General features: G+C 48.1%; 1 protein-coding gene and 1 pseudogene across 1 annotated transcript; one reads left to right on the top strand and one right to left on the bottom strand.

Moving 5' to 3' along the window:
• Window positions 1-29980: 29980 nt before the first annotated feature.
• KLHDC7A (kelch domain containing 7A) lies at window positions 29981-34734 on the top strand. Its single transcript, XM_037828360.1, has one exon. It carries the CDS (start codon window positions 30262-30264, stop codon window positions 32626-32628), a length of 2367 nt encoding a protein of 788 aa, XP_037684288.1. The 5' UTR covers window positions 29981-30261; the 3' UTR covers window positions 32629-34734.
• A 20348-nt stretch (window positions 34735-55082) lies between these two features.
• LOC119527870 lies at window positions 55083-56063 on the bottom strand (annotated as a pseudogene).
• Between the last annotated feature and the right edge of the window lie 11769 nt (window positions 56064-67832).

Genomic DNA, 67832 nt, shown 5'->3' with positions numbered 1-67832 from the left:
ACTTCGCATCTCAGAAATGTCCCAGCCTGCCTTAGGGAAGGTGCACCTACCACATCATGAGTGTCCAGCTAGGGGCCCCTTCCCATCCCCCTGTGAACCCCTTGCCCCAGCCCCAACCTGGCATGGTATATAGGCTGCCTCCCCAGACGCCTCAGACCCAGCTCTCCTTATCGCTCCCTTGCTAAGACTGTGCGTTCAAGGCCCAGCAGTACCTTTCCCTGGCTGTGCATTGCTAGGCAAGTGACTTAACCTCTCCATGCCTCGGTTTCCCCATCTGTAAAATGGAAAAAATAATTCCAACCTCAAATTGTTTTTTAATTGCTGCTGAGGTAGGGAAAATGGAAGGGAAGACGGCACACACATTGGTTGGCACCTGTTGCAAGGATGCTGTGAGGTAGACATCAGCACTCAATTTTGCAGGGGAGAAAACTGGAGTCCTGAGAGATGCGTACCTCAGCCAGGTCAGGTGGAGAGGAATAAGGAGGGGCACAACACAAGCCTGTTTTATTGTATCTCTCTTCCCCCATTCTCAGGGTCAGGACCTGGGTGAAGCAAGTGAGACGTCTGGGGCACAAAACTTAAGAAGGTGGTCACTCCGAGGTTTGGGCACCTGCAGAACCCCAAGAGTGGGTGCCTGCTGCAATCTTACACCCGAGGTGCTTCACTTGCCTTACGCTAGTCTGGCCCTGCTCATCAAACACACACACCAAAGCTGCTGCCTTCCCCAGCCTACCCCAGTCCCCATCTGACCCCATCTGACTCAGCCTAGAGGGAAAAGAATTGAGCTGGCAGCAACCTCTTAATGTGCACTGGAAGCCAGGGCTGGACATGCTGTGGAGACGGGGGGTGGGGGGCAGAGAGGAGAGGGTCTCAGCATTTCCTGGGCCTGTGAAGGCAGGGGATTCAGGGTGATAGAGAAAAGGGTGGACACCCCTCAAAGTGGACAGTCCAGAACTCCCACCACCGCCAAGAATGAGGAGGTGCAGTTTCCAAGGGCGTGCATTTGTCATTTTTTCTATTTCGAGGCTGGCAGAGTCCTGAACAAGAAGGCAATGCTCACTGCTGACTTTGGAACCCCACTGAGATGGGGGTCTCCGGGCTCCAATCTCGGGCAGCATCATGACCAAAGGAACTCAGCCCAGCCACCAAAGAGCAATTTCAAAATAACTCCAGGTCCCTGTTTGTGTTTCTCCATTGTCAGGGTTTGTGGGCGGCCGCAGCAATCCCAATGTCTTCTTCTTTCCCTGCTCGCCCCCTGAAGGGCCTCCATGCCCTCCTCCCCCTGTGATTCCTCCCCCCTTCCTCTGCTCCCATCTCACATCAGAAAAGCCGGAGGAATGGGTCTGTCCCTGCAGAGCCTCTCTGAGAGTTGGGGGATGAAAAGACCCGAAAGGCACAGCCAGGATCCCCGGAGATCAAAAGCAGAAAGATGTGAACCATTTCTGAGTTTTCTCCCAAATACAACGTCCATCCATCTTCACAACCCAAGAGAGTCTTCTGCCGCATCCCCATCTCCGTAAAGGGAGCATCATCTGCCGGCTGCTCAGACCAAAGTTCCCAGGAGTTTGATTTGTCTCTTTTTCCAGCACCTTACCGTCCATACATCAGGAAAATGTGTTGCCCGAGCCTTCGAGTGTAGCTCGGCTTCTCGCAGCTGCCGTCATCGGTCACCGCAATAGCCCCAGGTGCTGCGGCAGCCTCCTAACCTTCTCCCAGCCTCTACTTCTCCCCGCAGACACGGCTGTTCTCCCCTCAGCAGTCACGGTGATCTTTTAAACGTACAAATCGGAACATGTCAGTCCTCTGGTTTAAAACTTTCCAGTGGCTTCCGATGTCTCCAGAATAAAATCCATAGCCTATGAGGTCTCCACGGTCAAGCCCCTCCAACTGCTTCTCATTCAGGTGTCAGCTCAAATGTTGCTTCCTCTGAGATGCTTTTCTGATGACTCTTTTGCTGGCCATGCCCCACCCCCACCCCCCTCCTTGCTGCAATGTCCCCAACTCGCTCTCTTCCTTATCACCCTGTCTTATGCTCATCAAAGCCCTCATGGCTGATATCTTCTTGTTTCATTATTGGTTTACCATCTGTCTCCCCCAGCCAGGGTGTGTAAGTTCATGTGGAAACCCCTCTCCCCCCTTTAATGCTATGTCCCCAGTGCCTGACACATTTCATGGCCTGAAATAGAGGCTCAGTAAGCGTTTATTGGCCGAAAACCCCACAAACAACCTGGGAAGAATGAATCTGCTTTAGTTTGGCTACAATAATGGGATAATGGAAACTGTGGCTCAACTTGGCTTAAACAGTAAGGACTTTTTAATTTCACATAGCAGGGTTCTGGAGGTTGGATGGTCTTTAGGTATGGTATGATCAGGGCTCTGGCTCAGTTTCTTTGTGACTGTCTGAGCTCTAGCCTCTCCAAGTTTTGGATTTATCCTCAGCCAGGGGCTCATGAGGGCTGCCAAGCAGCAGCTGGAGCAAGAAGGCTCCCTCTCCTATTCAGTGGAAGAGAGAGAAAGAGAGAAGCATCCTTCCCTTCCCCCCAATATGAGATGGTTCCTTCAGTCTGACTGGGCCACCCATGTGGAAGGCCATGTGCTGATGGCTTAAGCCTGGACTCCTGAAAAATCCGTGGCAGCCATGACCGAGCTTGGTGATTCTAACTAGGATCTCCCATCCATGGCCCTGGGATAGGGTCTGTTCCCCCCGTGTAAATGGGCTTCAAGAGAGAGGGGTGAATACTTGAATAGAACAGGAGTGTTGTTAGACAGGAGAAATGGGGAATGGGTAGGTGAAGCAGCCTACAGTGTCCACTACAGCATTATTATCCCCTTTTTACAGACAAGGGACCCCTGCCCAGAGAGGTTGTATTATGTGCCCAAGATCATGCAGCTCGTGCATGGGAAATCTGGATTTGAACCCAGACCTCTCTGACTCCAGGTTTCTTAGCGACCAGGCACCAAGGCCTCCCAGCCTGCTTGGATCCCAGGCTGGAGATGTGTTCATATCTTCTACTCTTGAGACACAGAAAGGGCCAGGATCCCACAAAGGACACAACAGCAAGGCACCCCTGCCTCAGCCACCCTCCTTGCCCTCTCCCCTGCTTAGTAGGGTTTCTCCCTCACCCTTCCAGGTGCTCTAAGCCTACCCCTCCCCCCTGCCCCCTTCCCTGGAGGCCTGATCTAAGCCCCACAGGCCTCAGGAAGCCTTCACAGTCTGTCCAGGCTTGGAGGAAGTCCCACTTAAGTGGCAATTCATCCCTGGGACTCAGTCTCTGTTTGGGTTTGTTCAAGCTGCCATTATGCAAAATACCAGAAATGGATTGACTTTCATAAAGGAGATTTATTAAGTTACAAATTTACAGTTCTAAGGCCATAAAAGTGTCCAAACTAAGGCATCAACAAGAGGATTCCTTCACTGAAGAAATGCTTATGGCGTTCAGAACACCTCCGTCAGCTGGGAAGGCATGTGGCTGGCGTCTGCTGGTCCTTTGCTCCCAGGTTCTGGTTTCAAAATGGCTTTCTCCAAAATGTCTCTGGGCTTCTGTCTCTCTTAGCTTCTTGGGCTTCTGTCTCTCTTAGCTTCTTCAGCTTCTGTGCATCTAAGCATCTGGGGGTCCTCTCTTAGCTTCTCTGGGGCAAACTCTGGGCTTCATCTTGTAGCTTAGCATCTCCAAATGTCTTTCTGTCTACAACTCCAAACATTTGGGTCTGTGTCAGCAATTAGCTTCTCCCGGGGGCAAACTCTGGACTACATATCTTAGCTTCTCTCCAAAATGTTTCTCTCAGTTTCTCTGAGCTCCTTCTCTCTGTGAGCTCTTTAAAGGACTACAGCGATCTAATTAAGACCCACCAAGAATGGGTGCATTCACACCTCCATGGAAATAATTTAGTCAAAGGTCTCACCACAGTTGGGTGGGTCACATCTCCATGGAAACATTCAATCAAAAGTTTCTGCCCCACAAGATTGGATTAAAGACCATGGCTCTTCTGGGGTTCATAACAGCTTCAAACCAGCACAATCCCTTTCTCTCCCCTAATACCCCTTCAAGGTAGGAGCCGCCAGGATCTGCCCCAGCATCTCCATTCCCCACACTCTTCCTCACACTTTCTGTCCCAGTCCTGCTCCCTCTCACCTCCATGATCTTGCACAAGCTAATCCCTCTGCTAGAAGCACAATTTCCCCACTATACCTGCTCTCTCCCCAGTGCTCACTGCTTCTTCAGCCTCACTAACTTCATAGTTTGTGACCCTAGCAAGTTATCTCCCTCTGCTTCAATTTTCTTAGCTGAGAGTCAGAGGCAACTATAGAATTGTTGCAATTCTATTTGGCACTTAGTAAATGTTCATGAAAAGTTTGCTATTTTGATGATTATTATCCATATCTTTTAGGTCTGAGTATAAACATCCCTTCCTCCAGGAAGCCCTTTCTGAATATCCCCCCTGGATCAGAGTTATTTGCCCTCTTCTGTGCCCCCATGCACCCTATGTGGGGAAGACCCCATCATTTGCAACATAATAGGTACTGTTTATTTACTCTACTCATCCCTGAGAGCAGAGATAACAGTGTCTGGCTGTTTATCCTTGTATCCTCAGTGCCTAACATATTGTCTGAAACATTGCTGCAAATGAATAGACATCTGTAAGTAAGAGAATGAATGAGCAAACAGAGCAAGCAATAACCCTTTACACCCATCTGGGTCACTGGGCCACCAGTAGGTTCTGAACAGTTATGGGCAGGTCTTCCTTCTGCTCTGAGAACTTCTCTCTTTCCCTCCCATGCCCATGTTTCCCTCCCTTTCCCTCCCTGCCCCCTGGTGAACACCAGCCTGGAGTTTAGCATTCATGGCCTGATTAGCGCTTTCTCTTCTCCCCAGCCCGCCTTTCAGAATAGATGCCTTCTCCTTCCCAATCAGTCCCCTCCACACTGCACCTGGAGCTTCATCAAAGGACCCTGATTTCCCTCCTGTGGCCCAAACCTGTCAGACACATTCTGGCTGCCAAGCAGGGGCTGCCCCCTTCCTGCCTGGGCTAGGCCCTGCCCCAGCTTCACAGCACCACCACCCCAGACCTTCCAGGAACTTAGTGCACCATTCCCACAGATATACACAATCCACGCAGCAGATGGGAATCCAGGCAGAGATAACCCAAAACCAGCACAGAATTCAGAAATCATTTCTATTTGGCTTTGAGGTGAATTTGATGAACTTTTTTTCCTACTACCACAGATTTAACTTCTTAATCCTCTTTTACTTCAGCTAAATATTGAAATGCATTTGCCTGCCCTGTGCACACACTGGTGGGATGACCCCAGGATGCATTTAACAGTCACAAGGGGCAGCTTGAAACAAATGCAAGGAGCTAGACCCCATGGGGATCCTGGGATGTGGGGTACAGTGACCCCAGATTCAGACCCTGAAAAGGCCCACTGTGGTTGTCAGGCCAGCTCAGGGCTCTGCCCTCTGTCTGCTATTCCAGTGCTTCTGGCTAAGCAGCACGGCCACCACCACACACGCACACAAACGCACACACACACCCTGAGCCTGCTACCCACACCCCCCACACCCCCAACCAAAAGTGATGCTTTTCCCAGGAAAAAAAAAACTCAAAATCGCTTCTCATTTAGTTGGAAGAACTTCTCAGAACCCTGGTCAATGGCAGAATTTCTACCACTCCAGAAAGGAGTAGAAGCTCCCCATCCTATCACCATCCTCTCTTCCCTCCAGCCACTGAGGACATTTCCTTTTTCTGGGTAGAAGAATCAGAGAATTTGAAGATAAAATTTCCTCCCTTGTGAACTGGCTCACCTGGGGCATGCCACTTACCTTTGCAGAGCTTCAGTGTTCCCTGAAAAATCGGTGGTAATTCCTGGTCTGCTTACCTCCCCATTGGTTGTGGGGGATGCAAACAACAGTGGTCAATATGGTGCTGGCTGCGGTTATCATCTTAGTAACTATTGTTAGTTGAGCACCTGCTATATACAGGTCCCTGTCTTAAGATCTTTACAAATATTAATTTACTGGATCTTTAAACAACTTCATGAAGCAAGTATCAGTATTCTCATCCTCTCCTTAAAGCTCAGAATGCTTAGAGAGCAGCCCCAGTTTTGGAACTCAAGTGGCCTGGGTCTAGAGCCTAATTAGAAGGTCAGACACCTCATGGTGTAGGAGCCCTGGCTTATATACTTACAGAGTCACAGACTTGACTCAGCAGCACAGCTGGGTCCTGGGCCTTGGTGGGCTCCAGCCATCCCCACAGGCCTGCAGTGTAGCTGGGACACAGGGATGGAGAGAGGTGAGCAAGGAGCACTCACTAGTTCAGGGAGCCAGTCCTGTCCTTTGGAAACGATTAGAGCTAGGTGGCTGGGCACAGATGACCCCAGGCCTGGAAAGAAAGGAGGAATCATCCCAACTTTGCTGGGTATTGGGTGTCTCTGCCTCCCCTCTACTCCCATCTCATCTGCCTTGGACATTCCTTCAGTCACTCAACAAACCTCCACTGGAGCCCTACTTTGCAGCAGGCCGTTTGGAAAGCCCTGGGCACTGTCAGTCTCTGCTAACCATCACCTCCCCCTCCCAGGCCCTGCAACCCAGAAAGCCCCCTCTTAGGTAACCAGCACCCCCAGAAGATCTGGTTGGAGACTTCCCAACCCCAGCCCCAAATCCTGGGGAAAGCTGCGGTGTGTGAGGGGCATGGACACCGTGGCGCTCAGAGGGGGAGAGCCCCCCACCGCCAGCCCGCAACGTCCTCATCGGGAGGGAACGGGCAGCAGCTCCAGCCGTGGGCGCACCGCAGAGGGAGGCGGTGAGGGCCTCCTGGAGTTCTGAGGGTTTCAGGAACAGAGACAGGAGGAGTGAACCGTCTCTGCGGGAGCCCCAGAGGTCTCTCTTCAAAGTCATTCTTGGCAAATAAGGGTCAGAGCTTGTGTTTTCAGCAAATAAGTCTCTTCTGATGACTTTCTGTTCCTCTTCAAATCCCTTGCCAAACAGGAAAATGGAGAGTTTGGGGCGAGTAAGTCAGAAGATGTGTATTTAACGCTTGAAAGTGTCATCCACTAATTAACTACATCACCTTGAGTGAGGGCCTCTCGGGGCCTCAGTTTCTCCATCTGTGAAACGAGTCAGTGGCGCATACTTCTCCCACGGATGGGCCATGGCAGGCACTGCTAATTGCTCATTTATTCATTCAACAAACACATTTGCTGTCACAGAGCACCTCCTGTGTAGGAGATACGGTAATTTACATGACAGAGAAGTTCTCTGCTCTCTGGAACTTGCACTCACTTTACTCTTACCCATTGAGACTAGACGTGGCCTCAGAATCCTTCTAACACAGCCTTCAGGGCAGCCACTATGATCAGTTAGATTAGCCTATTCTCCTCCCTGGGAATACTGTCTATGCCAGCCTTCAGCCGGGACTATCTAGGACCCCAAGCTTTAGTGCTGTGTAGTTCTTGAGGAGGGCACCTTCAGCCGGCAGCGGGCTTAGTGATGAAAGCGTCCACTTATGTCCCTACAAGAGAAGTTAAGGAAGAATATTTCTAGGAGATCAATTTAGACAATTGCCTCCGAAGCACCCTCTCAGGTTGCTTTGCTAAAATGATCTGTTATTGGTTATCAACCAGAAACACTTTCTTCTTGTTTGACCCAGAACTGGGGAATATATACAGTCATCACGATTTTCAGAAGACTCAGTTAGGGCAGAAGGACACGCCCAGGTTGATGAAATCTTTCTCCACTTTGCCTGCCCTTTCTATACTGGCACGTGGCTTATGCCTATCTGAGCCAGTAAGACAAGGTGCAAAAAGAAGCCTGAACATCTGCCATGGGCCAGGCCCTGTGCTAGGGACTTGTATTAGTCAGGAATAATCTAGATTCTGCTGCAGTAACAAATCAACTCTGAAATTGCAGGTACTTAGCACAACAGAGGTTTGTTTCTCCCTCATATTACTGTCCAATGCAGGCTGGCAGAAGGGTCTGCTCCAGAACCACTCGGGTGATGGGGGTGCCACCAGCTTGTGACACTGCTACCCCAACATAGGACTTTAAGGAGAGTATGGAGAGTTCACACATGCTTTTCGATGCCTTGGCCTGGAACTGGCGCTCATCACGTCTGCTCACATTCCACTGGCTTACACTAGCCACATGGCCCCACCTAATTACAAGGAGGCTTGAAAACATAGTTGTCTGTGTGCCCAGGAAGGAGAGGAGAATCAGATCCACTGAGCACTGTTCCTCTCTGTCACAGGGCCTTTGTACCTGATACCATAATTAACTCCCATGGCAATACTCAGCGGGATCTATTATGCCTATTTTACAGAAGAAACTGAGGACCTATCCTATAATCCAAATCCGGGAGCTTTAGTGTAGGGATTTTCACAGGCTGTCTTTAGCAGCCCGGAGATCTTTTGTAACCTCCTTCCTGGTTCTCATCTGCATTCTGGACAGAGGTTCTCAAAGTGGGTATGACAATACCCAGGCTTTTGGCTGGTAACAAAAGGCAGGCTACAAAAATTTGCAAATTACTTGCTTCAAACAGGTGAATTAGAGTGAGTTTAAGGCTGTCCCTAGGCTGGCAACAGCCTCTGGTGGTGGTGGGGGTGGTCTGCAAACAGATTAGGACATTAGATTAGGAGAAAACACCCATGGGAGTACTTTTCCCTTGGGAATTTGGGTCTCCCAGATGAAAGGCTGGGAACCACTGCTCTTGGCAGCTGCATTTGCCAGCCAAATGCCCCTCCTGAGCAGCAGAGTTTTGATATTACCATTAGAGAGGAGAAGGCAGCAGACACATCATTGGATAGCACCATGGCCCTCTGGCCCCAGGCAGAAAGGAGCAGCGTGGGGCAGCAAGAGGGGCACGGACACTGCAATCAGGCTGATCCCAGGATGAATCCTGGTTCACCAGTTTTGTTGGCTCTATGACCACGAGCTTGCTCATTAACATTTTGAGCCTCAGTTTCCCCCACTGTAAGCTGATGAGAGCAGTCCTCTCAAGGCTGGTGGGAGGACCAAATGGGAAGATGTGTGGGGAGCTCCAAGCATATGCCTACACCCATAGGTGCAGGGTAAGACATAGCACCCCTCTCACGTTTCCCCATCCATGTGCCATGGCATGGGGACCAGGTGTGTCAGTTCTTGTCATTATCAATCCGAAGAGAGCTGTGACACCTGCCTTCACCTGTCAGGGGATGTTTGAAATTGTTTTGAAAAAAAAAAAAAAGGAAATTTAGTTAAATGTCAAAGTACAGAAGATCGGTTAAATAAACTTGCATTCACATTGATGAAGGTAATACTGCCAAGCATTGACAAGGAATTTGACCTGGGATAGGAAATGTTTATGATACTATTTTGAGAGAAAAAAATAGGATGCAATATGGTATAAACAAAATAGTATCAAGTGTGCAAAAACACAAGTTCTGTGGCCTAGGAAAAAGTCTAGAAAGATATACCCAAAAATGTGGGTGGGTCTACTGATAAATACTAATTGCATATAATTTAATATTTATTTTATGTTGCAACTGCAATTTTTCTTGTACCTCATTTTATTTTTAAATCTGCCATTTTATAATAGGAAAAGAATCCTTTTTAAAAAATATGAATGTGGAATTTCTATAGGTACCAGTTGCATCTACATCTGTGCAGGGGTTGGCGGAACAGAATGCATTAAGCACTTTGAAGGCGAGTCCTGTTCTACTCCTTTCACACATGTTTTGTGTGACCTTGGGCAAGTCATTTAAATTCTCAGAGCTCCAGAATTCTCATGGACCAAACGGAGATGAGAAGTCCCACCTCAACGAGGATGTGCCCAAGGCACCTGGCAAAGTCCTTGGCATAAATGCACATAGCAAGAGCTCAACAGATGCTAATTCCTTTTGTTCTCCACATCCTGTGGGCATTTCTAGGGTGGGAGGCTGCAACTGGCAACTGCCACAGAGGCCTCTCCCCTGGGATCAGCAGGCCGTGCAGTGTCACCCATCTTTACTCCCCACCCACGCAGACCCAGACCCTGCATCAGGGGGTGGTTCCCCTGAGACTCTTGAGCTCCTACAACTCGGCTGGAACTCTCTGTGCATGTCACGAAGTGTTGCTGCCCGACAACGTCATCTTCAAAGGGATGTTGAGTTAAGGAGCAGCTGCACCTGGCTCCCTTTGGAGAAAGCCTTTGAAGTCACTAAGCAGAGGGATTGGGTGAGATGACCTTGAAAGTTCCCTAGCAACCCATCACATTCTCTGAGAGGTAAAGGGTGGGCTGAGCTGGGTTTGTGCCAGCAGTTGCTTCAGCCTGGGATGCCCTCTTCCCTCCTCTGCCTCTCCAGCGCCTGCTCTTCCTCCACAAGGATCGCCCCCTTCTAGAAGCCGTCCCTAACCTCTCTGTTCTCTGGAGTGCGATGAAGCCCTCTTTCTCAAGTCCATCCTACGTGCTTCTCAGGTGGTAATTGTCTTGCCACTCCTGCAGACTCAGCTCCTGCAGGACACGGTTCAGGTCTTGTTCGTCTTCACGTTCCCGTACCCAGTGCAGGATCTGGCATGAGGCAGAAGCTCAAGACTTGCCCAAGGTCACGCAGCTAGAAAGGAGTAGGGCTGGACTCACCACAATGCACTTGCATCTTCTTGTTCCAGCCACTCCCTGCTTGTCCCCTTCGCATCCAGCATCTAATGGCCAGCTCTCTGAAATAGTGGCACAAGTGGTACCTGTAGAAATTCCATGTATGCACATTTTTAAAGGGATTTTTTCTCATTAAATACGTTATTTTTAGATATAAAATGAAATACAAGAAAAATTGCAATGGCAATATAAAATAAATGTGGCATTAAACACAATTTGTAAAGGAAAGGAGAGATGTTTGATGGCCTAATTAGTCCCCTTCTCCTCCTCCCCCAGACATGACCCCTCACCAATAAGTCCAAGTCTTAGTAGTGATTCCCCTTTTAATCCTCAGTAGTAACTCAATAAGGAGGTGTGCCAGTTTGCATATATTAAATACCCCCAAAAGCCATACTCTTTAATATAGTCTTGTGGGGGCAGACATATTAGTGTTGATTAGGTTGGAATCTTTGGATTGAATGTTTCCATGGAGATGTGACTCAATCAACTGTGGGTGAACCATCTGATTAAATTATCTCCATGGAGATATGAACCCAGCCCATTCAAGGTGGGTCTTGATTTAATCACTGGAGTCCTATAAAAGAGCTCACAAACAGAAGGACCTCAGAGCAGCTGAGGGGGACATTTTGGAGAGAAGCCAAGAGCTGACACTGACGATGACACATGGAGATGCTTGGAGACATTTGGAGATGCTAGCCCAGAGGTCGCTGCAAAGAAGCTAAGAGAGGACCCCAACTCTTAGATGCACAGGAGCTGAAGAAGCTAAGAGAGACCCAGAGACATTTTGGAGAAAGCCCTTTTGAAACACAACCTGAGAGCAAAGAAATACAACCTGGAAATAGCAGATGCCAGCCACATGCCTTCCCAGCTGACAGAGTGTTCCGGACACCATTGACCTTTCTTCAGTGAAGGTATCCTCTTGTTGATGCCTTAGTTTGGACACTTTCATGGCCTCAGAACTGTAAATCTGTAACTTAATAAATCCCCTTTATAAAAGCCAATCCATTTCTGGTATTTTGCATAATGGCAGCATTAGCAAACTGGAACAGGAGGTATCACCCCTGTTTTACAGATGAGGAAACTGAGGCTGGGAAAGCTTAAATGATTCACTAAGCAAGTTGCAGAACTTGGGGTTTTGGCCCGGAGGATAGTGATTTTGCCACTTTCCTCTGCCACTTCCCTGTCGGAGGCCACAGCCTCCCCCCAAGAATTTCTTAACTATTTCCTTTTGAATACATACTATGAACTAAAAATACCTCTCTGACAGCTTTTTTTAAAGTGTAATTTACATACCAGAAAATTCACCTGTTTTAACTGTACAATTCAATGATTTTTAGTACATTCACAGAGTTGCTCAACAATCGCCACAATCTAATTTTAGAACATTTCCATCATCCTTAAAAGAAACCTCGCACACATTAGCAGGCACCGTCCATTCCCACCCCCAGCCCCAGGCAGCCACGAATCCACTCTCTGTCTCTACAGATTTGCCTTTTTTGGACATTCCATGTAATCGGAACCATGCAGTACATGGTCTTCCGGGTCTGGCTGCTTTCACTTAGATAATATCTCTGAGGTTCATCCATACAATTTACAGCCTGTATCAGCGTTTTGTTCCTTTTCATTGCCACATGGTATTCCATTTTATTGGTACCCCACACTGCATGTATCCATTCACCAGTTGATGGATGTCTGGGCTGTTTCTGGTTCTTGGCTATTGTGAATGTTTGTTTACATGTCTTTGAATGGATTCAAGTTTTCATCGCTTGTGGTCTGATTCCTAAGACTGGACTTGCTGGCTCATACGGTAAAGTAATGTTTAAATTTTTAAGAAATTGCTGAACTGTTTTCCAGAGTGGCTGCACTATTTTGCACCCCTCCTCCCTGCTCCCCAGCAGTGCACAAAGTCTCTATTTTGCACCCCTCCTCCCTGCTCCCCAGCAGTGCACAAAGTCTCTATTTTGCAGCCCTCCTCCCTGCTCCCCAGCAGTGCACAAAGTCTCTCGTCTCTCACTTCTCCTGGTCCTCACCAACACTTGATACTGTCTGTCTTCTTGATGATAGCAGTCCCAATGGGTGAGAAGTGGCATCTCACTGTGGGTTTTATTTGCTTTTCTCTAATTACTAATGATGTTGAGCATCTTTTTGCATGCTTATAGCCCATTCATATATCTTCTTTGGCAAAATATCTTTTGTCAATGTTTTAATTGGGTTGTCTTCCTTTTCTTTAAAGAGAGTTTTATTTACAAACACTCTATACCTAGAGTCTATTTTTTTCTACTAAAGCCCCATTCTCATAATTGCCTTAGGCAGAAGAAAAGAGGAGCTTATTTACTGGAGAAATAAACCTTGGCTTTGCTACTTTCTAGATCTGGGGTTTCTGACCAGCACCTTAAGTTCTCTCTGTTTCAGTCTCCTGAGCAGCGATGTCACTCTCTTGAAGGGCCGCGGTGCACTTCAGCTGCAATAATGAATATAAAGCATCAGCACGTAGCAGTGGCTCATCTTTTGTTCACACAAGTATTTCCTGTGCCTGTGCCTGCTCTGAACTGAATCGAGTGGGTGACAAGAAATCACATTCTAGTGAGGGAAACAGACAACCAGCAAATGTCTAAACAAAACAAAATAAATGTATAATACAATGTCAGGGAGTAAAAAGTAAAGCAAGGTAAGGGGACAAAGGTGAGCAGGGATGGCAGGGAGACTTCTTGGATCAGGTGGTTGTTAGAATATAATTTTTTCTGAATGTAACCATGATCTAAAAGAACAGAGACTTAAGCACATTAGAGTTCTCTCCTCTCTCACTCAGCACCAGGGCTTGTTGATAGCTCTGCTCCTCAAGGTCCACCAGGTGCCCAGGCTCCTATATCTTGGCACTGCCTCCTCCCCACCATCCAGGGAGCAAGGAAGAGGGGTACACTCCCTCCCTTCAGAAAATGCCTGGAAGTTGCTCACATACTTTGCCTTCACATCCCACTGGCCAGCACTTAGTCTCATGGCCAATTCTAGCTGCAAGGGAGACCAGTGTCTGGCAAAATATCAAGTGTTGTATCATCTCAAGTTAAGCAGGAAGAAGATATTGAAAGATATCAACAGTCTCTGCTGTGGGTGATCAAGGAAGACTCCTCTGAGGAGGAAGGAGGGAGCCATGCAAGGTTCTGGGGAAAGAGCATTCCATGGCCAAAGCAACAGGCGTCCCAAAGTTCCTGCATCAGGAAGAATTCGAAGGGGAGTTGGGGGGAAATAAAGGCCACAATGGCTGGAATGGAAGAAGCAAGGATTATCTTGGTAGAAAAATGAGACAGGAGAAGCAGGAGGGCCAAATCTTGAGGATCAAGGTCAGTCATATGGATTCTACTCCTAGTGAAAGGGAACCCTCTGTAGAGCTGTGAACGGGGAACGTCATGATCTGCCTGCCATCTCATAAAGATTGCTCAGGGTACTGCAGTCCAGGCCAGAGACGGCAGTAACTCAGACAAGCGTGGAAAGTGAAACATGGTCAGTGCAGATGTACTTTGGAGGGAGAGTCTGTAGCTCCTGCTGGGATGGATTGGATGTAGGAAGCAAGGGTGACTCCTATTTTTCAGACCAAGCAGCATAGTGAGCATTTGTTCCCTTACTGATCTGTGACCAAGGGTGGAAAAAACATGAGCTGACATAATCCCCAAGTCAGACCACAGCCCTCTTCTGCTCAAAACTCTCCCAGGCATCTCACTTTTGTAGAATGAAAGCCATGCTCCATGGGATGCACCAGGCCTTCTCACTGTGGCTTCAGAACTGTTCCATGAAGTAGATGCCACCACATGTATTTGGACAAAAAGACCAACCCAGGAATAGTGGAGCGATACCCAAAGTCACATGCCTTGTGAGAGGAGGATGCAGGGGTCGGCTCTGACCCTAAGGCTCAAGCTCTCACTCTTTAAACCTGCGGAGCCCATGTCTCCCATGGGGCTGGGTAGGTGTTGAGTGAATTGCTGCACAGCTGCCTGTCCTGGCTCAAGTCTTCTGGTGCCCTCCATCCTCTACCTGCAGGCACACATACCACACACAAGCATGCATGTTCACACATGCAAACACAAGCACACATGTACACGCATGCACACACATATGTACATACTGTCCCCTTGCCTCTTTCCCCTGCTGGTTCTTCATCTCACACAAGAAGCCCAGCAGGGATTCAGCATGTCACAGCTCTATCATCTTCAAAAGCACTGGTGCACTTTTCCATTAGCAATGCAGGTACAAGAATCACCTTTTGCACAGCTGGGAAGTCTCTCCAAGCCCTCACTTTAGCCTGCATATCAGGGCCCTGTCAGCACTCCCACCCAGCAGGGCTGTGCTATGCCCAGGACCAATCCAACAGGGCCCACTGGAGATGCACAATAAATGAGGTTGGGGATGGGTGAATCCCAGGATGCCACCTTTGGCCAGGGGTGTCCCCTCTGCCTGGAGGATCCTCTTCCCCTAGGGGATTATGTACCTTCATGGTTGAGAGTGAGGGCCCTGGAACCAGACTACCTGGCTTCACATCCTGGCTTGGCCACTTACCAGATTTGTACCACTGGGCAAGAAGCTTAATTTCCATAAGCTTCGATTTATTCATCTGTAGGCTGCTGACCATACAAACACCTACCACAAGGGATTCTTGTGGGAATTAAGTGCTTGGATCAGTGCCTGGCACATATATTAAGTGTTAGATGATACTATTATTATTATACTGATGAACTAACTCTCTTTCTAAGGTTGAGCCTGACAAAACCTCCCTTCGTCTTAAGGCAAACCAGTTGGAATAATTCTCACTTTGTGTTAAATCTAACCCCTCATCCATCATTCTACTTTAGGGTTATCATGAGCTATTAAAGTTTGGCTTGCCTTCTGAGCTTAGCTTTCACCACACCCCCTCTTTCTTTTATCCTCCAGTCACTCTGGCTTTCATTTCTGCCCTACCCCAGGGCCTTTGCACATCCTTCCAAGTGGGCAACTCTGTCCAAGAATAAGACATCTCACTTTTAAGAGTGGCTGATGCTGGTTCAGCACTGGCTGTGTGCTGGGTGCTGAATTAATCATATTACATGTACTAGCTTGTGACTTCCTCACAACAACCCTATGCGATACAAACTATTACTGACAGTAGAGGATGCTGTGGTGAACCTTCCTTCATGGCCAAGGCCCTCGTTCCCCTGGCTGCTGGGAATGTTGCTGGCTGCCGGCTCACAGCTGGGTCCCTCCACTGGACTTGCCCTTGGCTGAAGAGGGCTCCCTCCCCCAAGGTTATGTCCCCTTCCCCAGAGAGGCCCATTTCTAAAATGACAGGTGTTGTCAGGGACACAAACGCTCAGCCCCCACCTCAGTTTGGGATCACTCTGCAGGGCCCTCCAAGTGTCAGCAGTCCCTGTGGGGCTTCCCACAAGGCAGCATCCTAAAGGCAGGCCCCAATATACTCAGGGTCTCTGTCCAGAAGAGCCCTCCCTAAAACTGGATGACTATGGGAATGAAGTAGCTTGCCCAAGGGCACATGTTTATTAGGTGGTGGACCTAGGATTTGGAGCCAGGTGGTCTGGCCATGGAGCCTGAACACTGAACCGCTATACCAGTGGCCTCCTGTCATCAAATAATTCACCTCCATGGTGCTCCCCTCAGGTGTGTGAATATACGATGACCCTCTGTCTCCCTCTGGACCATGAGCTCAGGAAGGTGAGGCTGGGGTCCCTTTTGCTCATGCAGCATCCCTGATGCCTGACCCAGAGTGCTCAATACATGTTTATTTATTGAACCAATGAATGAGTGAACAAATGTCTGCCTCCCTCTGCTACATAAGTGATGCCAAGAGCAGAGACTGCATCCATCTCTGCGTCCCTGGTGCTCAGCAGAGTGCCTGGTGCCGGAAAGCGTCCAAAATGCTCATTGAATTGAAACTGAACCCATCTGCCCAGCTCTGCACCGGCCACACCACCTCCCGTCCCACTCACTAGTCGCCATTCCCCAAGTACCCGGGTAACTTCCGGGCCCATCTCACCCATGTAGGTTCACACCCATGTTGGTTCACTCTGTTTCCTCTTCCTAGAATAGTCTTCCTCCTCCAGCTGCTGGAAACTTCCTCATCCTTCAAGGCCTTGGGTCAATAAATATCTACTCCTCTCCCTGGTCCTCCTCGACCCTCCTTTCTGGGCAGATTTTGGGCTCCCTCCTCTGCACACTGACCATACCCTACAGAATGGGCTCGTGACTTCCTTTCATTTTCTGCTACACTGTAAGCTTCCTGTGGGTGGGAGTCCTGTCGATTCATTTCTACACCCTAAAGCCTGGCACCATTGGCTCCCGGAGAATGTGCAACACACCTGAGTTGAATGAGTGAATGATAATGTAGGCTAACACACACACACACACACACACACACACACACACACACACACACACACACACACACTTACCCGCCCCAGCATCCTCAGCAGGTGGATACTGTTAGTGCCCATTTTACAGAGGGGGAAACGGGCACACAGAGCTCATGTAACTTGCCCAAGAATGAAAGAAAGAAAAATACCCCAGCTCTGAGTGACTGTGGGTGGGTGCTGCCTCCTTGAGTGGAGCAGAGATGGGAGAAGAGATGGAAGGATCATGATGGTTGTTTTTTCTTCCCACTCTGCAGGGCCACCAGCAGCTCATCCTCCTTGTTCCAGAGCTGCAGGATTGGGGCGTCCCTGCCGATGAGGAGCACCACCCCAGAAGTAGCCCTGAGGAGGAGCGCAGACCCCCGATCTTTCTCAGGCTGAGACCCCAGGGTGGCCTCTGGAGTTGCGGGTGCCAAAGGCACCCTTGGTTTGCAGCAATAAGCAAATCCCAGAGCCTGCAGCCTGTTTGGGGGCAGGGATTCGGAGAGGGGAGGAGAAGGACGCTCAGGGTGCACGGCCTCACGTCTGTCCCCGTGGAGGTGCTGAGTCCCACGAAGCTCCCCAGAGCATTCACCTCGGGTTTATTTGCAGACTCGGGTCATGAGGAACCAGGCTGTGCAGTGCTGTTTCCAGAATCTCAGCAGTTTCAGGGGATTCTGCCTTTTCTGCTGAATGAGGCAGGGCACACAAGGACCAGGGCTTGCGGAGCGGTTATGGAAACAGGATATGGGAGTTATGGGATTGCCAAGTTGAGTCTCTGCTTCCTAGAGAAATGAGCCTGGGATGAGGGGACTGAGTAAGCCAGGAGAAACAAATAAAAGCGTCTTCGCCTGGTGCTCAAGCCCTAGCCGGTTCCCTCCCACTTCCCGTGCCAGGCCCAGTGTGGGATCCTCCCTAGGGGGGCTGCCGAGCGAGGAAGGGATTGCAAGGTGGGAGCTGGGCACAGAGGGGCACAGGGTCTCAGCTGGGGCCCAAGACCTTCAACACCAGCTTTTCCTCAAGACCCTTTGCAAGTTTCCTTTTGCTGCTGTAACGTAGTGGCTTAAACGACACAAATTTATTGCTTTGAAGTTCCAGAGATCAGAATCTGAAATGGTCTCACTGGGCTAAAACTGAGGTGTGAGCAGGACTGGGTACTTCCTGGAGGCTCTACGGGAGAATTCATTCTCCTGTTTTTTCCAGCTTCTAGAAGCCACCTGTGTTCCTTGGCTGGTAGCTCCTTCCTCCAGTTTCAGAGCCAGCCACGGCCAGTGGAGACTTCCCACATGGCATCAGCTTGACACCGTCTCTCCTGCCTCCCTCTCCCACCGTTAGAGACCCCTGTGATTACACTGGCCCCACCTGGATCATTCAGGCTAACCACCCCATGTTAACATCAGCTGATCAGCAACCTTGAGTTCACCTGCAAACTTAATTCCCCTTTGCCTCGTAACCTAATACACTCTCAGGTTCAAGGGATGGGGACAAACATCTTTGGGGGAGAGAACTAATTCTGCGGACCACAGAGCACCCCCCTCCAAACCAGATCTAGTTTCTACTTATTGGGCACCTCCTGTATGCCAGGCACTTTCACACAAAGTTCTCTCATTTCTTCCTCCTAAAAACCCTTGGCGGGGGTGGGGGGGGTGGCAGGAATATTGCACTTTATGCCCAAGAAAAAACTCTGAGAGCGACATCTGACTTTTGTCCTGGGTCTCAGGCAGTTTTGCCTTTGTGGCCAGTTCCTCCATAAAGGATATATTGAAGATTATATTTTACAGCTGCATTGATATAAGGATGAATAGAATGCAAGCTGGATTCTCTCCATTTTTCATTTCTGAATTTTAAAACAAGTACACATATTTCCATGGGCCCTTGGCACTGGGCCCACAGTGCCTGATGGATGGGTCAGCCCTGGGGGGCAAGGGGATCCCCTGCCTCCAGGACCCTGCTCATTTTACCACCACCCTGTATTCCTGGAGCAGCCAAGCAACTCTCCATGGGGCATAGACCCACAGCGGTGGGGACACTAGTGGTCATGGGACCCCACACTTTTATTTTACACATGGAGACCCACACATCCAGAGAGGGGTACGGCATTCTCAGGGATGCACAGTGAGCCAGGGACGTTGCCAGGATGAGGGCCTGGTCCCCTGACTGCCCATCCAGGCCTCTTCCTTGCACCTCTCCTTCTCTCAGATGCCCGCATCTCTGACCAGGGAAGCTCCCGGCTCCTTCCTCCCCACCCTGCCCTGCACACACACACACACCTCCCTGTCCTCATGTACACAGTGTCAGCATAAACCTTGGCCAGTGCCATTCTCTCTGTGCAAACTCAGGCCTGTGGGAGCTGGTTACGAGCTACCCAATGCACCGATTTTACAGATGGGAAAGGAAGGGATGGACCCAAAGCCACTCGGCAGATCTGAGAAGAGCCAGAGCTCCAGGATCTGGGATCCTTGCTCTCCCACCCCCTTGTCCTATGCCATTGATCACAGTCGTTGATCACAAACGTCAGGGGCCTGGCTGTGGGGCCTCCCTCTGCCCTCACCCAGCCCACGGGGAGGAAAGAAGATGGTGTGCCCAGAAGGTTCTGCAAGAGCACTTCTGAAATCCTGTTTGTCCAGACTTGGCAGCAGCGACTGCCTCTAGCTCAGACCGGGAGCAAGAAAAACCAGTTCCAGGAGGCTGCCCCGGGTGGCTCGGGCCACCTGCCTGACCAGCCTTTAACCCTGTAACCCAAGAGGCAAGAGGTCCACACCCAGGCTGGAGGCCATGCAGCTGGCCTCAGAAACCTCAGGTTTAGTCCCTCCCACCCTCAGTTTCCCCGCCTAGGAGTGATAATAGTACCTACCTCTCAGGGTGGTTGTTGTTCAGGATTAAATGAGGTGCTCAGCCAGTACATGATGAGAGCAGAATAAAAGTTAACATTTTCACTGTTATAACTGACAAGGATTAGTTGTAGTATGTGAAGATGCGGGTGATTGAGGAATATTGAGCACGCAAAGGAGCAGCCTGCCTTGGAGGGGGATGGTGGGAGCAGGCACCAAGGCCAGGGAGGAAGCAGGGGTGGGCTCTGTCTGGCCAAAGCCCCCCACCGTGGCCTCCAGCTCCACAGAGAGCCCCTTGGAGTGGCCCCAAGGCCAAGGGAATCTCGAGTTCTCCACCCACTATCCTCTGCAGGTTCCCGCTGCTGGAACGTACATTCAGGATCCTGAATCACAGGGTGCAAAACATCCACCTCCCCACCCATTTTACAGATGGGGAAACTGAGACCCAGAGAAGGAGTCACTTGCCTAAGAACACGGAGCTTGCTCCTGACAATGCCAGGACTCAAACCCAGGGCTCCTGACTTGGTGCAGAAAACGACTGATGACTATGCATGGAGGTGACAGTCTTCAAATTACTCAGCTATCCTGGAATAGGTTTGGTTTGGTTTGGTTTTCCTTTGTTTTGTTTTGTTTTCTAAGGCTTTTCCATCTTCTGGGCCCCCTGACATCCAACCCAACACAACTGACTCGTCCTTTGAACCCGGGAAACAGCTTTAAGAAAGAATGGATTGCCGAGCTCGGAGGCCATAGCCAGCTCCACTGCATCCTCAGATCAGCCCCAGGCAGCCCCCCGGCTCCAGCCCACTCACTCACCTTGAATTCTACTGCTTGTTCCGACCTCAGAGCCTTTTGCCCAAGCGTTTCTCCCTCCCCTGAATCTCTGCAGAGCCACGTCCCCTCCCTGCAGAAGGCGCACCAGCGTCCGCTCTCCCTTCCAGCCCTCCCCATGGGACCTTGGCTGGCCCGAGGACCCTGGCTCGTGTCCCTCTGGTAGTTACATGAATTAAAAGCTCAGCCTGCTCTCTTTTCCTTTGCTCTTGATGACACGGTAGTTTCTTAAGGGTCTCTAAGGCTGTTCTCATGTATTCATTTGTTCCTTCAACTTTGATTTGAGCCACAGCTAGAAACCGGACCTCCCACAGGCACAGCCCACCCTCAGTAGCCCATCTCCACGTGGGGATGGTGTGCGTGGGTAAAGCAATCCCGTGGACATTTGATTATGGTGTGTGAGGTGCTGCGTGCTGCGTGCTGCAAGGGATTTAACAGGGGCCTGTTGGTGTCTGGTGTCCTTCTAGTCGAGAACCCTGCAAGGCGGGAAATGGTCTCTCCCATCCCAGCAGAGGCTGCCTGGGGAGCAGGGCCACGGCGGCTTCCAAATCATTTCTTGTCCCTGCTGGACAGCAGTAACATCCCATGGGCGCCATGTGGGCTCTGGAGTCAAATGGACCGGCTTTCAGTCCGAACTGAGGATCTTGGATCGTGGCTTCCCCCTGGGCCCCACTTTCTCCTTTGTGAAATGGTCATGGGGGCTCCGAGCTCGCTGCCTTGCTACAAGCACAGAGGTGTGTGAAGATAGCTCTCCACTTCACTCCCACCCAATCAGGAATTAATTCTGGCCATCTCAACATCCCACTCGCTTTCAAGGGCTTAGACCTATCCCTGAACATGGTAGGTGCTCCATAAATGTTACCTGTTAATTCTGATCTCCAGCCTCTGAGTTTTTGCACACAATAAGCCTTCTGTTTTGGCTGCCCTATCCCCACCTGTCAAATCCCTAAAGACTCAGCTCTGGGAAGCCTTCCCGCAAAGCCCCCGCCCTTTCCTCCTAGTTTCCATAGCAGCCCGTGCATCCCTGTCTTGTCTTCTCCCACCAGACAGTTCCTGGGGAACTGGGGGTGGGTTTTAGAGGACAGAGGGGAGGGCAACCATCTGAGGCTGGGCCTGCAAGCTGGGTCAGTTTGGGCTCCTTGATGATCCTCTTTGAACTTCAGTTTTCCTATCTGTAAAGTGGGAGCAATTGCTTCTTCCGACAAACTTTATACTAGTCTAGGAAATTGACAGTAGCATCTGCACCCAGCAAACCCTGAAACCTCAGTGGCTTCACACTGTGCCAGTTTAATGTCACAACCTTACACAGACAGGGCAGCCCTCATCCTTCCAAGGGGAAGAGAGGATAGAGGCAACACACTGGCTTTTCACCCCCCACACCCTGAAGCCACTCAGGTCAATCCTGCCCACCTGTCCTCGGCCATCGCTCAATCTGCAAAGGAGTCTGGGAAATGTAGTTTTCCTGGGTGCTGGGGAAGAGGCACTGGGACTGGGATTTGGTGAACACATAGCTGTGCCTCTGCCACAGGCTGACATGAGGATTAAATGACCAAGAACACAACGTCTCTAGCCCAGAGCCTGGCACAGGACAGGTGCTCAGTGAAGTTTGTTTTCCACTGGTTTCTCCATCCCCCAAAAAGGCCCTGGCCCTGGCCCCTGGTGGAGGTGGTACTCGAGCCCCACTGGCTCCAGCCCCAGACTCCCCACCAAGCCTGCTCGAGTCGCTGCTCTGCCTGTACCTGCCCCCTCCCTCCCCAGCTGTCCCCACCTGGGCAGCCACCTCTTTCCCAGAGAACTGATTTGCAATTGGCCAGAGCACCTCTGATGGGCCAGTGACTCCCCTGGCTGCACTGAGTTAGCCCCATTTAGAGGCTCAGGGCTGTGGAACACAAACCTGCCCAGCCTCTCTGGGGCCGGCCCCAGCTTCCTAGTCTCTGGGAGAGACAGAAGCCAGATCTGGGACTCCAGGCTGAGGCAGCTCCTCCCCCAGCAGGCCCCCACTCTGTCCCCAGCAGCCCCTCCCTGCTGGCTTGCGGGGAGCAGCTGAGGGCCACACCCCGACCCAGCCAGGCTCCCAGCCCCCACCGGACCCCACTCACCACTCATCCCTGAGAAGCAGAAGGGCTCTGCTTCTCTCCCTCTCAAGGGTCTCATGAAAAGAGCACAGGATGTGCGGTCTCAGAGGGCAGGGCTGCTCCTTGACACACTTGAATGCATTCCATTATCACAACAGCTTGTGTGAAAGTGGATTTTGTTGCTCCCATTTTACAGATGAAGAAATGGAGGCTCAGAGGTCATGAAGCAGTGTTTTCTAAACTTATTGAGCTAAGAAACCCTGTTTTTTGGTATGGAGCAAACCCAAAACACATGCTTCAAACTTGCCACCCTCAGCCAGCCAATTTCTTACCCCAAAAGCTGATCTGACGTGTCCATTCCCAAAGCTCAGCATGTGCCTTCCTCTAGCACAGGCTTGGTTAACCAGGGCTCCCATGGACTGGTGACTCCCTGAATTTGCAGGTGAGCTACTGGGTGGATGTACATTTTTCTAGTGAGGCTCCACAACTTCCAGTAGATGCTCAGAGGGGCCTGAAAATGAGTGAAGAACCGTTGCCCCACTCGAGTCCCTGTAGACAAGGCCCAGTTTTGATTTGGGTTTTGCAAACAGGAACGGAATGGCAGAAGTGCCGGAAAAAGCACCACGAGTGGGAGAAATGGCCTGTGTAACGGCAGGGACGAGGGGACAGTAAATGGATGAGCTTGGCTGGAGCACAATGGGTATTTGGGAACAGTGACAATTGAGGCTGGAGCGTCAAGGGGATCTTGGAGACCAGGCTAAGGCATTTCAATTTGATAGAAGAGGCCATGGTGGGGAGGGGGGTGTTGCACAGAATATCATGGAGATGGGGAGCAGCAGCTTAGGCACAGGGTTTGCTGAAGAAGCAGGCAAGACAGAGGGGAGAGATGAGTTACCACGACGAGGCTCCAGGGACAGCTGGGGACCCGGTGAGCTCTCTGCCCCCAGAAGGGCTCAAGCAGAGCTGGGTTTGTCAGGAACATTTAGAAGAAGGAGAAAGTGATGGTGCAAGGGGGCAGGCAGCCTCTCTGGGAGCAAAATCCTCAGATCTGAATCTGCCTGGGTTTGAATGCCAGGTCTGCTACTTCCTCATTGTGCAGCTTTGCACATGGCCATTTTGTGCATATGTTTCTTCCTTTTAAAATGGGGACAACCACAGTGCCTGTCTTAGAAGGTTATGGAAATTCATTTAAATGAGAAAATGCATCGAACCACTTAGCCCAGGGCAAGGCACGCCCATCAACACTCAACAAATGATCCATTGATTCATTCGGCAAACACTTATCAAATTCTTGCTATGTATCAAGGGCTGTCCCAGGCATCCTAACATGCTATCTCAATTTTTTTTGTGTAACCCCATGAGACTGGAGAGCATCATGCCTGTTTGAGAGATAAAGAAACCAATGCACAGAAGATTTTCACAATCAGAATCAGTAGTGATGACTACTTAGGTTGAGGTGAGAGCTCAGATGTCAAGGGGTTAGTGACAAAGGTGTGACCTCCCTAGGACCCAGGAGGGGAAAAAACATGATAATATTCACAATCATACAGTTGATTACTTCCTGGGGTTGTGTGGGGGCGGTGCTGGGGACACTGATCCAGGTGTGATGGGGAACGAGCTGTTTACAGCGCTTCACAAACTTCATCGTGCTCAGGAACCATCTGCAGCTGGATACCCTGCAGATTCTGATTTTTTGGGACTGGGGTGGGGTGCAAGTTTCTGCATGTCTAATCAGTCCTAGGTGATGCTGCGTTGAGAAGCAAAGTTTGCTAGAGAATGGCTTTGGGGAAAAAACAAAACAAAACAAAAAAAGCACCTTGATCTTGGACCGGTGTGCAGGCTTCTGTGAGGATTAAAGGAGATGGTGCAACCTCGGGTCTGACACAGTGGAAGCATTCAGTAAATATTGGCCATTATTATTTTTGCTGTTATAGTTATTTTTATTATTGTTGGCTATGAGCCCTCGTGAAAGCTCTAAGGTACTATAGACAGGCAGAGGTTTATTGTCACATATTCAAAACTCAGGCTCCTCCTCTGCTTCAACTCCTTCCACCCCAAGAGAAAAAAATCAGGATGCACTCTGCCATCTCAAATGGCACCCACGAATCGTTTCACATTCAATTCTCCCATCAAATTTACAGGCACGTATCACATGCTGTTATTCCATTTCCTAATGGTCTATGCGGTAGAAATTGTAAGTAGGACATCTCTTCGTGCCCTTGGCATTGCCAACTCTTTGAAACTCTCTTTCCAGACCAGACCCCTTGCTGGTGGCTGCCACATGCCCCCTCTAAAGTCCTAGTCTTGCCTGGCCTGGGCCTCTGTGCATCCCAGAGCTAAAGAACAACAGCAACTTGTCTCTTTGGAAAGCAACACCGGTCTCCCTGGGGTTACTGAGAGCTGCAGAATGCGCGCAGGGTCCAAGGTCAAAGTGAAGACGGCTTTGAGCCCCACCCGCATGCCATTCACCAGCGTGGGAACTTGGGTGAGGTCACAATGGGCTCATCTATAAAACAGAGACAATGGCACCAGCTGCAGAGGGTGGCTGTGCCTGTACCTGTGGCAGTTATTTGTTGAGGTCACGAGAATGGATGGCTGATGGGATGTCCTGGAATGGGTGAGCGGGCACTTGGCCTCTGCAGGTGACATTCACCATGGAGGGTCCACCGTGGGCCCGGCCTGCAGGCTCAGGACCCCAGCTGAGTTGACATCCTCTGTCTAGTGACTCCTGCCCCAGCCTCACCCCAGACAGAGCAGAGCCGGGATCCTGGGGGAGAGGCAGCAGGGCAATGGGATTGGGGAAATATTTCAGTATTTTAACAACCAGTGTGGACGTGGCTGTACACACCAGCTGGTGATCCAGCCAAGGGACATTGAACTTAACAAAGCCACGTGGGTCAAGGAGAGGTGAGCCAAGAAAGGGCCCCTGGGTAAGTGCAAAAAAGCCACAACCGCTACCCAACACTTAGGGAGCACCTTTCGGATAAGTAGTTCTTTATCCTTGTCTTCCTCCCCACCCCCCTGGCACCCCCCTGAGCCCTAGTTCCAGCTAAACTAGACTTTCTCTCTCCAGGCCTCAGTTTCCCCATGATTCACACCAGAATCTGTTTATTCTGACCCTTCCAGACTCAAATGGTCCACACCTTCAAGCTTACATGTGTGCATGTGGGTATGCAGACGTGTGTTATGTGTGCCTGTGCCACACAACACCCCTGTCTCCCTCTCCGTCCTCTGCACACCCTGTCTGTGCACGTCTCAACCCTGAGATGTCCACACCCACCTCCTCCCAGCCCCGGGCCCTCCACTCAGGGCCTCCCTGTCCCACCCACCTGGAGTCCGCATCACCTTGGGAAATGGAGCCCCTCAGGCAGGGCTGACCAGGACGAGGCCCCGGCGCGATGGAATGCAAAGCTGATCACTAAAACATGCGCCTGTTTATCTGCATGGCACGCATTTGTCTCTGACTGTTTTATCCACCCCCTGAGCCAACGGAAATGTTCTCAATTTATCCTGCCCCCACGGAGAGACCAGATTGGTGGCGTGCACGCACATTCTCAGAAGCCCAATATAGACTTCCAATTATCTTTTAATTTCGCTCCTGTCTTCATTTGTTCATTTCGCTCTTTCCAAACAGGGATTGAAAAAAATAAAAAATAAAAACGCTGTAATTTATGGAGTTTGAAGTCAGCTAGGGGGAGTGTGGTGTTCACCTGCCGGATGAGCAAGACGGCCGTGTGCCGCCGAGAGCCCCCTTCCCCGGCACCCCCAAGGGAGACGGACGATGCTTGGGGGCCCCAAGTCCCTATTCTTCATCTTCTGTCTCCCTCAGGTGGCTGTGCTTGCCGAGAAGCTGGGACGGAGGGCACACAGCCAGGGGCCTCGTTTGCTGAAGACCTCCTAGGGGCCGAGCTGCTTCCCTGGTTAGCTCAGCCTGCAAACAAGGCCCCAGGGTCGAAGGAGGTGCTGAGGCAGGATTCAAATCAGTGCCCTGTAACACCCCACACACCCCACAGGCCCCGCACGTGAGCTGGAGGTCTCTGTGGTGGTCGTGGCTCCCTCCCCCGGCTTCCTCAGACCTTGCTAATCCCCCTTGGCCCCTGTTCCTGCCACGGGAAGCACCCGCCTCCCCTCTTGTCCTAGCCTTGGTGCGGGGACACCGGTTACAGCCTCGTGTGGAAACCTGCCAGCGAGCATCGGCCTGGGCTGCAGTCTCCAGGGGCAGGGCCCACGGCTGACTCCTTAACCCTCATCACGACCCCCCAGCACAGGCCCCAGTCCATGGTAAGCATCTGGCAAATATGTGGTTGCATTAATTAATTAATCAATCAACCAGTCTATGTCCCCTCCTTCCTTTATCAATACCCAATTGTAACTGCTTCTTCCTGGAAAACTTTCCTGCCCTATTCTGATCCCTCTATCCCTCCCTGCCCGGGGCTCCCCTGGCAGTCTTGTAGCCAAGAGGTTCTATGTCAGTGAGCACTTGTTGAAAAATCATCTCCTTAATTTTCCTTTGATACATGGTGGCTTGGTCATATCTCAGGCGTATGGCCCCACGGGTGTATGGATTCCCCTGAGGCTGGGACTGTGTCTTCTGCTTCCAGTGTTTCTCCCGCCTTCCCCATCCCTCCCTGGCTCAGACCCACCCAGGGGCCTCTCACCAAGGTCCTCACTGATGCTTTGACTTGGAGGCTTTTAGCTGGAGCTGCTGGGAGATGGCCGTGGGGCAAGAAGGAGCCACTACGGGTGGGAAGCAGCCAGAGGGGCTGAGCCTCTGCTCTCCTGGTGGCATCTGTGAAGGTCATGCCAAGTCACAGAAATGGGGACCCTCCACGTGTCTCCCCTCTCCAAGGATCTCCAGCCTCGAAGCTATCACTGGAAGGGTGGCCTGGCCACTGGGGATACCTGCATTAGCCTAGACAACCCCAGTTTCCCCAGTTTCCCTACACAAATCATTTTTATTACCCTTCCTGCCCTGCCCCTGCCTCCCAGAGGAAGACAGATGGCTGTGCAGTCAGAGAGGCTTCATTAGAAACCAAGGCTCTGCTGCTCGCAACCTACATGACCTTTTCAAGCCCCCAGAGACTCAGTCTCCTCACCTATAAGATGGGGACAATGCCAGTGCCCCCCACCCCAGGATTCCAGTCCCCATTCCCTTACCCACCTTGACTACGCAAGAGACGGTCACTCACCCGCCACCCCAGGGGTGAAGAGGGATGTTCAGCAGACAAGTGGAAGAGCTAATGAATTTTTCATTCCTAGACTCATTGAGATCTCCTGAGGTGCTTCTTAAAAAAGGAGATTCCTGGGACCCACCCCAATCTACAGAATCTCTGGGGGGTGGGGGTGGGGAGTGGAGCTCAGACATGTGCATTTCTAGCAAGTACCCCCAACGGTTCTTGTGTCCATTAGATTGAAAATCTTTATTCTGACCTTGATGGGAAGAAAGGAAACCCAGAAATCTCCCCCTTCCAGTCCCCACTGGGACAGGCTGAGGAGGCCTGACTTCCCGGGAGCTACACCTGTTGGGTAGATCCAGGTCTTTAGAACTTTGGAGCCTATTTCCAAAGGCATTGGAGAACCCAATGACAACCAAGTTGACATAAATTTGGGGCCCCAGGCACCCCCACCCTAAAATGGAGATAACAATTGTATCCCTCCCAAAGGGCACAGTGATCATTACATAAGAGTATCTAAAATACCCAGCAGAAGGGCACAAACCATATTGGCCAATGCCCCAATAATGCCAGGCCCAGAGTAGGCCTTAGGGTCCAGAGCTGGGCAAGGGTCATTCTCTGTTTCCAAGGAACTTGGGGTCCAGCCAGAGGACAGTTGCCAGGTACACAGTGAACTTTATGACTCAGCAGATGTGATGAGGCCTAAAAGAGGAGCATCAAATGAGAGAACCAGAGAAGAAAAAGATGCTCTTGGCTGGAGGGAGGTGCCGGGAAGACAGTGTGGGAGACACGGGCTTTGGCCCGACCGAAGGCTGGAGGGCTGTTGACCAGCAAAGAGAAGGGGGGACTGTACCAGCCAGCCGAGAAGTCAGCATGCACATTGGCCCAGAGGTGGCCAAGCCGGGCATTTCAGGCAGAGATCGGAAGATGACATTGGATGGGTAAACTGAGGCAGGAGCATAGAGGGCAGTGAACACTGGCATAGGAATCAAAGGCTTCAGTGCCATATGCCCCCTGGGCACGTGTGTAGGTTGACCCAAAGAGTGATTGGCAAGTTTTGTTTTTTCTTTAAAGTAGATGGCAACATTTAAAAGTTGAGAGTGGTCACATCACTACCTAGATTCCAAGCTTCTCTAGAATGATGGGGCGATCTGGTGGTGCTGGGCCAGCCCACCTGGCCACCAGAGCTGGGCAGGCCTCACTTGTTGACATCAGCTGCCTGGCCCCCATCCGAGTGCGAGTTTGAGACCCTGCACCAGCCTTTGGGGACACTTCCTTGGAGGACCTTGATGAGGGGAAGGGCTTCAGAAGGGCCTCCTGATGATGATTAATATTAGATGATGACGTTGAGAGGATGAGGAGGGGAGGAGGGGAAAGAGGACAGAGACCAGCTAATACTGACTGAGCTTTTATGACTGGGAGGTTCGGTCCTACAGGCTTTACATACATTAACCCATTTTGTTCTCAGCACAGCCTTCTAAGCTGGGTATGCTGTCATGCCCCATTTTCCAGATGTGGAAACTGAGGCACAGAGAGGTGAAGTCTCTTGTCTACGGTCACTAGCTGGTATGTGGCAGAGCCAGGTAGAATACATGGGGTGGGGTGGCCTCTCACCCTACGAGGTTGTCCGGTTGTGGGGGAAAGGATCTGTCTCACGTATCACCCCAATCTGGTAACTAATGCCATGTGTTTGTCCAAACTCCTTCGCGGGAAGGCCAGTTTCTCTTAGGGGATACATCAGGGAGGAAAGGAGGGCAGAGGCATTTGAGCCAAGTGGCTTGGCTGCAGGCCCTGTCTCCCCCCCTTGCTGCAACCCCACCATGGAGACCAGCAGACCCGAAAGAAAAGATACAGACCCAGGGAGGATCCCCTGCGTCTGTGCCACCCCCACTGCAGTTCCACCTGCCCCAAGACTTGCCACGCCCAACTTCCCTAGTCCGGTCAATTTGCAAGCGATGTAAAAAAAAAAAAAAGAGCACAGACACAAACAATAACCAACCCTGTGTGTTTCCTGGCATCGGGTGACTGTCTGGCTGGTTAAGAGCTTCCTTCCTCTTCGTATCTCCACTGGACACTCCTGGCATCTAGCAGCTGCTGGCCACCAAGCAGGCTCAGGTGGCTGATCACAAGTCCAACCCCTAGGCAGACCCCGCTTCCCCGGGCAAAGATCGAAGATGGAAGGAGAAGAGGCCAGCTGCTGAGGATCTGCCAACCCGGCCCCAGCAGCCAGCCCCTGCCAGTTCAAAGTCACCTTTTCTCCGACTCTTCGCGTGGCCGGCCAGAGCCTGCACAGCTCGGCAGGAACCAGGAACCAGTCTCTGTTGTGCAATCATTAATCGGATTCTTTACATTCCTCCGCCGGGTCACCGGCTTGAGAAGCATGCTCTCGGGAGGAGCGGAGGCCCAGGCCTGGCACTTTGACATGCAGCTGACCGGCAAGGTGGTGCTGTTCACCACCGCCTTGCTCCTGATGGCCGCTGCCTACAGACTGTACAAGTCGAGGCCTGCCAGGACCCCACGAGGAGGTGGGAGGTCCAAGGCCCAGGCAGAAGAGGAAGCAGAGGGCTCGGGAGAGCCTGCCATCCAGGCGGGTTCTCCCAGGTTGCTTCCAAGGGGGCCAAGACGTCGGAAGATCAGCCAGGGGGCCGGAGCACCGCTGGGCTGCCGCTGGGATAATCCAGGAGGCTCCTGTGTCCTGGCGACGGGAACTGCTCCCAGAGATGGGGAGCCGAGGAGAAAAGGAGCAGGTGAGGAGTGGGACGGGCAGTGCCCAGACTTCCAGCAGGTGCCTCCTTGCCGCGGTGGCTGGGGAGCCGGGATGGCAGTGGGTGGTAAGCCCGACCTTTCCCACTGCCCCCTTTCGGGCAGCGAATCCAAGTGCTCCCCAACTGGACTTAGTGCTGTCGATGGCAGCTGCATGGACACCGCTCCTGCCCCATGGCATGACGGCAGAGCCCCCGAGCAGCCGGCGGCCAGGGAGCTGGTCTCCCCCTACCAACGCTGGACGGCACACACAGAAGGTGGCAGTGACACGAGCCAGAGCTGGGTCTTTTCCCAGGTGACAGGGGTCAGCAGGGAAGAGGCTGGGGCCCTCCAGGCTGCCTCAGACATGGGCCTGGCCCTGCACAAGCAGGAGGGAACCGCCAACACTTCCTACACTTTCTCATCCATGGCCCGGGTTCGAGTGGAGGAGAATTTCATACAGGAGACAGTGGAGGGGACCGGGCCAAGGCTGAAGGGCAAGGTGTACAATTACTATGTTGAGTCCATCTCTCAGGCCGTCTCCAGGGACAGGCTGCGCTCCAGGACAGCAGCCCTGGCCGAGACTCCCTCCCCTGAGCCACTGGCAGGCCCCCCAGGACCAGGGGCAGCCTCCAGGGGCCATGCCGATGACAAAGAAGGTGCAGCCGAAACAGCCGCTGCCTTCCAGCCTGTGCCAGCCCCCTGCACGCAGGGCTTCAGCAGGAAGGACAGTCTCCTCCAGATCGTGGAGAACCCAGAGCTTCAGCTACAGCTGGACGGCTTTAGGGCCCCAGGTGCATCCGGCCTGGACCAGGGCGTCCTGCCCACTGGCCCCGGGTCCCTGCTTTCTCTCCAGGCCAGCTCAGCCGGAAGCAGAGGGGAGCCCCACGTGCAGCTGGTGGCAGGGGCCAATTTCTTCCACCTCCCGCTCAGTCCTGGATCAGCCTCCGACGTCCACCTGGATCTGGGCAATTGCTACCAGGTGCTGACCTTGGCCAAGAGGCAGAACCTGGGGGCCCTGAAGGAGGCGGCCTACAAGGTGATGAGCGACAACTACCTCCAGGTGCTGCGCACCCCGGACATCTACGGCTGCCTGAGCGGGGCCGAGCGGGAGCGGATCCTCCAGCAGAGGCTCCAGGGCCGCGAGCGCCTGGTGGTGGCTGATATCTGCCCACAGGCCGCCTCGGGCCGCCTCTGTTGCTATGACGACGAGCAGGATGCCTGGCACCCACTGGCCAGTCTGCCCCCCGAGGCTGTGTCCCGGGGCTGTGCTATCTGCAGCCTCTTCAATTACCTTTTCGTGGTGTCTGGATGTCAGGGGCCCGGGCGCCAGCCCTCCAACCGCGTCTTCTGCTACAACCCACTGACGGGGATTTGGAGCGAGGTGTGCCCCCTGAACCAGGCGCGGCCCCACTGCCGGCTGGTGGCTCTGGACGGGCACTTGTACGCCATCGGGGGCGAGTGTCTGAACACAGTCGAGTGTTACGACCCCCGCTTGGACCTCTGGGCCCTGGCGCCACCGCTCCCCAGTGACACGTTTGCCCTGGCGCACACGGCCGCGGCCTGCGCCGGCGAGATCTTCGTCACCGGGGGCTCGCTGCGCTACCTGCTGCTCCGCTTCTCCGCCCGGGAGCAGCGGTGGTGGGCCGGCCCCACCGGCGGGGGCAGGGACCGCACGGCCGAGATGGCGGCGGTCGGCGGCTTCCTCTACCGCTTCGACTTCAACCGCAGCCTGGGCATCAGCGTGCACCGCTGCGGCGCCCGCGCCCGGCTGTGGTACGAGTGCGCCACGTTCCGGGCGCCGTACCCGGCCGCCTTCCAGTGCGCCGTGGTGGACAACCGCATCTACTGCGTGGGGCGCCAGCGCACCCTCTGCTTCCTGGCCGACCACGTCTCGCCCAGGTTTGTGCCCAAGGAGCTGCAGAGCTTCCCCTCGCCGCAGGGCACCCTCCTGCCCACCGTCCTCACCTTGCCCGCCCCCCATGTGCCTCAGACCAGGGTCTAGGGACCCCTGCACTGTGCTCCTTCTGCAAAATGGGAAGGCAAAGAGCCCCCCCCCCCCGACCTCGACCCAGCGCTCCACAGGCCATTTAGGGGAGATCAGGTGGTCAAGGAATTTAGTCAGCAAGAGGGGAGTTCCAATCCCACCTTGTCCACTGGCTCTGGGGTATTAGATGAGTCTTTGCTCTTACTAGGCTGCAGAGGTCCAGTGTGAAAACCGGCACTAGTGGTTGGTGTTCTGCGGCCGGGGACATCACGACTGTGGGGGTGATCACCAGCTTACTTCTAATCTGAATTATTGGTGTGTGTGTGGGGGTGTGTTCTAGGACCCCACCAAGGTTCAGGGGTGCAGCCTAATGGCAACCACGGTTCCAGGTGCCAACTGGCCCCCAGTGAGCCTTCATGTTGACCCCTCTGGAGGTGGGCTGCTCTCTGTAAGCACCAGGTCTCTTCCTCCATGAGTCCCAGAAGAACATGCAGGTGGGAAAAATCAGGATGTGGCTCTGGCAGGACCAGGAAGGAGCCCAGGGGAGCCCAAGGGGCCCACCCAGAGGGAGCAGTGTTTTGAGAAGGAAATAGAGACACTAAATTTAGAGCTGCCCATGGGGCTGGGTCTCTTGCTTGCCAAATAACTTACCAAAGCTCTCTTTACTTTTTCTCATTATGTGGAATTCTGGAGTAGTAAGACAGAGGAGAAACATCCCTTTTTACTAGCCATTTGAAAAAGTGCTTCTTCTCATAGTGCTCTATTAAGAATGCAGTTGATTCTGCATATGAGGTCTCAGGACAGGGATGGTGGACATGTGACCCCAGGGCCAGCCTCCTCCTGGTGCCCAGTTCATGGTGGCCGTGGCTAATTGGCCACTGCACTCTTTCCCCGGATCTCAGAACACTTCATGACACAGCTTTCCAAGGCAGCATAGGCCCCATCTGGGAGCTGGGGCAGCCCAGTCAATCATTCAGGGCTTAGGGGAGGATCTGGAGACCAGGAGCACCAGGTACATGAGGTCTGGTAAATTCTGACATGAAGGAGACCCTCCAGTCTCAGGAAGATGCTTTTCTCCCTGGAGGGAAGAGAGAGAGGCTGGCCCAATCTATTACTATAGCTCTTGTTCCATGTCCAAAGGAGATGCAGACACAGACATAAAGGGGGTGGGTGATCAGAAGCCGGTGGAGCTGGGGCTAATTTTATAGTGACGAGCAGCGTGGAGGGAAGAAGCTGGGAGGCACATCAGGGTGGGACCTAATGAGTGAGGACATTTCGGACTTGGGTGTCTATCTCAAAAATGGGGAGAATTTGTGTCCTTCTCTGCCTCTGCCATGGAGAAAGTTCTTCCCAAGTTCAAGGGTGGTTCCTGGCAGGAGCTGGTGTGCATTGCAGCTGCTGGGGCTGAGGCTGAGAGTCTTTTGGAAGATGCAAGATTAGAACAAGAAGGAAGTTAGCCTAGAAAGGAGAAGAGAGCTTTTACTGGACCACACAGGGCCGCCATCCCTAACCCAAGGCCTCAGAAGGTGAGGTTGCTTAGTTTATTTCTAAATCAGGGACTGGGAGGGGAAGTCAGCTGGGACCATGGCTGGCCCTTGGGCCGTGCTCCAGCTCAATGTCAGAGTGGACCAGGTGCATCCAGGGGGCATAATTTGGAGGGCACTATCTCTGCACAGGACATGACATGTGATTTCCTCCTACTCATTCCACATAAAGCATATTAATCTCCACCCTGACCGGGGAGAGTGTGATGATGCCCTGCACCCCCTTTCCACTGCTGGAAAAGCAGCTCCATGCCAAGCAGACAATAGTGCCAAGGGTCTGGTGGTCCCTGCCTTGGGATGCTCTGCAGCCTCCACAGGGGACTGCATGGCCCCTAGGCTAGGGACACCAGGTCCAGGGGGGTGGGCGACACTCGGACAAGGGGTCCCCAGGATGGGGGGACATGGCCTCTGAAACATGACTCATCAGCAGGCACTGGGGTAGTATTCTGGTATGCTAATGCTGCCGGAATGCAAAACATCAGAAATAGACTGGCTTTTATAAAAGGGGTTTTAATTTGGTTACACAGTTACAGTCTTAAGGCCATAAAGTGTCCAAGATAAACAGTTCAGCAATTGGGTAACTTCACTGGAGGATGGCCAATGGTGTCCGGAAAACCTCTGTTAGCTAGGAAGGCACATGGCTGGCATCTGCTCCAAGTTCTGGTTTGAAAATGGCTTTCTCCCAGGATGTTCCTCTTTAGGCTGTAGTTCCTCAAAAATGTCACTCTTAGTTGCTCTTGGGGCATTTGTCTTCTCTTAGCTTCTCTGGAACAAAAGTCTGCTTTCAAAGGCCTTCTCCAAACTGTCTCTCATCTGCAGCTCCTCTCTCAGCTTCTGTGTGTTCCTCAAAGTGTCCCTCTTGGCTGTAGCAAGCTTGCTCCTTCTGTCTGAGCTTATATAGTCCTCTAGTAAACTAATCAAGGCCCACGCTGAATGAGCAGGGCCACACCCCCATGGAAATTATCCAGAGTTATCACCCACAGTTGGGTGGGTCGCATCTCCATGGAAACACTCAAAGAATTACAATCTAATCAACACTGATATGTCTGCCCACATAAGACTGCATCAAAGATAATGGCTTTTTGGGGGACATAATACATTCAAACTGGTACATGTAGTAACCCCAGCTGGGGGAAGGGTTTGCTTGGGAAGAGAACCCCATCTGGGAGCCAGAGCACATGCAGCCAGCCCCAGACCCCCAGGCAGGCCTCTGCTGAGGAACCAGGCAGTGGATGAGACCACAACCAAGCTAGGTAGAGTTCAAGGAAGGTTTCCAGGCCCAACAGGAACTGGGGACTGCAGAAGCCCATTGTATATACATAGTAGGGACCAGGGAGAGGATTCCAGGCATAAGGCAGTAAAACCCTGATAATGGCCTCAGAACTGTGTCAACCCAGTGTCCCAGGCAGCCATTACCAGGAAATCAGGGCTGGTGTGTTTACCATCACTAGCCTGGGTCTCGGGAGCTGGGCTGGGGGATGGAAGTGGTCAGGGCCATTGTGATGGAGCAAGCTAGTTTAGGGGGCCTGGAAAGACCAGTGGAGCCTCTGAGGGTCAAGATTCATCCAGGCACTCATGAAACACACATTTATAGAATGCTTCCAGTGGGCCAGGCCCTGTTCTAGTGCAGGGGATGCAACCAATCTCTGTCTGGATGGAGCTTGCATTCTAGTGGAGGAAAACAGGCAATTTAGAAAGCAAATATACATAGGTTATCAGGGGATAGATCAGGGGCAGAAACGGGAATTGGTGTACAGAATAGTCAATAAGCCTTATTGTAAAAGTTCTAGATTGTAAGCTCTACAGCAGTCACATGTATTACCAAGTTTTAAGTGTTATTTCTAAATTCTGAGATGCTGAGCTCTTTGTGTTTAACCTGGTAGTTTCCTGGAAAGCTGGGTATCTGTGTGACACCTGAGGCTCAGAGTTAGAGTTCTGCAGCTCTGAAAACCAGTATTATTCCATACAGTAACTATTAAAGGAGCTGAAAAAGAGATTAGGCTATAATTAGAGATATGAATGAAATGAACTTGGTTAGGACCAAGATAAATTAGAATACAGGGTAAAGGATGATATTGACTGTATTTTAGAACTTCAACTTCTGTGTGCGACCAAAGTAAGAGAAGTTTATTAGGTACAAAATTTATATTTTATGTGTCACACTACCTAATTTAACCTATCTGGTCAGTTTATTTAAACAACGTAAGTACATGGAATCTAGAATAGGGAATGAGATCTTGTTATGCTGTACAGGCTAATGTAATACCCAAACATTTCCCAGAATATTTTGGGCAGAAAATAAAAGAGTATTTACAAAGTCCCCTTGAGCAACTGGGGGGAAATGTGGAACTATTAAACTTCCCTACCTGGGGAATTCCTGCTATTCTCTTAAGCAATAGGGGCTCCCAATTTAACAAGCCAAGCCCTTGATCTAGAGGCTTGCTCTTATGAAACTTATGTGTCCAATGGCAAAGCTGAGCCTACTTATAACTATGCCTAAGATTCACCCCAAGAGAACCTCTTTTGTTGCTCAGATGTGACTGTAATTCTAAGTCAACTCTGAAAATAAACTTACTACCCCACCCTTACATGGGACATGTCTCCCAGAGTGTAAATCTCCCTGGCAACGTGGGGCATGACTCCTGGGGATGAGCCGGGCCCTGGCATGGGGGGATTGAGAAAGCCTTCTTGACCGAAAGGAGGAAAAGAAATGAAACAAAATAAAGTTTCAGTGGCTATGAGATTTCAAATAGAGTTGAGAGGTCATTCTGGACCTTTTCTTATGCATTATATAGATATTCCTTTAAGTTTCTAGTGTATTAGAATAGCTAGAAGGAAATACCTGAACCCACTGAACTGTAATGTAATAGTCTTGATTCTTGACAGCTTTTATTGTATGACTGTGTGATTGTGAAAACCTTTTGACTGACACTCCCTGGATCTGGTGTATGGACAGATGAGTAATAAAATAAAGACAAAAAATAAATAAATAATAGAGGGGATAAGGGGTATGGGATGATTTGGGTGTTCTTTTTAATTTTTTTATTTATTTTATGGGGTTTTTTTGGATTAATGAAAATGTTCTAAAATTGATTGTGGTGGTAAACACACAACTATATGATGACACTGTGAGCCACTGATTGTATACCTTGGATGGATTATATGGTGTGTGAATATATCTCAATAAAATTGCATTTATTAAAAAAAGAAGAAATGAGCTGCTCAGAGATACATATGTATTGATGGCAAAGCCATGCTGGAACTCATTTTTCCTTCTTCTCAATCTGGAGATTCTAGGTGGTAGATACTGTCTAAATATTAGCTATTGCCTTCTTTTAAACTGTGATACTGGTGCTGGGCTGATTAACTATAGAAAACTATTGTTCATTTAAAATAAATTTGAATGTTATGAGAAAAAAGAAATATTTTCAGGAAAAAAAGGGCAAATATATCATCAAGCCAACAGAACCTACAGAGAAAGAAAAGGCAGGGAAGTGGGATGGCCATGGCCAGGATGAATGGGCTGCTCTTTTAAGCAGGGTGGCCAGGCCTCCCTGATAAGATGATCTTTGAGCAGAGGCCTGAATGGAAATCTGGGAGACGGACAGACCAGGACTGACTCAGGGAACGGGGAAGGCTGGTCCAGCTGCCGGGAGGACTTTGCTATCCCAGCGGGGGAGGATAGGGCTGTCTGTCGGATGCACCAGCCCGGTGCCTGGAGGAGGGCAGGGCACCAGCTCTTCTGCAAGGGAAAAAATTCAGTTTCACCAATGCTGATAAAAGAGAGGCTTCTCAGACAGAGATAACCTATGCTCCCCGTGAGAGAAGCAGAGCCCATACTTTAAGGGGCGAGAGTAAAAATAATTACCAGCACTTTGCTGATGCCATATGGAGGCCGGTGGGGTATCAGCCTGCAGTTATCACTCCATGGGGTCAGTCAAGGATTTCCATTTGACCTGTCTATTAGCCTGGGGTCTGTGGACCCCCTGCCCTTAGCCTCAGAGCAGGCTCTGGGTCCCTTGGCTTCCCAGTGGGTCATCTATCCTGCTTCCCCAATTAGAGTTCTTACTTCTTAGAAAAAAAATAAAAATAATAAGTTTAAGCTGCTTTCCACTTTAAACCAACCAGGTCTATTATTTAAAAAAAAAATAAAAAAGGAAAATAGAGAAAAGCATTAAAAATCTCCCCAATTTTGCCACCCAAAAACAACCCCTGCTGTGATGTAAGCCCCTCTGATCTTTTTATTCCATGCTTTGTTTTTGTTTGGCTTGATTTTTCTTAGGTGTGAGGATGCTGAACATACGATCCAGTAGCTTCCTTTTTTCACTTAGCTTTTTAGAATAAGCATTTTCTCATGTTATCACAAACCTTTGGGAAACATCATTTCAATAGCTGCCCGATATTCCATTGAGTACAGGCTCTCCAGTTTATTTAAACCTTCCTCTCCTCCTGCTGGGCCTGTAGATTTTTTTTTACTTTAGATTTTTTTTGTTAGTTTCTTTCTCTGTCATAAATAAAACGTCCTTTGTTTTCTCGTTCTGCTCTGTCTGGGGCCTCCTTCAATACTGAACAAGGGAAGACCAGGCCAGAGCCCTTCTGGGACGGCAGCAGCGTTCTCCAAGCAACTATGGAAGCCACGGTATTTGCCTCCAGCTGGGGCCTGGGCCCCCTGCCTGACCGTAGGACACAGTGCTGCCCTTGGAAACTCCCAGGCTGGCTGGAGGGAGGGGTTCCAGTTTGCTAATGCTGCCCTTTTGCAAAACACCAGAAACGGATTGGCTTTTATAAAGGGAGTTTATTTGGCTGCAGTCTTAAGGCCATAAAGTGTCCAAGGTAAGGCATCAACAAAGGGTACTTCACTGGAGAAAGGCCACTGGCATCCGGAAAACCTCTGTTAGCTGGGAAGGCACGTGGCTGGCATCTGCTTGTTCCCAGGTTGCATTTCAAAATGGTGTTCTCCAAAGTGTTGCTCTTGGGGTGTTTTGCCCTCTCTTAGCTGCAGCTGCTCTCCACCTGGGCCTGTGTGGCTCTTTTTAAAGTACTCCGATGATCCAATAAAGACCCACTCTGAATGGGTGGGGCAACACCTCCATGGAAATAATCCAATGAAAGTTCTCACCCACAGTTGATTGAGTCACATCTCCATGGAAACACTGAACCAAAAGGTTCCAACCTAATCAACACTAAGACATCTGCCCCCACAGGATTGCATCAAAAATATGGCTTTTTCTGGGGGACAAAATATGTACAAACCAGCACGGGAAGCATTCTGATGCCCTTCCCTATGGAATCTCTGGCACTGGGATATGGGACAGGGAGCCACATTTATGGGTCCTGGGTATGCATTTGCCAGGCACAGGACTCAGCTTTATACACATCACCTCACTGATGCCCATGAAGGTGGCACGACACCCCCATTTTACAGGTGAGGAAACTGAGGCTCAGAGAGTTTAAGGAAACTTGCCTTAATGTCAAAGTCCAAAGACCCTCAATTTTCTTAAATGTGAACTTGAACCCAGGTCTCCCCATGCCCCTGTAATGAAGCCCTGGAACCAGGGACTTGGTGTCAGCCTGTCTCCTGGGCTGCCCTCAACCCCATGTTCACCCTTGCCAATCAATTATGCTTCATCCTTGAACTCAAAGCCAATGTTCTTAAACTCTCTGACCCTCCATATCGCATCTATAAAATGGGTTTGTCACTGTCAGCCTCCTGGGGAAAAGCACCCAGCCCAGGCACGGGTGGTCGAAAGAAAGGCTGGGAAGAATCAGTGTCTTTTAAAGGGGACCACCTTGAGCCAGCTCAGGGGGTCCTCTCATACTCCTACTCCCCTTCTTCAATGTCCTGGCCCCAGAGAAGAAAGGTAGTCTGACATTTGAGCTGCAGAAGCCCCACCTTCTCTGCTAAGGTCTGGGAGTGCTCAAGATAAAGTTATTCTTATTCTGGCCCATCCAGGTTTTGAGACCCTGGGTCTCTGCGCTCCTCTTCTGGGGTGCACAGCTGAGAATTGACTGCTTTGCTGATTTGAGTTTCCCTAGTCTCAACCCAGTATGCATTTCCCAGAGTGTCAGACAGCACTGAGAAGCTGTCAGATACTGCTCAGGGTCCCCTGGAAACCAGGAGAAGGTGCAAGGGTGGGGGTTGGGGACTCCTTTATTTTACAGAGTAGGAGTAAGAGCTGCTGGGAGGGATCGGGGTTCTGAGCACTGGGCTGGGTCAGGATGCAGATATTTAGAGTCACAGACAGAGGATCTCAGGACCTCCCGCCTTGGTAATCCTGACCTGGAAGGGCCCCAGTGTCCCCCCAGAAGCCCCTGAAGCTGTGGCTCCAGCCAGGAGCAAGGCCCCAAGGCAGACGTAAGGCAGAGGCAGAGGAAAGGGAGAACAGACACAAAGGGAGGCGGGACTTGGTGCCTTCAGGAGATTAGGAGGAGGCTCTGGGGAGTGGAAGAAAGGACGGCCTGGGGGAAAGTCTCTACAAACAGCTCTGAGCCTTGGGTGTTTTGAAAAGTGGGATGTGAGTGAAAATAAAACAAAAAAATGAAAAGGTGATCAAGTTCTGAGCTGCCTTTTTGCATGCAATGTGGAGGAAGAGACATGGATTTTATACAAATAACAATAACAGCGGTCCCCGTGCCAAGCTCTGTGCAAATACTTTGCAATCATTTCTTCATCAGATCCTCAGGTCAACACTGTCAGAACGGTTAGCCCCATTATATAGATGAGGAAACTGGGATAAGACACTATAAAAATTTTAAATTACTATTTAATATTTATAAGTGTTGGTATTAATAATAACACCTACCTCTTTATTATTAAAACACTTGAGAGAAATTTAATGATGGTTAATACAATTGTTGAGCACTCACAATGCATCAGGCTCTGTAATAGGCTCTCCACTCATATTGTCCCATTTTATCCTCAAAACAATTGTGGTGGATTGCAAAACGGCCACGTTCTCCTCTTCCCTTCAATTTCTCCACCCCTTGAAGCTGGCTGTGTGACTTGCTGTGGCCAGTAGGACAGTGTTGAGCAAGGTGTAAGCAGAGGCTTGAGAAGCCCTTGTGCATCGGGTTTGTTTTCTCGTTGCTCTTGTAAATATTGCAGCTGGCACATGTGAGTAAGTCCAGGCCAGGCTGGTGCATGGCAGGAGACATGTGGCCCAGTCAGCCCAGTTACCCCAGCCAACAGCCAGCCAGCCACCCAACCTGGGAGTGAGGCCGCTGACTATCAGCTGACCACAGACGCCTGAGTGAGCCCAACCGAGCCCAGAGGGAAAACTGCCCAGCTGAACCCAGCCCAGATTGCCAATCCCCAGTCTCGAGAGCTAAAGAAATGGTGGTGTGCAATACGGTCATAGATCAATGATACAAAAATCCTGTGAGATACAAATGGTTATCGCCTTTTTGTAGTTGAGGAAACTGGAGTTCAAGGAAGTAAAGCAGCTTTTTTCAAGATCACACAGCTACAAGGTAGAGGCACTGGGGTGTCACCCCAAGACTCATTGACTCCAAATCCCACCTTCTTCATCTTTCACCCTTACGGCCCTGGGTTCTGTTCTAGCCAGAATCAGGACACTGGGGTTCCTCCCAGGAGTCTGCCCATGGGGCAATGAGTTTGGTGTTCAGCCCTCTGCTGAAAAAGTTCAGGAGATCAGCTCCTCCCCAAAATAACCACTAGCAGGCACTCAATAGTAAGTAAGGAAAGTAAGCAGTTTCCTTGTATTAATTCATTTAATTTTGAAAACAGCCTTATGCATTAAGTTCTTTACTCTGTTTTAGAAATGAGGAAACCGAGGCACAGAGACTTTAAGTAACTAGCTCAGGGTTGCATGCCAATAAATGACAGAGCCCATTCAACCCAGGGCTGCTGTACAGTGTCAGGGGAGATGGATCGACCATGAGGACGGGAAGGGCTTTGCTTCCTGCCCTCCTACACCTTGGGAACTGCAGGGTGGGTGGATGTTCAAACTACATGTGCACTCCCCGTGAGCAGAGGCCTTGACTGTCTCGCTCAGGGGTCTTCTTCATCTCGATGTCCCCTGTGTATGGCCCAGGACCTGGCTCAGCACCGGAGCTCAGTGACTGTAAGAAAGAATAAAAATGGTAAGTGCCACCCACTCCATGAGATGACCTGGTTTTCAGCCTGCTCGGACCCTTGATCTTTCTGATTTTTTTTTTTTTTTTTTTGACTCCCAAGAACCTCCTGGGATGAGTTGGTTCCTGGGGGATGAGGGCTGGAAATCCAAAATCCTGAGGCCACTTGCCATAAGCCACAGCTCTTGTAATTGCTGTACCCAAGACTTGTAGTCACTTAGATCTTTATTGGGAGATTTGAGATCTGGCATAGCCCCATTTGACTGATAAAATAAATGAAGCTCGGGGAGATCACGCAGCTGTCAGGCAGACACTCATCCTTCAGACCTAGAAAGTGTGGTTCCTCTCAACTTTCCTCTGACACTCGCCACCCCTCGGTCAGGACCCAGCCCTAAACACAACCCCATCTCCCCCTAGCCCAGCCTCTACCTGCAGGTCTGCTGGCCCCGTGACTCCCTGAGGACAGGGACGATGTCCTGCTTGTCCCTGCACTTGGTGTTGAAACCGAGAAGAGACAACGAGTGATTATGATCACTGAATCGTTGTATGGGCTGCCTTTTCACTTTTGAGTATATTGTAGGACAGTCAAAAGTAAATACCTGAATTGACTGGAATGCATCAAACTGTAACCCAGATGTCTTGATCTTTGACTCTATCTTTTCCTCATGATAACTTGAGACTGGCCCTGCTTGTACACTTCATCCTATTTTAGAACTTTGAAGTCTTGTGATCACTAGACAGCTCCTTAATATTTATTAATGAAGGAACTTGAGTAGCCCAGAACTAACTCACCCCAATTCCTAGGCTGTCTTACTAGACAAAGCTAGATCTAACCAAAATTGGCCTGCCTGACATGTTCAGTAGCTTAAATCTTAACCTATAGGTGACCTATACTTCATTATAATACTAAAAATCACATTCATCATCATAAGGCCACCATTTTCTTATATGTGTTCTGTGACTAAGCATGTAATCAAACTGTGCAAGCCCAATAATTAGATCATCTCTAACTTCATCTTGAGCCATTGTACTCATTATCCTAAAACCTGCCCATCTCTTGATACTACAAAACTCTCAGAGTTACTGCAATTCTGAGAGATGGATTTTAGACCCATAGGCTATCTGTTCTCCGTGCTTCGCACTTGGCAATAAACTCTCCTTTTGAAACCCCAGTGTCTCTGGAATTGGTCATTTATTTGTACACATCAGCAGAGAACTGCCTCATTTGGCCCCTAACAGGTCCCAGCACAGAGCCAGGCACACAGCACATCTCAGAGGAAGCCGCAGCCAAGCTGTGTCTTCATGTGCAATGCAAAGTCGCACGCCTCCATTGAGTTTTCAGCACTGCCCCTAATCCACCATACTGTGCCAAATCCACCAAGCTGCCCCCAGTCCACCAAGCTGCCCCCAATCCACCACACTGTGCCAAATCCAGCAAGTTGTCCCCAATCCTCCATGCTGCCCCTAATCCACCACACTGCCCCCAATCCACCAAGCTGCCCCCAGTCCACCAAGCTGCCCCAATCCTCCATGCTGCCCCAATCCACCAATTGGTGGATGCTGCCCAGCTGCCTTGCTTCCCAGTCTCCAAGAGGACTGTTTCAGACCTTCTTTCCTCTCTTCAAATACCCCCTGTGGCAGACAATGTGGGGCAACGTATAACCCCTGAGCTCTTACATTGCTGAGCAACCCTGCTCGCCTCCAGTCCTCAGCACCTGCCCGAGGCTGCAGAAGGAGCTCTCCCTACACAAGGGGCAGGCTGGAACTGCCTGGAGACTTAGCACCCCCTGGAAGTACCCTGAACCCACGACCGACAGGAGTTGGTGTCTAAATACCCCAGCTCCCTCAGTCCTCAGCTGAGATAACCCGGAGGCTCATGTTCAGCACTGGCTCCCAGGCCCCACAGTAGGATTGAGCTCCAGTTTCCCACAGTGAACTAGCTTGATAGCACCCCCTTAATAAAAGCTTAAATATGATGCTCCCGCCTGCTTCTCTTCCTCCCTGAGAATGGCAGTGGGCTCCTCTCCTCTTGGACCCTTCTGCTCTTACCTTCTTTAGGACCTCGTGCCACAGACTACCCTTCTCTGGCATTAGCAATTTCCCCTTAACTCCTGGGTAGTTCTCAGTAGCATTCAAATGGGCCTAGCATCTTCCAGCTTAAAAGAAAAGCCATTTTCACACAATCTGCCTGATTGAGCAGTTTTTTAAAATTGTGAATATACTTTTCAAGGTTAACAACATTATACAAATAAAATGTGCCTCTGTTTGCAGTGAGTGTCAAAGTGATGTTGCTTCTTTGTGTTCTTGAAAACAGTTTCTCTTCTAAAGATTTCTGATTATTTCTCCAGGAATCATGTTTATACTATCACATTCAGCATCTTTACTTTGTGGATAGTATCAGGGTTAGCTTTATCCCAGCCTTAATTTGAATCATAATAAATCCTGTGTTAATTAAAAAAAAAAAAAAAAATCTCCTGTTAGAGAATGCTACCCACCTGGTGTGAAGGAGCCAAAATTAGGCACCAACCATACCCTGGGACCCAGCTGTTAACTTCTTGGATTGTATCAAAAAACATAAAAACCCATATCTGGTATTTTTCAGCCCCTTGTGTTCACCTCCCAAGCCTGGTCTCTCTCCCCTTGACACAGGGATGGGGGTGATGGCACATTAGGGCAACATCAGACTTCAAGAAAATCCAGGCAGCTAACATCTTAGCAAAAATTTTCTTTGACTTTAGAAAATGAGCCTTGCAAATATAAGGAAGTTCTCTGCTCTGTCAGTACTGGTAATTAGGAATGTGCCTTAAGCAGAAAGACACACTGGTATTCATTCATTCTGGAAAGTTCAGCAAACAAGCAGCACCCAAGCTCAGTGAGATACTTTGGGGCAAGAGAATCTTCCTGACTCCAGAGAATCTGATGAAGACCCACTTTCTCAATGACACTAACATTCCCTTTCCTTACCGTGGCAAAAGAAAGGAAAAACACACTCTCTGTTCTCTATACCTCCATCCTCACACTAAATTAATCACTTTTGGTGTTTTGACAGAAATATAGTTTGGAAATGGCCGAGGAATAAAACATGTTAATGATTGTGTTACCCTGTAGGTCCTAATTACGCACTTATAGTAACATGGAACTGAGTGATGATAATTACATAGTAATAATCTGCCAAGATGCGCAATGCCCAGGGCAGACACTGTATTTAAGGAGCACCAATTAAATTTACACATGGGATGAGCAGAGGAGAGTGGAGGCTTGGAAGACCAGCGCTTGGGTGTAAAGCCAACAGCAGGAGAGGCTGCTGAGCATTCCCTGTCAGGAGGCAGCCGGGTCTGGAGAAGGAGTGATGCGGCAGCAAAGTGCCACAATTTGACCAACATGCACTTGACCCTTCACTCATTGGAGGTTTATTAAACTCTCAACTCCCTGCAGGACTGAGTTATGGCCATGAACAGATTGGGCACATTCTTCTGGGAAAGGCGAGGAAAAAAAATGGGTGAACAGCTACATAAAATGACGGCCAACTGACATAAATACAGAGCGGGAAATAAACGTAGGACTGTGATGAGAACAAGATGGTTCTCAGGGTGACTTCTCCAAGAAGGCGGCATTTAAGCGGAAAGTTGAGTAGAACTTGGCCTAAGGAGAGTGAATGAGCAGGAGGAGGAGCATTCTGGGGTCAGAGGACACCAGAGCAAAGGTCATATGGGTTAGCACCCAGAAAAGGCCAGGGAGGAGGTAGGAAGGGTGAGTGGGAGCCAGCTCATGAGTGGGTGGATTTTCTTCTCAGCCCGATGAGAAGCCTTCAGAAGTCTGTTTTGCCTTTTTTTAAATAAACTTTTAAATTCTAAAATAGTTTCAGATGTACAGAAAAGTTGTGAGAATAGTAGAGCTCCCCTATACCCCATACCCAGTTTCCCATATTAACAATGGATACATTATCATTAAAGTCCACCCTTTATTCAGATTTCCTTAGTTTTTCTCTAATGTCCTTTTTCTGTTCTGGGAAGCCATCCAAACTACCACGTTATTTTTAGTCATATTTGTCCTTGGGCTCTTCTTGACTATGACAGTTTCTCAGACTTTTCTTGCTTTTGATGACTTTGACAGTTTTGAAGAGTGCTAGTCATGTATTTTGTAGACTGTCCTTTAATTTGGGTTTGTCTGATTTATTTCTCATGGTTAGGCTGGGGTTATGGGTTTCAGGGGAAGAAGACTACAGAGGCCAGCTGCCATCCCATCACAGGATATCAAGGCTACTTGCTATCAACATGACTTGTCACTGCGGATGTTGACCTTGATCACCTGGCTGAGGTAGTGTTTGTTGGATTTCTCCCCTGTGAAATTACTTTTCCCCTTTCCGTACTGTCCTCTTTAGAAGGAAGCCATGCACAACCATACTTAAGGGGTGGGGAGTTCGTTCCACCTCTTTGAGAGGGGAGTGTGTCCACAAATCATTGGGAATTCTCTATGAGTGATTTATCTTTTCTTCCCCATTTGTTTACTTGTTTAATCAGTTTTTTAGGATATGATATCAGGGATATTTATTTTACACTTTGGGTTATATTTCCATTGGGAGCTCTTTCAATTGCCTCCTGTGTCCCTTTGACATATCTTCACCATTTTGTTTGCTGAGCACTTTCTTACTCTCTAGCTTCTTGCTCCCTGTGGCTTTCTCTCTGTCTGAATTTCATTCTGCATACAAAGGACTCCAGTAATAGAATTAAGACCCATTCTGATTAACTGAAGTTACCTCATCAGAAGGTCCTACTTAACAATGGGTTCACACCCGCAGGAATGGGTTAACTTTAAGAACATGTTTTTTCTGGGGCACCTACAGCTTCAAACCACCACACCGATGCTCCAGGCTCATCTTGTAGATTCCCTGCTCCAGCCATTTCCCCCGAGGAGCCCTAGTTCCTTATATTAGAGAATGATATGAGAAGCCAAGATTTGGGTGTTGGGTGCTCAGAGGTTTTTAATCACAAGTGTGGCATGATCTGATTTCAGTTTTAAAGGCATCCCTCTGGCTTCTGTGGGGAGACTGTATTGGTGGGTGGCCATAAAGGAAGCTGGGGTACCAGTTAGGGGTGGGTGTTGTGGTCATCCAGGTGAGAGGCGATGGACAGAGGGGCAGCTGGAGAAGAGCCCTTCCAGTGGCCACAAATCAGATTGCTCTTCTGATTGCTTCCAGATTGCTCTATTGCCCAGTCTTCTCAACCCCCTCAGCCTGCATCTACTCCCTGGTCTCTCCAATACATCCCTTTCCACTTCAGTTATCCTGGATTGATTTCTGTTGCTTACAACCAGGCACACTAACCGATAGTTTGGCAACTCTCACCTGTGACCTCTATAGTGTGCTTCTAGAAGGCAGGGGCTGGGCCGTGTTCATTTCCCAAACTTTCATATCAACCACTCTCAGGAAATATTTGAGCTGAATTTGTGCTAGTCAGTGAATAAAACAGTTGGCCGCACACTGGAGCACCATAAACAGGGCTACAGGGGGCACCATGGTAACCCACTTAAGAAAATAAACTGTTGCAAGTTCTTTCTCCACATTCATTTGCATGGAAACAATTAGTGTGCTAATTAAAATTGAGTCTTATCTGTTCATTAAAGTAGGCCCAGCAGGACCTCCAGTTGGCAAGATTTTGTTGGCAGAAAGTTCAAGGTTCTTTGCTAGTAGAAAAGAAGCCATTTTCATTTCTCTTCAAATGCTTAATAATTCAGGTGACTTCTGAATTTGGCTGCCCCTCAGTTCCAGAGCTTTGGCGTTGCAAGACTGGCAGGCACCTGTCAATCAAAGCCCATATCAGAACTCAAATGGGAGAGAATTTGTAATCCTTCTCCAGGCCTGGCCTGGCTGGAGTTCACCTGGCTCCATAAAGGAAGAGTTCGTAGCTCAAATTAATAGTATAAACAAGATTTCAGATGGGAATGTTTAACCTGCTTAAGAGAACACACTGCTTTCAAGCAATTAGGACTATTTGCACACAATGAATGAGCTAATTGCAGATAAGCCTTATTTCTGCATCAAGAGGGATCCAGCAGGACAAGTACTTCCCAACACTTTGCCAACGGTTAGCTTGTATCACCACATGTTCTTGAAAGGAATAATGTCTCAATTCACTGAAACAATTCCCTATATTCAGATTTCAAAGTAATTCTCAGTTAGGTCTTAATTTCAGCATCTATAAAATGGGGGGATTACTTACCTCTTAGGGACGTTGTGAAGAGTTAAGGAGTGAATTTATGTCCATAAATGGGAGCTAGATTCACTTTGGCCTTTCCCCAAATTTGGGCAAATGAGGAGGCAGACTCTTGGCTCGGCAGCTGATGGGGGCCCAGCTGGCGTTGCGCCCACCCGTCCGGCCCCACCCTTCTAAGGGAGAGTACCCCTGACCTTCACTCGGGGCGCTGCTACCAACGGCTGTGCAACCCGGGGCAAAACTGAACTTCAAATGTTTCTCTGTGAAATGAGCTGAGTGAATTCACTTTGTGATTTTAAACATAAAAAAAAAAAAATTAATACATGTCTTTGCTTGCATATTTTCCAAGTGGAACCACAACAGGTCTGGCCCAGAGTTCTACTGGGTTGAGAGGGGTCAAGCCCAGGCAGGCCCCCAGCTGAGCTTCTCCCTTAACCGTGGTGGGACCGTGGAGCAAAGACCACAGAACTCTGGGAACCCAGATGGAAAATCATTCCTTTCCACCATCATTCATTCCACAAGAACTACTAAGCACCCACCACAGGTTGCACGTTGTTTCTTAGGAACTGCAGGAAAAGAAATGATTAGTCAATGAAAAGGATGATTTGGGATGCTGAGAAATGCAGTAAAGCCAATAAAATAGGGTGATCCTTTGGGTTCCCAAGAAGTGGACCCTAAGGAAAGGATTGAATGCAAATAGTTCCTTGAGGAGGTGATTCCAGGAAACATGGATAGGGAAGTGGGGAGTGAGACAAGGAAGGGAAGAGTTTCTATAAATGGTGAGTGAGCAGGCTCCTAATGTGGGCAACTGGAGCTCAAGCACGTCGGGGAATTCCGGGACCCAGTGTAGAGCATGCCTCAGAGTTTGCCCACTTGAGGGGTAAGGAAATTAGAGCATTTATTCACAACGCCCATCACTGAATGCTCCTGGGGGAAGGGGGAAGGGAGAAGAGATCCCCTGGCCTGCTGCCTGGGGGCAGAGACAAAGTCGCTGGCAGCCAGAAGTCAGGCCAGCACACCCTGAAAGGGTTAAGGCTGAGGGGTGTCCCTCCAGAGAGTATGTGGGGAGGGGACACCATTTCAGGGGTTCTCAACTCCACTGCCAACGTTGCCCCCAACTGGAATTCTTTTTTGGGGTAGGGGAGGGGAGACACACTATTATGCCTAGTTTCTCTTTTCCTTTTGGAGTATTTTTAATGTACAGAAGGCTTGCAAAAATAGTACAAAAAAAGTTCTTTTCTGAACATTTCTGAATCTTTTTTTCCTGAGGGTGGATAGGTGACAGGATGCTTCATCACCCCCAAATTATTTAGTAATTTATGCCCTGCGAATAAGGACATTCTCCTACACAACCACAACGCAACCGTCGAAATCAGGAAATTAATATTGAACCATTCCTCTTTCTCTGACTTTCATGACCTTGAGGCATTTGAAGATTTCAAGCCAGATATTTTGTAAAATGTCCCTCAATTTAGGTTTGTCTGCTGTTTCCTCATGAGTAGATCCAAGGTAACCCATTTTGGCAGGAATACCCGAAAAGTGCTGCTGTGTTCTCCTCACTGCACCCTATCAGGCAGCACACAATTTTGATTCATCCCATGACTCATGATGCTAATCACTTGGTGAAAATAGTGCCTGCCAGATTTCTCCATGTAAAGTTACTTTTTTCCCCTTTGTAGTTAATAAGTATTTTGTGGTGACCCTTTGAGACTATGTAAATATCCTGCTCATCATCAAATTTTCACCCACTGATTTTTTGCATCCACTGATATTTCTTGGCAGAATTAATTATTACTATGATGGTTGCCAAATGATGGTTTTCGAATTCCACCATTTATTTTAATGTATTAGTTGGCTTTCTACTGTAAGAGTTTTCACGTTTCCCCAGTTATTTATTCATTCATTTATTTAATATCAGTGTGGCTGATGGGTTCCTATTTTAGTCAATAAATTGTAATCTATTATTTCGATGTTCAGATTATCCCAGATCTGGCTAGAAGAAGTCCCTTCAATCTAGCTTCTGGGTCCCGTTTTGGCTTGTGCTCATTGTATGTTGAGCATTTCCTTGTTTCTAGCGTAACAAGACATTCTAGGCTAATCTTGTATTTTCTCTGCCCAGAGCTAGAAGTAGCTGTTCCTCCAAGGAGCCCTGGCTCCTTTCAGTGGAGAGCAGTGTTCAGAAACCAACATCTGGGCATTCAGTGTGCTCACTGCTCTTGGAGAGTTAGTACTTTCAGGCCCATCAATGACCACATGCATTTACCTCTATATTTACATCTTTATCTATAAAAACATGATACCTCCAATTCCAATCCAATACCAAAGAGTTTACTCTAGTTTTTCTCCCTTTCCATATTTGTAATTTCCTTCTCTGACTTTGAGAAACCTGACTCTCATTATCCTGCATATTTTCACTTATTGGATCATTCCTTCTGTAGGTCATTGTTCCAGTTTGCTAATGCTGCCATGATGTAAAATACCAGAAACGGATTGGCTTTTATAAAGGAGGTTTATTTGGTTACAAATTTACAGTTCTACAGCCATAAAAGTGTCCAAACCAAGGCATAAACATGAGTATACCTTCCCTGGAGAAAGGCCATTGGCGTCTGGGAAACCTCTGTTAGCTCAGAAGCATGTGGCTGGTGTCTGCTTATTCCAGGTTGCGTTTCAAAAGGGTGTTCTCCAAAATGTCAGCATCAGCTTTCAATGGCTGTCTTCAAAATGCCTCTCTAAGCTGCAGCAGCAAGCTCCTTCTGTCTGTAAGCAACTCTATAGGACTCCAATGATTAAATCAAGTCCCATGCTGAATGGATGGGGCCACACCTCCATGGAAATAAATAAATCAGAGTTATTACCTACAATTGGGTGGGTTACATCTCCATGGAAACAACTTAATCCAAAGGTTCCAACCTAACCAACACTAATACATTTGCCCCCACAAGATTGCATTAAAGAACATGGTGTTTGGGGGGACATAATGCATCCAAACCAGCAGTCATTAATCTCCATTGCCACTATTTCACCAATGTCAGACATCCCCACCCCACCCCCATGCAAACCTGCACTTCTCTTTACTTAAGCTCCAATGCTTCCCAGCAGCCTGCCAAGCCACCAGCCCTGACCATTCAGATATCCACTTGCTTGTCCCAACCTGATGGCTTTTGGGCCATGATATTCAACAAGGCAGGAAACAAGAAGGAAGATACCAACTGGAATTTTGTTTCTGACATTGCATCCTGTCTTAGGTTGGGTTCTCTAGAAGCAGAGCCTGAGATGGGAATGTGTATCCATGTGACTTACTGAAGAAATGCTCTCAGGAGAGATTAGTAAGGGGACAAGGGAAGCAGGAGAGAGGAAAATAAGGAACCCCAGAAGACTACGGTTTCAGCTGAAGTCTAGCTTTCCCTTGGTCCCACAGAGAGTTCTGGAGCATAGCCCCTCACCAGTTAGTCTCAGGGAACAGCTGTAACTGCAGGCAGGGTGGTTTCAGTCACCCAGGGGCAATCCTCTGGGGAAGGCTGCAATGTGAGTCATTCAGAGAAGCCCTGCAGGACCTGGTGGGTCGGAGACCTAACAGTAAAGAGGATCCCAAGGGACCTGGGTGGGGCACCAACAGTCTCTGCTACACATAAATTTTCTCTTATTTTGAAGAGAGCAAAGAATTCCATTCTGGACACGCTAGACCAAGGGTAGGTAAAGTTTTCTATAGAGAGCGGATAGGAAATACTTTAGGCTTTGAGGGCCATGTTGTCTCTGTCACAACTACTTAACTGGATCCCTGTAGCACTCAAACAGCTGTATTCAATATGTAAGCAAACGAGAATGGTTGTGTTCCTATAAAACTTTATTTACAAAAACAGAATTTGGCCTGTGGTTCATAGTTTGCTGATGCAACCTCTCCTGCCAGGTTTTGATCCCAAACAAGTCCAGGCACTTTGTGGTCATCAGTTTCTGAATGTTCCCCCTAAAACACCAGGTTTGAACTGTCACCACTTTCATTGTTTTCCAAGGTGTAAGCAGGGCTATCAAATACAGGGGATTTCAGGTAGATGAAATCATAGCTCTAAATTTTCTGAGCTATTTGAGATCTGGAACCGGATTAAGGGGCAAATTGGTCAGTCACGGGCCCAGAACTCTCTAAAAGACATGAACACATCATTAGAATCATAAGGAGGAGATAACTGAACACACAGAACCCCTCTCAGGGAAGGGCTAAATTTATTTATTCTATTGTTCATTCCACAGATGTTCGTTGAGTGCCACAGTGCTAGGCACTACTAATCTAATGGAGAACCCAACAGGCACAGTCCCTTCTCTTACGGAGCTTATCATCAAGTGGCAGGGCAGACATCAACCAAACAGATCCACCAATAAATGTGAAATTGTAACTGTGAGCTCAGTAGGAAGGATCAGTGGGAATAAAGTAGGTAAAAAGATCCTTTATTCCAAAGGGATCAGTAGGAATAAACTAGGTAAAAAGTAGAAGGAACAGTGCTACAGACAAAGGAAACAGATTTGCAAAATTCCTGTGGCAAGAGGGAGTAGGAGAGCCTGAAAGCCCACCATGCCTGGAGCAAAAGGATTGAATGGGGTAAGAGGAGACAGAAGAGCTGGGGGGGTTTGGGGGAGATTGGTCACACTGGCTGGTCACACTTGATAAGGTGTTGTAGTTATGCTGTTTAACAAACCTCCACAAAACTGAGTGGCTTAAAAAGACAACAATGTTTATTTTGCTCAGACATCTGGGATTTGGGCAAGGATTGGCAGAGACAGCTTGACTCTGCTCTAGTCAACGTTCTTCTGGGGTGGCTTGAGGGCTGGAGGCTGAAATCTCTAAAGGCTTGTCCACCCACACGTCTGACAGTGATGCTGGCTGTCAGCTGGTATCTTAGCTGATGCTGTCAGATAAAACACCTACACGTGGCCTCTCCAGGTGACCTGGGCTTCCTCGCAGCATTGCAGCTGAGTTCTAAGGGCCAGTATCCTGAGAGACACACAGAGCCCCAGGCAGAAGCTGCGTTGCCTCCTTTGATCTCGCCTTCGAAATTACACATTTTTGCTGCATTCTAGTCTAGATACAAATCACTAAGTCAAGTTGGTTGATAGTGTTACTCAAGTATTCTGTATCTGCACGGATTTTTTATCTACTTATTTTATCAATTACTGAGATAAGCTTTATATTAGTTTTCTATTGCCGCTGTAACAAATTATCACAAACTTAGCTTACAACAATAAAAATTTATTGTGTTTTAATTCTGCAGCTCAGAAGTCTGGCATGGACCTCATTGGCCTAAAATCAAGGTGTCAGTACCCTGGAGGTTCTGGGGGGGATAACATTTCCTTGCCTTTTCTGGCTTCTAAAAGCCACCTGCATTTTTTGGTTTGTGGCTCCTTTCTCCGTCTCCAAAGCCAGCAGCAGCAGGTTGAGTCTGTCTCACATCACATCACTCCAATATTCTCTTCGACTTTTAAAGACCCTTGCTAACACAGTTGCCCATCCAGATGATCCAGGCTAATCTCCCTGTTTTAAGGTCAGCTGATTAGCAAACAATTTCATCTGCACCTTAAATCTCCTTTGTCATGTAAAGTAACATATTTGCAGATTTCAGGGATTAAGAAATAGACATCTTCCATTATTCTGCCTTCCACAGGAGTGCTGAAATCCCTATAATTATGTATTTGTATTTCTCCTTGCAGATCTATCCATTTTTACTTTATGTATTTTAAACTCTGTTATTAGTTGTACTCACATTTCAGATTGTTACAGTCTCTTGATGAATTAGCCCCTTTGTCATTAGGAAGAGTTCCTCTTTATCTTTGGTGATATTTCTCCTTTTGAAATCTACTTTGTCTGGTAGTAATATAGCCATTCCAGCTTTCTTTTGCTTGGTGTTACCATGTTATAGCTTTTTCCAGACTTCTACTTTTAACTTGTGTCTTTATATTTAGAACAGTTTCCTTGTAGACAGCATTTAATTAAGTTTTCCATTCTTTTTAATTCACTCTGACAATCTCTGACTTTTAATTGGCTTATCTAGACCATTTATATGTAATGCCATTATCAGTATGGTTGGGTTAAATATGCCATCTTGCTATTTTTTTCCATTGGTTTCATCTGTTATTTGTTCCTTGTTTGTTCTTTTCCTGCCTGCTTATGGACTATTTTTTATGATTCCATCTTATCTCCACTATTGGCTTATTAGCAGTTTTTCTTTGTTTGATTTTTAAAGGTTGCTCTAGAGTTTACAATATGTATGTCTAACTTATGAAAAAGAATATTACATTACTTCACATATAGTATAAGAACTGTAAAGCAGTGTACTTTCATTCTACCTTCCTGTCCTGTGCTCTCTTCATGCATTTTACTTCCACAGATGTTATAACACATTGGTGATTTTTTATTTTTTATTTATTTATTTATTTTTGGCTGGGTGTACTTTATTGATGGTACACGACAGAGTAGGGCTGTCAGCCCCTCCCCTTCCTCAGGGGGTCTGGGATGGAAGCTGTGGAGGATGGGTGGTGCTCAGCATCGGGAGATCGATTTGGGGCCAGGACTCCCCAGCAGCTGACAGCCTCTGTCCCTCTCATGCTGTCACTGGGGCTGGTGGTCCAGGGGCTCTTACTCCTTGGAGGCCATGTAGACCATAAGGTCCACCACCCTATTGCTGTAGCCAAATTCATTGTCATACCAGGAAACGAGCTTGATGAAGTGGTCGTTGAGGGCAATGCCAGCCCCAGCATCAAAAGTGGAAGAGTGAGTGTCATTGTTAAAGTCGCAGGAGACAATCCAATCTTCAGTATAGCCCAGGATGCCCTTCAGGGGGCCCTCTGACGCCTGCTTCACCACCTTCTTGATGTCATCGTATTTGGCTGCTTTCTCCAGCCAGGTCAGATCCATGACAGACACATTGACGGTGGGGACACAGAAGGCCATGCCAGTGAGCTTTCCATTCAGCTCCAGGATGACCTTGCCCACATCTTGGCAGCACCAGCAGATGCAGGGATGATGTTCTGGGCAGCCCCATGGCCGTCACACCACAGTTTCCCAGAGGGGCTATCCACAGTCTTCTGGGTGGCAGTGATGGCATGGACGGTGGTCATGAGCCCCTCCATGGTGCCAAAGTTGTCATGGATGACCTTGGCCAGGGGTGCCAGGCAGTTGGCGATACAGGAAGCTCTGCTGATGATCTTGAGGGAGTTGCCATACTTCTCATGGTTCACACCCATCACAAACATGGGGGCATCGGCCGAAGGGGCAGAGATGATGACTCTCTTGGTGCCACCCTTCAAGTGAGCCCCAACCTTCTCCAAGGTTGTGAAGACACTGGTGGACTCCACAACATATTCAGCACCAGTGTCATCCCATTTGATGTTCTCGCTCCTGGAAGATAGTAATGGGATTCCCACTGATGACAAGCTTCCCATTCTCAACCTTGATGGTACCTTTGAATTTGCCATGGGTGGAATCATACTGGAACATGTAGACCATGTAGTTGAGGTCAGTGAAGGGGTCATTGATGGCCACAACCTGCACTTTGCCAGAGGTTATAGCAGCCCTGGTGACCAGGCACACAATACGGCCAAATCCGTTTATTCCAACCTTCACCGTCGTGTCTCAGAGATGCGGCTGGCACTGCACAAAAAGATGCACCTGTCTGGCAAGCGGGCAGGATCAGAGAGCCACATGGGTCATTATATTTACTTTAAACTATTATCTCTTGAGATTTTTAAATTATAAACATATATTGTTTTATAGTTATCCTCACATGTACATACTTGCACTTTTCATTCCTTTATATGGATCCAAATTTCATCTGGTGTTATTTTTTCTTCTGCGTGAAGAATTTGCTTTAACATGTCTTATAATTCAAGGCTACTGGTCTTGCAGTTCAAGCCTCAACTTTTGTTTGTCAAAAATAAACACTTCATTTTGCCTTTATTTTTTGAAAACTTTTTCAGTAAGTATAGAATTATAAGTTGATAAGTTTTTTTCTTTCAGTACTTCAAACACTTTCGTGTTTTCTGGATTGTATAACTTCTAATGAGAAGTCTGATTTCATTCTGATTTTCATCTGCTGTATGAAGTGGGTCCTTTTTTCTCTGACTACTCTTAAGATTTCCTCTTTATCATTGATTTTTAGTCATATTATTATGTTGTACTTTATCTTAGTTCTCTTTTAATGTTTGTTCTCCTCAGGGAGTTCATTAAGCTTCATTGATCTGTGGGTTTATAGTGTTCATCAAATTTGAAAAATTTTGACCAATATTTCTTCAAATACTTTCTATTCATCCTCTTCCTTCTGTATCTCCAATTCCTCATACGTTAGACCACTTGATATTCTCCCACAGGTCGCCAATGCTCCATTGGGGGTGGGCAGTCTTTTTCTCTGTGTATTTCTGTTACCAGAGCTCAGCCAACACTGGAGCCAAGCACCACTCCAGGCTTGGAGTCTGACTGTGAGAAAGAATAAGGACAAGAGAGTCCAGAAGCTGCCAGTGGTTAAGTTTATTAAAGAGATAGTACACAGTGGAGGTGTCACTGTGGGAGTGATCAAGAGAGAGATAATCTCCAAATTAATTTTTGTGTGGGGGTTGATCTGCTGGCCTGTTGCTATGCTGTAAGCTTAAGCGAGGTGTGGAAATTCCTCAACCCCCTTCTTGCATACCCCTCCTTTCTTCCTCTCTCTGTTTGCCTTAGCCATTTCTGAGAAGTGGGGCAGCTTGCTTCCTACACCATGTGTGTTCCACTTTGCATTCAAGCTGTTTCCTATGCTTAGCTTGCTTCTGCTGCAGCCTTTGATGTTATCTTGTGCTCCCTGCTCTGTGCCTGGACCGAGGGACACTTTACTGCCTGGGTGACCTACTCTAGCTGCCTCATTTCATTCTGGGTAGTTTCTATTGCCATGTGAGCCAGTTCAATGCATTATGTCCCCCAAAATGCCATTGTCTTTGATGCAATCTTGTGTGGGCAGACATATTAGAGTTGATCAGATTTTGGAATCCTTTGGGTGTTTCCATGGAGATGTGATTCAGTCAACTGTGGGTGATGACTGATTGGATAGTTTCCATGGAGGTGTGACCTCACCTATTCAGGGTGGGTCTGCATTACTTCACTGGAGCACTACATAAGCTCGGGCAGAAGGAGCGAGCTTGCTACAGCCAAGAGGGACACTTTGAAGAATGCACAGGAGCTGAGAGAGATGCTTCAGCTTACAGAGACGTTTTGGAGATGGCCTTTGAAAGCAGACTTTTGCTCCGGAGAATCTAAGAGAGGACAAATGCTCCAAGAGCAACTGAGAGTGACATTTTTGAGGAGCTGAAGCTTAGAGAGGAACGTGCTGGGAGAAAGCCATTTTGAAAGCAGAACTCAGAGCAGATGCCGGCCACGTGACTTCCCAGCTAACAGAGGTTTTCCAGATGCCACTGGCCATCCTCCAGTGAAGGTACCCGATTGCTGATGTGTTACCTTGGACACTTTATGGCCTTAAGACTGTAACTGTGTAACCAAATAAACCCCCTTTTATAAAAGCCAATCCATTTCTGGTGTTTTGCATTCTGGCAGCATTGGCAAACTAGAACACCATGTTTTCAAATTCACTGATCATTTCTTCTGCAGTGTCTAATCTGCTGTTACTCTTATCCAGTGCCTTTTCCATTTCAGATATTGTAAATCCTGTGCTGCCTGTCATCCAATGTCTGGATATATTTTGTCTGATTTTCTAGTTGTTTAAGGTGGAAAGGATAACTCTGGTCCCTGTTTATCCACTACTCCATGCCAGAAGTGGAATTTAGGCAACTTTTTTTTTTTTTTTTTAATTAGAGAAGTTGTAGGTTTACAGAAAATATCATGCATTAGTGTTCCCATATACCACCCTATTATTAACACCTTGCGTTAGTGTGGTACATTTGTTACACTTCATGAAAGAACATTTTTATAATTGTACTATTAAATATAGCCCATTATTTAAAACAGGGTGCACTATTTGTGTTATATAGTCCTATAGGGTTTTCTTTTGTTTCATTTTAATTTTTATTCTAGTAACATATATAAAGCCTAAAATGTCCCCTTCTAACCACATTCAAATATAAAATTCAGTTCTGTTAATTACATTCACAAATGTTGTGCTACCATCACCACCATCCATTACCAAAACTTTATGGTCAACCCAAATAGAAACTCTGTACAATTTAAGCATTAATTCTCTATTTCCTACCCCCACCCCACCCCCTGGTAACCTATATTCTAGATGATGACTCTATGAGTTTGTTTATTCCTATTATTTCATATCAGTGAGATCATAACAATATTTGCCTGTTGTTAGACACATTTTCAAACCACCACAATAAGTATTTAAGGTGGCAGATGTGAACTCAAGCAGCACATTTTGGTAAACTAGTTGGCCACCAAACAGACTTCTAGGGAGGTGGGTCCTAATAACTGCCGGGCTTTGCTTTGCCAAATGAGGTTTGCAAATCTGAGGCCAGAGCAGCTTGCTCAAAACAAAAGCTGAGTGTTACCACCCAGAATCTTCCTCTGCCTACTCCCAAAATTCAGCTTCTCTTTGAAAGAAAGGTTGAAATAATACCAAAATAATTGGATGTAAAGGAGCACCAAACCATCAGTTGATCCAGACCCAACTTGTCTCTATCTGCCCTATGGGGCACAATGGGATCTGGGGAAGTCTGCTTTCTAAGGAATGGGAAACGAGAATTCTCACTTAGTAGGGACTTTACTGCATGCAAATCTGATCATACAACTGGTAACTGTGGCCCCGCTGCTCCCCCTGCCTTCGGGGCACATCCAGGGCTCTGCACGGCCTGCAGTGACTGCTCCTCGGGATCTCGCAACCTCTTGCCACCCCACACCGTGGCTCCAGCCAAAGCAAGCCTGCCGCACCCCGTGCAATGCCACCAGTCCTGTCCGAGCAGTGCTCGTTTACGTGACTTGTTCCTCCCTGCAGTGCAAGTTACCTCTTCCATTTGACAGCCGCCCAAGATGAAATTAACAACCTCTGCTCCCTTGTCACGCAGGCAGGAGGGGGAAGGGAGAGAGATTAGACTTAATAAGGAACGGGACCTTTCACATTCACGATCAAGACACTCCAGATCAGCTGGCCTGACCTGCCGGGCCTGCTGACCGGCTCCCGCCTTGCAGCTGGGCAAGGCCACTTTGATCCCTGACCCTAAAACAAAGCCCGAAGCTAGATGAGAAGTTAAGTCTCAACTAAATGAGGGACATATGACCGCAATCCTTCAAACACTTAACATCTTAAATAATCAGTAGAGCATGAACTCTGGAGTCAGAGAAATCTTGGATTCAAATCTTGGCTGCCCCACTCTCCAGCTTTGTGACTTCTCATAAGTTTTCCCTCTCTGAGCCTTAGGATTTGCCTCGGACATAAACGGAGATGAGCTCAGCCCGCATCATAAGGCTGGTGTGAGAGCAAATGGGGTGGTGCATAAAGCATTTAGCACAGTGCCTGGCACACAAAAACCTCTCAATAAATATTAGCTCTCGTAGGAACAGGAACAACCCTCCACACTGGTCACTGGCTGCAATTTTATTGCTGATGTGCAGGAGACATCCCACAGGGCCTCCTGCCTCCAGCCTTCGGCCTGTCTCAGCGCAGTTTCTATAATCAGACAAATACACTCAGGTTCCTCGTCGGCATCCAGCACACGACTCAGTTTCTACATGGACTCAGTGGCATGGAACACTTCTTTGATTGAGTAAAGAAAGGGAAGCTCATCTGACTGGCCAGTTTGTCGGCTGGGCTTCTGCAAGTAACTCTTGCAAACAAGGAGGGGGGAAAATGTATATCTGAACTGACTTCTATCTTGTGCAGCCAGCCTGGATTTTGGCCAAATGTTCTGGGCTGGAAATGAAAGAGGAATTTTTTTTTCTCTCGTCTGCAAGAGCTAGTCTGCCATCAGCTCCAGGTATTTCATAAGGGTCACTAGTGAATCCCACACTTTGCCGATTTGGGGGGAGTCTCAGTCATAATTCCGAATCTTTTTCTCAACACTGTTAACATTATTGTCTGTGTAAATGAAGATCTACTTTATGTTTCCTGCTGAGATGACCAGTTCAGATGACAACTACCCGTCACCACTGGCTGGTCTGGGTTTGTGATGTGCCCCCTCCCCACAAAGGCGGGTAAGTGAGAAGAAGGTAGATGATGTTGGTTACTGGTGACCCCACAATTCCCAGCAAGAAAAGCAGGAAGTTTGGAATTGGTATCTTTTCGTGACCCTGATCACACCAAGAATAAGCAAGATTTTTGAAAGTTGAAGATGCAAGAGTGAAAAGTAATTATTATTTGCCCTCCCCTTGGCCTGAACCCTTTGTGGCTGATGGAGGGACTAGTTTGTACATAAGGCATCTCTGCCCTTTCTTCAGAGCTGTCCACCTGGATGCTTTGGGGCTGGGAACAGAACCATCGTGTGATCGAGATGATTCCTAATACCCAAGGAATGGGTGTGTCTGGCAAAAGGGAAAAGGTCACCTGCACAGAGTATCAGGTGGTCTAAGAAGTGATGTCACACCTGTGTTCTGTCTGTGACTTGTAGAGCTTAAAAAGACCACACACCCCAACTTTGTAGGAGAATTTAGCAAGCAAGTCCCCTTTCGAAATCAGAGTACCCAATTCCCATTCAGCCTGACTCCTGGGCTCAGAATGCAGCTTGAGTGCTGGGTTAAGGAATGTGGAAATCGTTTGTTCACTTAAGTGAGTCCACTGTTATTGCCCTGCCACTGGTCCATGCTATTTGTGCTTAAATGGTGCAAATTCAATTCCACACACATTTCCTAAGAGCCTGTAACCCCCAAGCAGCTGCTAGGGCTGGGTGAGCAGTGTGTGTGCCAGGGTGTGGGTGTGTGCATGTGAGAGAGATTGTATGTAGGAGTGGGGTAGGGGGGGCGATGTCCAGAAATAATAAATAAAACCCAGTGACTGCCTGCCTGCCTTCACGCACTCACCTCTGGAGATGCCAAGTTCCCTTTAAAATATTCAAGGCTGAGACAACCTAGAGATCCACCCCAGATCCCTCCCTGTTACTCTCTGAGGGCTTAGTGCATGGCCAAAAGAGGACACATCATTTTGGGACATGTTTGAGATGTCATCCACACCTTTCCCCTCCCCCTCCCCCACTTTTCCATGTCACCAGGGTAACTAACACATCACCGACAACCCTGCAGCTACAGCAGCCAGGCAGCCCCAAGGTCATCCTTAATGAAAGATACTATCTGGAAAACTAGCACCAAGCTAAGCTGACATAATTAGCTGGGATTTTTGTGGTCCTTGAGGTTTGGCAAGCAAGGATGGGGTGGGAGGAGAATTGGGGAGGGGGGTATCCTCTTCCAAAACCTCTGGAACAAAGAGAGCAATTTGGATGGCTTCCAGTTAGCGATAGCAACTTGCCGAGTGGCTGTCTAATTAGTGCCTGCCTGCCTTCCGAAGGACAACTGCACACAGCAAATAAACGGGGACGCTTGGCTTCCCCTTAGCTCCAGCCCATGGACTTTCAGGATGTTGACAGCCTCAGATCCAGCCTTCATCACCACTATTCCAATGCCAGAGAGTGTTTTTCCCCAAAAAAGTGCCATTTGTGTCATTGGCGTTTGTACAGTTAATGACGTTGTTGACCTCCCAAGCATCCTAGAGCTGCTTAAAAAGAGTCATTAGTTCTCTGAGGTTGATGGGGAAAGGAGAAACATGTATGCGGAAACAAATGTCCTTTTTACCTGGCTTTTAATTTTCAAATGAGCCAAGTTAACTTCTATGTGGTTTGAGCAAATAGATTAACTAGGCAAGCCTTTGTTTCCTCATCTACAAAAGAGAGTTAATAACACACACAAACCAAAATACTGTGAGACTCAATGACAAGGGCATAGCAGATAGATGCTCAAGAAATGGTAAGTGATCATGATGGTGATGATGATGATGATGGCTCTGAAAATAACAGAAAAAGTCAAAAGACCTATTCTTAATGATGGTCAAAGTATTTGAAAAGATATTTCTCTAAAGAAGATATATAAATGGACAATAAGCACATGAAAAGATGTCAACATTAGTCCTTCGGAAAATGTAAATTAAAACCACCATAAGATAACCATTCGGATGACTACAATGAAAAAGTAATAAATAAAAATAAATAGACAATAACAAGTATGGCGAGGATATAGAAAAATCTGGAACCCTCATACATTGCTGGTAGAAATGCAAAATGGTGCAGCCACTTTGGAAAACAGTTGGACAGTTCTTCAAAAAGTTAAGCATAGATTTACCATAAAAGCCAGGACTTCCACTCCAGGTACATACCCAAAAGAATAGAAAACATACATCCACACCAAACTTGCACATGAATGTTCGTATCAATATTTTTCACAAAAGCCTAAAAGTGGAAACAACCCAAATGCTCATTGACTGAAGAATGGATAAATGAAATGTTGCATGTCCATACAATGGAATACTATTCAACCATGAAAAGTAATGAAGTTCCGATAAATGGATAAACCTTGAGAACAATATGCTAAGTGAAAGAAGACCATCACAAAAGACCACATGTATTGTATGATTTTATTTATGTGAAGTGTCCAGAATAGGTAAATCCATAGAGATGTAAAGTAGGTTAGTGGTTATCAGAGACAGAGGGGAGGGGATGAGCGTGACTAATCCTGATGGGATTTCCTTTTGGGGTGATGAAAAATATTCTGAATTAACTAGTGGTGATAGTTGCACAACTCTATGAATATCATTTAAAAAACACTGAATTATATGCTTCAAAATGGTGAATTTTATAATATGCTTATTTATCTCAATAAAGCTATTATAAAAACAAAACCAGTAAACTAGGTAGAGAGGAAACTTCCTAAACTGGATAAAGTGCATCTACAAAAACCTAAAACAAGCATCATATGTAATGTTGAAACCGTAGAAATATTGCAATTAAAGTAAAAAAATCAAATAAGAATGCCTGCCATGGCCTTCTTATGCAACATTGTACTAGAGACTCTAGCTAGCAACATAAAACAAGAAAAATAAGAAACAATGAAATCAAAATAGTTGGTGGACGATGTGACCATTTACATAGAAAGTCCAAGAGAACATGCAAACAATAGAACTAGCAAGGTAAGTCAATGATGTTTCTGGATCCAAAAATCAATAATGTTTCTGTAGGCCAGCAATTACCAATTAGAAAATGCAACCAAAAGAAAGTTCCCAGCCATGAAAGCAAGGAAAGCTATAAGGCATTCAGGAAAAAATCTGATAAAAGATGTGAGACCTTTATGGAGAAAATTATAAAAAGTTATTACTGAAGAACACAAGACCCGAAAAAATGGAGAACTATAACATGTTCATGCAAAGGAAAACTCAGTATTATGCAGATGTCAGTTCTCCCCAAAATTAATCTATAAATTGATTGCAGTTCCAATCCAAATCCCAATGGAGCTCTACAGAGAGCCTGAAAAACTGATTCTAACATTAATCTGAAATTGTTAAGGGCAAAGAAGAACATGGAAAAGGGACTTCCCCAACTAGATATAAAGACTAACTATAAATCAGTAGGATAAATTAAAGCTATAAAGCTAATTAAAATAATGTGGGAGCCCTGTGGGGAGAGACAAATATATCAGTGGAACCGAACAGAGAGCTCAGAAACAGTCCATTGTATTTGTGAGGACTTGGTCTATGTCAGGGGTGGTTTATGCATCAGTGAGGAAAGGATCGTTACACAATAAATGGCATGGAAAATTGGCTATTTATATGAGGGGTGTTTTTAATTGGGTCCCTACCTCACACCGCATATAAAAATAAATTCCAGATGACCAAAACCAAAACTTTAAAACTATTGTAAGGATATATTGTCAAATACATGATATGGAATTAAGGAAAGATTTCCTAAATAGTAAAAGGCATAAATTATGAAGGAAAAAATTTTAATTTGATCACATCAAATATTAAAATTTCTGTACGATAAACGCATCACAAAACCAAGCTAAAGTGTAGAAGGGGCACTACCCAAATCTGGGTTTGTCACTCGGCACGGCCAATAGAAGTCACACCAAACCAGGCTAAGAAGGAAAAGAGAGTTTATTTATGCCCTGGGAGAAAAGGGGAAGCTTTCCCAAATCAGCCTCCCCCAAAGTGTCTATTCAATTGGTTTTTATACCCATTGCAGACAAAGAGAGTTAATTATTTAATTAACATGCAACAAGAGTGCTAGAGGAAAGGTTTATCTGTATCTGGGAGGTTTGGGGCATCTCCCCAAAATGATTCTTTAATTGGCTAAGCCCATTAGAGACAAAGAGAGTTAATCATTTTAGTTAACATCTAACAGAGGTTAGGGGAATTTCAGTGGTTTAGTTATTTCCTATTTCCTTTAGGAACTAGGTGACACCCGTGAAAGGTGCTCCCAGGTATCTAGGGAGATAGATGAAAAGGCTTTATTTATACCTGGGAGGTCTGGGGACCACAGATGAAAGCTTATTTAGGTTTTAGGTGCAAACTTTACATTTACATATTGTTGCAGGCTTTACATTTACAGCTTGCTCTTTTGTAAGACTAAAGGTTTTCACCCTGTGCCTACTTCCCATTTTAAGATTCCATTTAAAAGCTACTTTAGGTTACATTTTAAGGTTAATTTACAGTTTCCTGCTTGCTTACAGTTTTAAGTTATATTTTAAAAGTCTTACACAAGCAACACATTTGGAGAAGATAGTTGCAACGGTAAAGGAATAGAATCCAAAATATGCAGTACTCCTGTAACCAAAAAAGAAAAAGATAAACATCTCAATAAAAAAGCAAATAAAAGAAAACACAAAACAAATACAAAAAGGAAATACAAAAGAAAACCCAAATGGCTGACAAATATGTTAAAAACTCAACTTTGCTACTAATCTGAGAAATAATATTAAAAACAAAAAAATTGAGTTCTGTTTCATGCAGATAATATTGGCAAAAAAATTTTACTCTTGCCATCCAAATCAAGAAGGGAAGAAAAAAAAAGAAACAATCTAAAATTCTTTAGTAAGGGAATGGTTTTTTAAATGCTATATTCATAAGATGTAATATTATTCAGCTGTTAAAATTAATAAACTAGACCTGTGAGTATCATCGATAGAAATTGCAAACACTGTATGGGATGAATCAAGCAAATTGAAGGTTAAATACAGTGTATCATTTATTATTAAATGTTTAAACACACACAAGCCACTCTACATTGTAAGTATGAACATACATTAAGTTCAAAAACATGAACAAAGGATTCAAATTCAGGGTCATGATTGCCTCTGAGGAATTAGGAAGGAGAATTGGGACCAGGAAGGGGACAAAGGAACTTCATCTTTATTAGTAATTTTTAAATTTTCTAAGTTTACAAAAGGAGATGAATCAAGTAGGATAAAATGTTAATATTCATGAATTCAGAGTGGTAGGGATATGGAATTCTCTTCCTTTCCTTTCTCCCTCCCTCCCCCCATCCCTTCCTCCCTCCTTCCCCCCTCCCTCCCTCCCTCCCTCCCTCCCTCCTTCCCTCCTTCCCTCCTTCCTTCCTTCCTTCCTTCCTTCCTTCCTTCCTTCCTTCCTTCCTTCCTTCCTTTTCTTTATAATAAGAAATAAATACCAGCTTCTCCTTCCTGGAGGTACAGGGAGGAGAATGAAAACTAAAACTACTCTATTTTTCATATTAACATGTGTGTGCACATGTGGGTGTGTGTGATGTGTGTATGTGACTGTGTGTAAAATCTTGAAATAAGAGCAGTAAGCATCCAGAAGGCTTCAATGATTTGGTGATACTTTGGTGGATCTTCGATGGATGATTAGAAGTTTCCCTTGTGGACCAGGGAGAAAGGTGGTAGAAGGATATTCCAGGTGGGGAAAAGAGTATATGCAAAAGCTCAGAAGCCTAAAACAGCCTGCAAACAGCTATGGTAAGCCAAATGGGCAAGGATAGAGGGGACGTAGCCAGGGCCGGACCATGGAGGGGCTGGGGTGCCAGGCTAAGGATCTCAGGGTACCCTGTGCATACCGGGGACTCAGGGTTGGCAGGTGCTGCCAGGTGGGGCCCTTCTGGCCTCTGCAGGTCACATGTGGGGATTTAGAACAAATTGCATGCCATTTGGAATGGGTTAAGTAATATGCTTTATTGGGGAAGCTTCCATCAACCAAGTGTCAGAGAAGAGACAGCCTGACCTGCATCCTGCCGTCCTCTCTGCTGGGCCTGAAGGCAGGTCTGCCATTCCAGGGGAGGGACATCCCCTTGTCATTCTCCCTCCTAAAAGTGCCAGCTTGAAAGCAACCTTATCAGTACAGGATGCAACAGGCTACCTGACACTGAGTGGCCTCTTTGGGAGGCAAAGAGCTTGCTGCAGTTGCCCAGGAATGCCCGCTGCCCAGTCCCTGGAGACCTCAGTGGCCAAGGAGGTTGCAGCCCCTCTACCAAAGCAGAGCAAGTCCCTGGTCCCATGGGAAGCTGAGTGTGGGAGCAGCATCCCCACTGAGAAGAGTGAGTGGCAGCTCGACTCTACCTGCTTTACAGTCCAGCCAGCCCAGCGCCTTCTGCCCAGGTCATTTGGGGTCATTCTGCTCAAGCAGCAGAGATGTGGCTGGACTTGTATTTTTAAAGCCTAGAAGCTACTAAAAGACAGACTGGGGCAAGGAGGGACTTTTGCCTTAATGGACCCCTTTCTCCAAAAAATATTAAAAGTCTATTTTACCATTTTGTTGGTATAAAGGCAAATATATTAATGTTCTATTTTAAAGCACTGAACACCTTCTTGGGCCCCTAAATGCACTGTGGGCCCTGGGCACCAAATCCACTGCGCCTGATGGAGGAGATGCAGGGAAACCACGCAGGAGGTGTCCCGGCTGTCACTGGGGCTGGTACTGACAGAGTCGCCTTGGCAAAGGGGAGGTGGCTGGGGCAGAGGAGAAGTGGGGTGAACATACAGACATTCCTCACGAAAGGGCGAGGATGGAGGGGTGTGAGGAAGGAACAGAGAACAGCAACCAGAGAAACGCCTCTGCCCCCCACACCACTCCTCTCTGACTCTGCCCCCACCCCCCACCTCATGCAATATAAATGGAGGTGGAGAGAAGGCAGCTAATTGGAGCCGTTGCAGCCTAAGTGGAACCGCTTCCTCACCCCACCAATGGGGAGGCCCCTCTTGGGGAACCGGCCATCCAGAGCAGTTAGCATTTAGGAGCTCACTCCGTTCCAACACATCACTGCTAAATGAGCTCCCAGGAAAGCCCCCCACTCCCAGGAGGCAGAGTGGGGCACAGGCTTTCTGGAGCTCTACAACCAGGCAGAGGGCAGAGAGCTGGGCCTGCTAGGGATGACCCTTGCAGCTTCACCCATCAGTCGG

The sequence above is a fragment of the Choloepus didactylus genome, chromosome 2 (assembly GCF_015220235.1).
Source record: "Choloepus didactylus isolate mChoDid1 chromosome 2, mChoDid1.pri, whole genome shotgun sequence".
Taxonomy (NCBI): domain Eukaryota; kingdom Metazoa; phylum Chordata; class Mammalia; order Pilosa; family Megalonychidae; genus Choloepus; species Choloepus didactylus.
This window is presented reverse-complemented; position numbering and strand designations above follow the sequence as displayed.

What these genes read in the sequence shown, in the direction of transcription:
- KLHDC7A (XM_037828360.1), top strand. Translation starts at nt 30,262, where the DNA reads ATGCTCTCGGGAGGAGCGGAGGCCCAGGCCTGGCACTTTGACATGCAG.